Source organism: Dermochelys coriacea, chromosome 21 (genome assembly GCF_009764565.3).
Source record: "Dermochelys coriacea isolate rDerCor1 chromosome 21, rDerCor1.pri.v4, whole genome shotgun sequence".
Lineage (NCBI taxonomy): Eukaryota > Metazoa > Chordata > Testudines > Dermochelyidae > Dermochelys > Dermochelys coriacea.
The window spans coordinates 11,380,766-11,441,029 of NC_050088.1; the positions used below are offsets into that span (position 1 = coordinate 11,380,766).

Consider the following 60,264-nt stretch of genomic DNA (forward strand, 5'->3'; position numbering starts at 1 on the left):
TGGATATATGCACGGTGATTGTGTGCACTGTATTTATCTGAACAATGTTTCACCCACTCTGCAGCCATGAAGCCTAAGTAGAAAAGATCTCTCAGTCCAGGGCGATAGTATCTTTTCAGGGGAGCCCTCTACCCCAGGATTCCAGGACCAGCAACGTGGTAGCCTGTCTCCAGGAGACACTCAGTACAGATGGGGATGCTCTTAGCCCTACTTAGGGCTCTTAATTTTCAAAGGGGAGGGGATAGGGGACAACAAACAGACTCTCAGATTTCTTTTCCTTGCATAATGACAGGTTTCAGAGTAGCAGCCGTGTTAGTCTGTATTCGCAAAAAGAAAAGGAGTACTTGTGGCACCTTAGAGACTAACAAATTTATTAGAGCATACTTCATCCGATGAAGTGAGCTGTAGCTCACGAAAGCTTATGCTCTAATAAATTTGTTAATCTCTACGGTGCCACAAGTACTCTTTCTTTTTCTCAGATTTCTGACATTCATGGCCAAAAACGGAAAAACTGCCTCTGAGATTCAGAATGTGAGTACCAATACATATACTGCTGTCTTGGTTTGGGGTTTCTTGAAACAAATGATGACCTAAGATTTAGTAAGAAAAATACTTCTCTGATAAATAGGTCTTGATATTCATCTAAACGTTGATATTTGCTTTTTCTCCTCCGTCTTACATTTGGGGAAATCAACACAAGGAATATGTAAGTGCCTTGCCTGTTGAAGATGATGGATGGATTGTAGTGGATAAACAACAAAAATGCACCCTTAACAAACAAAACCCCATCACCTGCAATCTAAGAGGTTATAGAAAATCTGAAGAAGGGTGATAATGTAGATAAAGACTGGATCCACAGCTGGGTTCAATCCTGGCTCAGACACAGACTCTCTGTGTGACTTTGAGAAAGGAACTGCATCTCTCAACCCCCCACGTTTGTAACATGAGAATGATGCTAGTCCCTTTGTCTTGTCTGTTTGGCCTGTAGGCTCTCTCCTCCTTTGTATATGTACAGCACCTAGCGCAATGGGGTTTGATCTCTGTTAGGGTCTCTAGTCAGTGCAATGATACAAAACAATAGACAATAAAAATACCAGCTCGGGAACTGTGTTGAGCCAACCCATGAACAAATAATTTTAATGGTTTTCAGCAGACCCATCGTTTTGTAGGCGCTCCACTGTCTCACCTTGTTGAAGTTGGACAGATCCAGTAAACACAACAAATATATGATACAACCCATCACAGCTGGATTAAAAAAAATACACAAAAAATATAATACATAAAAAATGGTTTTACATTGTGGACTGACACAGCTCTACAAATGGTGACCATAACCCTGGTAAGCTTTACAAAGTCTTTAAAAAAATAAAACAGTACTTCATGTGAAATTCATAAATACAATGGGGGAGGAGGAGAGGAAGGGGCTTGGTTATTGATTAAGAGTCTCTGGGTACCTGTTTAAGTCCCATTACAGGAGAGCCACGCATTTGGCATCTCTGCCGCTGTCCCTTAGGAATGAGCGGCAGCCGGGCTAACGGGCAGCACGTGGGTGTGTATTTGTGTCCGCAAACCAGAGGTCAGAGGGCGTGTGAGAACAGCCAGGGAACTAGGCAGCGGATCTACTGCATGATGCTCTGAGATTACAAGGGAGGGAGGTGGGTGGGTTGCAGAGGAAGGGCTAAGAAACATAAAACAGTCCAGTTTAAGAAGAGATTTTTTCAAACAGGGCTCTGGCCCAGTGGGGGAGCGGGGCAAACACAAAGGCGGGGCAGGTTGTGTTGGGTTTTTATAAAGCCCAACTCGTCTAGCAGAGCAAACTCCCCCCACCCTCCCCTCGGCGAGGGGACTGGAGCCTGCCGCAGGAGTGTATACAGTGCCCTCTGTCCGGAAGGCAGGTTTAGTGAGGGGAAGAGGGGGGCATTGTTGTGTCTCTCTGCATGCTGACGGGAATGCTTGGAAAAGGGAGGGTTGAACCTCAATTCCCAGAGTTTTAGATCTGCAAGTGAAACAAACAAACATGCTACATATAAGAAACCCAGCCAGGTCTCCCCACCACTGGAACATGGGCACAGAAAGGGACTATGGAGATTCAGGATTCTCCCCCTCCCGAACTGCACAGACAGCAGCTCCCCACCTCCTCCTCCAGCTACTCCCTACCCCACAGCTAGAGATGGGCCGAAGCGTCCAGACGTCAGCGTGCTCGGCCTTCGAGAATCAGCCACCGACAACTGAGTCTTCCTAGGAACGAAGCTTGTGCCGCTCTGGGGGACAGCTACTCGCCCACACCAAGGGGGACAGGGAGCCTGGGACATTTGCTCCACCCACCCAGGAAGACTGGGGACCAAGGTTCAGAATAACTCAGGGGTGGAAGTCCTGGGAGTCTTCACATGCCTTCGCTCTGAATTCCACGTACCATCAGTTCTTGGAACTTCAGCGCCTGCTGTTTGCTCCCCAGCACGGCCGTGTATGCTCTGCATTAAGGTTTATTTCCTGAGCTAGTGCACTGGGCTTTGCTGTATTACTGCTCTGGTTCCAACAGACCGCCCCGTCAACAGTCCCATCAGCTCCCTCCGGCTCACACGGGCATGGGCGTGTCCGTCAAGACTCCCCAGGGAGGGGTTTCCAGGATGCCCACAGGTGGCACCAATCGCAATGTTATTAGAATAGTTAAATATGTTGTACTAGAAAAACTTTCACCAACAGATGGTTTCCTTCAAGGGTTGGAATCTTCACAATTCCCTCAATGCTCCTGACAGCTTCCCCCGGTCACAGAAACCCAGGGCCCTCATATGGGATTCAAAGACCCATAACTTGCCTGCCTGCCTACCTAGCTATACAATAACTGTACACCTGGTCACCAAGCAATGTCTGGGCATCTAGCCTTCAGAACAACATGCTAATCAATCCCTAGCTCCAGCAGAGGGGGCATAAAAAGGAAGAAGAAAAGGGTCAATACTGAAGATTCAGCCCCTTGAAAGCGAGGCTAAGTCCACTGGGAAGGACAGGGTATGAAGCAACGAAACGTCTGTCTCCGTAACATCCCCTTCCCCTCCCTTCTGCCTCCTCAACCCAGCACTGCTCTCACTTTCCTCCCAGGAGAGTGGGAGGAAGGCAGCACTGGAACGACAAGCCATTAACCCACAAGTTTAGGAAGTAGCACAATGCAGTAGGGCTCACATATCTGTGAGATCCCCTCCTTGTCCCCCTTCATCCGGAGCAGGCCCCCTCCTGAAGACAGCAAAAGGAAGAGAAGTCTGCAGAGTAATGGGGAGGAAGGGAGAGGACCCTAAGGGCAGTGTCCCCCCTGCTCTCCTTCCACTACATCTATGCCACCTACATGCACCAAACCTTTGAGATCTGCCCAATCACCATCTGCCTGATATGGCCAGTCTCTTCCTTCAGGCACCATCTCAAAGACCCCCGCTCTCTTTGGGCCCCTTTCCAGAGATCTGCAGTCTCCTAGGAGACTGACATTTTTCCAGCACTGGGACCTCCCCTTGCAGCAGCCTTGCTGGGATCAGCCTACAAGCTAATCTAGCTGGGCGACAAGGACCCTTGGATTCCAGCCATCAGCAGGCCAATCCATTCACCCTCTTCATGCTAGCGATCTCTCTCTTGCTCCAGCTTCCGCCAGACTCACTCGTCTTAGTGGCAAAAGAAGCACGTTCCAACTCCTAACTCCCTAATGCAATATGGCCTCCTCCCCGAAATGCAGCCACAGATAGCTTCCCCCAGTTAGTCACAAAGCCCTCAAAGGAAATCCCCATGTCAAGTGATAGGCTCTGAGCTCCTCAGTGGAAAAGCCACGTCCCTCAGTGGGGATTGGACAGGGCATAGGAGAGGCAGTGGGAAGGGCAGGTGGGGCAAGGGAAAAGCATAAACTGAAAAAAGTCAGACCGAAAATGCCAAAGAGGATGAGATGGAAAATTTACATATGTAAATTAGGGTGGGAAAACACAATCCTGTTGCCATTTCCCTATTACTTACTATTAAGCCACAAATGAATAATTAGAGGAACACTACTGAGTAAAAACCCCTGGGCCTAAGCCCGGATGGTGCGCGGAGCCCAAACTCCTACTGACTTCAGCGGGAGAGGAGGACATTCATCACCTTTTATTTTGCTAGTTGGTGTGTTCCTGCATCTGAACTGACACTATACGAGTCAGTTTCACGTTGGTTCTAGTCACTTTCACAAGGCTGGGCTGCAAACGCTGCAGGGGCAGGAGAGTTCCACCCCAATTAAAAATACGCTCTCTCTTTAAAAAAATACGTATTTTAAAACTTAATTTTAAAAAATTATGAAAAAAATGTTTCCATTCAAGTTTGAACAACTCTCCTGACTGCCCCTTTAAATGACAAACCCTACATTTTGGACCTTCACTACCCAACAGTGTCCCTTTAAGCTGTACCCCAGACATATCACCACCTTCCATTTTGTCACAGCTACATGGCCAGATTTCAGCCAATGCGACACCCCTGAAGTCCAGGGAGTTGTGTGGTTCACACCATTGGTGGATTTGGCTAATGGGGAGAATGTGAGGTGGGTTATAAGGTACCACTGTGGTGGATGGGTAGACTCCACTCCATTGCCTGCAGATGGGAACGATCAGGAAAGCAATGGGAGGTGATAGGGAAAGTTAATACCCTGCTAAACTGATCTTCTGGCTTTGGTCTAAGCTTTTCCTGCATCTCTGCCATGAAGTCAGATGCCAAAGCATCGGCAAGAGCTGCTTAAAGCTTCCAGTCGCTTGGGATGTTTGAGAATTTCCTGGGTGATCCCATCCTTTCCCAGCCCAGGGACCTCCCCCCCGGCCTCTCAGACTCTGCCTGGGTACAGCCATTATACTGCTGGTCTCCATAGCCTCTGAGATCTCTTTTCTCCAGCTGAGTCCCTTCCTGTCATTCTGCCACCTTCCTGTCCTCCCACCACCTGCTCTGACCTCCCACAGCCATGCACTTAGGACCCTCTTCTCTCAACTGGTTCAACACATGCTCCAAGGTGATGCACCCACACTCCCAATGTCTGGGACACTGCCGTGGGACCAACGCCCTCCCACACGAACCATAATGCCAAGCATATTGCTGTGGGTACCTCCATAACCGTAGCTCCAGGGACAGTGTTGCAGGATCTCTGCACTCCTGAAACAAACACAGTGCTCAGTGCCATTGCTGTGATAACACTTTTTACAGTCACCATTCCCTCTTGCAACTAACTGACGGGGACGTTACACACAAAGACCTGACCTGCGTCTCTGTGGGCCATGCTGGCTTTGCACATCGCCCACTGCAGAGAGTGGGGCAGAAAAATTCTCCCTTTCCCTTGCCTGTTTCCAGACCAGACCATGTCTTTTTGGATAAACCAGGCAGCATCCACTTTCTCATCCCACTCTGAAAGGCAATTTCAGCACCACCCACTCATCAGAATGAAGCCAGGCAGAGCTGGGCCGGGGCGCACGATCATTTATATCTGAGCAAGGAGGCGCATCTGGGTATTAAGAAGGGGCTGTCGGTCGATGTGGCAACATGCCGCTCTAGGACGGCATGCTGGGAAAGGCACACAGGCGGTAGGCCTCAGCAACGACGAAGGCCAAGTCTTTCCCCTTCCAGCTCTGGATGAGCCCCTCCTTTCGCTCTATGGTTTCTTCTTCTTATTCTTTTAAAAAAAATTGTTCCTAAGTAGAAAACATCTTTGATTGTGAGTCAGTCTTTTTGGCTTTTCTTTTTCTCGTTTTCAAAAGACTTCCACAGAGGCATCCTGCACGGGCAGCTTCTCTGCAAAGGCCTCCCTCCCCCCCATGCCCCACCCATCCCACAGGGCCTCTAGTCTTTGACCAACTTGTACACGTGGTGCTGGGCGCCGTGCTCGCTGGTGGATACCTCAAAAACAAAGGCTATACAGAGCAAGGTTTCCTGGGTATCCCTATTCGTAACAACCTGGGTGGATAGGAGAGAGAGAGGAGTCAGGAGAGTCCAGAGATGGCTTCTGTGTTATCTTGTAAGGCACAGTTTTACCATGTGGATAATTTATTTTATAGATCTGTATCCACATGTACATATACACACACACACACACACACACACACACACACACACCCACCCTGAGTCTCCGCTGGCTTGCGCCTTGTGAAGCCACTTACCCTAGTACAACGTAGGTGAAATCTAGAGCTGGTGCAAACGCCAAACTTTTGTTTCTTGGGACATTTTTGACACTTTACAATTTGTTTTCATTCTGAACCGGAACAAAAACAAATATTTTCAAAACTTCCCATGAAACAGAACTTCTGGCCCCAAAAAGTAGTGTTGGAAAAATATTGAAATTTTATTTCAAAGTGAAATCTTTCTTTAGAAATGTATATGATTTTTAAAATGTTTTTATATTACGTTTTTTTTACATTAGTTCTGATAAGACATGTAAGAATCTATAATGACATGTGATGTCAGATTATGCTATGACTTGACGTATGGTAGCATATTTTACACTACTACTACAGGTCATGAAATAATGTACATATGATAAAATCTACAAACAAATACATTTCAAAACAAACGTTTCCAAAAGAAATTTCATTTGGAAAATAAATTTTCTGTGGGAAATGGCATTGAAATCGACACAATTTCTCAGAAAATTTCAGTTTTATCTAAACAGTATTTGTTTTGAGGACTATTTTGTGACCAGCTCCAGTGAATTACGTGTATCGGGTACACAGCTGCATATATATTTATTAATATGGGTATCTCTATAGTGTCTATTCACTTTACATTTGAATGTATTTTATACACACACTCACTTTTGAAGGATAAAATTCGTGTGAACAAAATAGGATTAACCCCCCCCCCCCCAAGAAAAAAGCTCTCTCAAAATCCCTGTGTGATTTTGCCTCAAACTTTCCCCTAAAGGCCACCTCGGCACAAGATGTGGCCTGTAAAAATTCTAGGTTCTAGGAAAGCTGGTTCGATCAGGAAATGGCTTTGAAGAAATTAGAGCCTGTGTTTTCAAAATGATTTTAAGTGTCCAACTTGAATCACCTTAAACAAGCCTGATTTCTAGAGGGCAGGTGCTCAGCACTGTCTGACTATCAGGGTTTATTCATAGATACTAAGGTCAGAAGGGACCGTTCTGATCATCTAGTCTGACCTCCTGCACAGCGCAGGCAACAGAATCTCACCCACCCACTCCTACGAAAAACCTCACCTATGTCTGAGCTATTGAAGTCCTCAAATCGTGGTTTAAAGACTTCAAGGAGCAGAGAAGCCTCCCTCAAGTGACCCGTGCCCCATGCTACAGAGAAAGGCGAAAACCTCCAGGGCCTCTTCCAATCTGCCCTGGAGGAAAATTCCTTCCCGACCCCAAATATGGCGATCAGCTGAACCCTGAGCATATGGGCAAGATTCACCAGCCAGATACTACAGAAAATTCTTTCCTGGGTAACTCAGATTCCACCCATCTAATATCCCATCACAGGTCATTAGGCCTATTTACCATGAATATTTAAAGATCAATTACTTACCAAAATCACATTATCTTATCATACCATCTCCTCCATAAACTTATAGAGTTTAATCTTAAAGCCAGATAGATCTTTTGCCCCCACTGCTTCCCTTGGAAGGCTATTCCAAAACTTCACTCCTCTGATGGTTAGAAACCTTCGTCTAATTTCAAGTCTAAACTTCCCCATGGCCAGTTTATATCCATTTGTTCTTGTGTCCACACTGGAACTGATCTTAAATAATTCCTCTCCCTCTCCGGTATTTATCCCTCTGATATATTTATAGAGAGCAATCATATCTCCCCTCAACCTTCTTTTGGTTAGGCTAAACAAGCCAAGCTCCTTGAGTCTCCTTTCATAAGACAAGTTTTCCATTCCTCGAATCATCCTAGTAGCCCTTCTCTGTACCTGTTCCAGTTTGAATTCATCTAAGGCATTCATTTAACGCAACCCAAGGAGTGCATCCAGAATAACTATTCACTTCTGAAAGTTTAGGCCCTGGTCTATAGTGGGGGGACATCTTCAGTCTTAACCATGGGAGGGAGGGGATTTGCACCGACATGCAACAAAGGGTGGTCATATGATTGTGGTCATCAGTAAGTCGTGCGTCACTTATGCATGGTGAGCCTGGAAGTGGAGAATGGGGATGGAAGAAGAAGAAAGGAGGCAACATCAGGTACCTGCAGGATGGTGAAATTCTCCAGGACGCTGTTCATCATGTACTTCTCCGGGAGATGCTTGAGTTTGTGGATGAAGTTGATCATGTATTCGCACATGGGGGACCGATGGATTCGATAGACGAACCGGCCATTCTCCAGCCGTGCGTACTCTGTCTGCAGAAGAACAGATCCAGGTGCTCAGTGTTACTACACAGTTAGCATGTGGCTGCCTTCAGAGTGTGCAAGGGAGCGGGCGGGAGTAGGAGCATGCAGGACAGAGGATGTAGGTAGCAAAGACACTGGGATCTGCAGCATGAGCCTAAGCGAACTGGGATAATATCACTGCAGAAGGCTGAAATTTACTACGTCAGGTAACTAGATGCGCCCAGATCTGTTTAAGGAGCAGCTTTCATCCAGCTATTTCCACTCAATCATGCCTTTAGGCTGTTAGCTCTTTGGGGCTGGATTCTGTTAGCATCTGGCACATTTTACCTGTGACACAGCACTGCACGTTCCTACGATAAGTAATAACGGCACAGATCTCTCTTAATTCAGCTCTGAATCCCCAGGAAGGGGATTTTATAGATGGAGAAGCGGAGGCACAGAGAGGCAGTGACTTCACCAAAGGACACAGGGAGCCAGTTGCAGAACTGGGAATGGAGGCCTGACTCGCCATCTCATGCTCTAGCCACTAGCCCGCACTCCCTCACGGGCGTGGGACTCACCTCTACCTTCTCGACGACTTGCTTCCCAAAGGAGCACACCTTGGTGGAGACAGTGACAGTCATGTTCTCTGCGCTGCTGTACTGGCTGCTCACGCCATAGAAGGTCCCAGGACCGTCCTGGATCGTGCTGTTCAGATCCGCCTAAAGCAGAGGAAAAGGGAGGGCGTTACCAGGAATTGAGCTAAGCTTTGGCTGGAGGCGGGAAGGTCCAGAATGTGGAGCTTTCAGGGACAGGGACCTGGAGGTAAAAAAAAGTCACTGATTTACAGAAATACCATCTTTCTCTACGGACTGAATGCACAGAGAGCACTTCTGCCCCTCCTGAAATGCAACCACGTCTGGGGAGAAAGACAGTAGCTGTTGAACAGTGTGCAGCAAGAGTGCACACTAGGTTAGGACAGGAAGCAGAGAATACCATATAAGCCACTGCAACCCAGCAGGCTGGGGAGAGAATTGAGGGAGGCAGGAGGTAGTTACCACAGTTGGCATTTGGAGCTAAATACCTCTGCTCTTGCAAACACTGCTGCCGGATCTTAAAACCAAGGTCCTTACCCTTCGGGCCGTTCCTGTCTCAGGAGGACACAGTACGGACAACCCTAAGAGGTCAGAAATCAGGATTAGACCCACCCACCCCGCCCCAAACCAGGAGACTTTTAAAAGATAGTGTGTGTTTTGGTCGGTCTTGATTTTTGAACTCCCTCATGCCGCACAGGCGTGTGTGGGGTGGGGGCTGGGGGCAATTAGTGCAGCCAGCTCCCCGAAAATGTATAGAGGAAGGAGATTTTGGCCCCCCGTGGGAGACATGCTGCTCCCTGATGGCGCAGAGCTTCCAGCTTCTCTCCAACCCCCACATTCTGTCTCATTAATTTCATGTCTCCCTGCTCCCTACAACCTGCCCCTCCTCCAGCTGAGCAATTAATTATGTGGCCCTCCCCTCCCAGCCCCCACATCGGTTGCCCTCCCTGCAGCTCCAGAGACTCTTCTCCTCCCACTCCTGGGGGGTGGGGGAGAAGGAGGGCAACTGGAATGGGCACCTCTTCTTGCTGTTCCCAGGCTGGAAGGGGGATACAATTCCAGGGGCTCTTCATGCCCCCTCTTCCCAGGTCTGGGGTTGCAGGCAGAGAGGGACAGAGAGCAGACTGACCCACTGCTTACAGGATGAGGGACGGTCTCCCTCCTGTGCCAATACTGTCGGCTGCGCCTGCTATTCCCCAACCCCGCCACACTCGTTGGACAGAGCTGACATTCCAGTGAAGGCTGGGGCCTTGGGGATCATGGGGAGACTGGCTGCAGTGGGAGGCAGAAGCATGTGGCTGGGGCTGAAATGGCAGCGTTGAAGATGGCACGTCACTGGGTTCAGCAGTGCCTTAGAGGGAAGAGCCCCCTACCAACACAGCTCCCAGCACTGCACTGACTTGGGAGGGAAGCATGCCCCTCTTCTGACTCACCCACACCTGTTCTTGCCGTTTCTAGTGACCCTGGAAGATCCCCCACCCAAGCCTGGACCCAACCCAAGCTGGTGTGGCTTGTAAGGACAGGCAGGATCACCCCCGAGGTGATATAGCTGATAAAAGCCCCTGCATGTCTGTCCACAGCTGCCAGCTGCCACCCTGGCTTCTGCTGGGGAACAAACTTCTTCTGTCTCGACTTGGATCATTGTACAAACAGGTCTGCCGGCTCCTGCCTACCACAGTGTGTGGGAGCATCTGGAAGGGGCTCTAGACACACAGCTGGGCATTGTGGGGAGGGTGGGAGCATGGTTCTTACCCAGAACTTGACAAGGAAGAAGGAGTTCTGGGGTCCTCTCTCGTAGAGCTCCTTCAGGCCCCCCTTCTTCTCGGGGAACTTGTCATAGATCTGACGGATGTCCACGGCCTCCAGCAGGGGGTCGCTGTACGAGGGGTTCGTCTGCCCGATGTGCACGAAGAGGTGTTTGCTATACTGTAGAGGAAGCAGGAAGGGTCAGCAATGTGGGAGCTGTCATCGGTCGCCCTAGACGCACGCACACCACGGAACCACAGCCACTACGGTGATGTTGTGTCAGATGCCGGAACCCAGAGCCCTCCAGCCTCCCATCACCACCTGGGCTAAGAGATCACAGGGACCCAAGCAATGCCTAGAATTGTTCTCCACTCCCCTCTGCTGCACAGAGGCATAGGAGGGGCAGCTCTGGGGGACACCAGACCTGTCCCTGGGCTTGGTGCTAAGAAACATAGGGACAGCAGAAATGCCCTCTCTGATCTCTGGGATCCCCATCCCTGTCAGTCTATTTGGAAGGGCAGGGTGAGGATTCAAAATTCCCGGCGCCCCCCATAGGGTTACCGTTTCAGCATCCCGCGGCACCTCCATGAACGCTGAATACTCCAGGAGCCGCAGCTTAGCGGAGGCGATGGTGCGGTCCTGCCAGACGGGCACGGCCGAGGCAGCCGGTGGGAGAGGAGCCAGGGGCTCGTAACCTAGAACAGAGACAGGGAGACCATCCAGCAAGCCATGGGATAACCTACCATCCCCTAGAGCATACTGGGGAAGCTCAGGGAAACTTGTGCCCGCAACTTCGACGCAGAAAGAGATCTGGCAGGCCTCCGCAAGTCCAGCTGCTCTTCCTCCTAGCCGACGCTGGGCTGGTTTCCTACACTAAGGGCAGGTCTAGATGGCAGGTTTGCTGTGCATTGACTTGACGCGCAGTACATAAGCTGCGGTGACAGCATGAACATGGACAGTGGTTTCCATCTGCATCGTAGCACACACATGATAACTTGGAGCGCCGTAAGTGCGGGGCATTCGGCGGGGACCTCCAGTCTGGCTCTAGAAGTGTCATGCAATGGGGCTGCCACCCCCCTTCCTTGGGGGCCTATTCCAGTAGCAGACACACACACACCTCTTTATGTGATCTACCACTAGAGAGGGACACAGAGCTACAGCGCGTTAGCATTGCCAGGAAGCTCCCCCAGCATACACCCCAGTCTGACTCTCAGCCTGCACACGCTGACCCCCCGTGGTGCTGACTCCCTTCGGATATGTGAGACCCACATCAGCTCCAGACCGAGTTCTGCGTGTTTAAGCCTTTCGCTTTTTCTGTGAACCCTGAGGGAAAACAGAGGCCTGTCCCGCCAGGGACATCCCCCACTCTCCCATCTCTGCTAAGATGGTCAACTTTTGGGGATGGGGGCTGACGGTTATTTAAATTACACACATGCACAGCACCTAACACCACAGGGCTTTGATTCTTGATCAAGGTGTGTCGGCACCACAGCACTGTCAATAACAATTGCCCTCCTTTCCCCTAGAGCAGTGGTTCCCAACCAGGGGTATGCGTGCCCCGGCATACGCAGAGGTCTTCCGGGGGTACGTCACATAATCTAGCTATTTGCCTAGTTTTACAACAGGCTACAGAAAAAGCTCTAGCAATGTCAGTACAAACTAAAAATTTCATACAGACAAGAACCTGCTCTATATACCATACTCTGAAATGAAGTACCATATTTATATTCCAATGGATTGATTTTATAATTTCATGGTAAACATGAGCAAGTCAGCCATTTTTCAGTACTAGTGGCTGTGACACTTTTGTATGTTTATGTCTGCTTTTGTAGGCAAGTTGTTTTTAAGTGAGGTGAAACTTGGGGATACGCAAGACAAATCAACCTCTTGAAAGGGGTACAGCAGTCTGGAAAGATGGAGAACCACTGCCTTAGAGGAAAGCTGGTCTTTGCTACCAGCCCTCCTGAGATCTGTTGTGGCTAACTGGTCTTCCTGGCTAATCAGATTACACTTTGTGATAACGGGGGATTTCCACCTGTGTTTCTTGCTCAATATGTAACAATGCCGCTGGCTGGGTTACCCACAAGGATTGAACCTAGGACTTCTGGAGCCAAGATCATGAGCCTCTACAGCGTGGGCTAAAGAACAGACTCCCTTACCTTGGAAGCAGTAGTGGACATACTAACTTCTATATGTGGTCTAGCCACAAGGGAGGGATAAAGAGCCACGCTATGTTAGCTGGGTTACGTTTGGAAAGGCTGAAGGGTCAGTGGGTGTGCTGGGAGGTTGCTTTATTTCTGGGCCCACCGGGTGGCAGGTTGTTGCTGATAACAGAATTAAACAGGGCAGGTTCTCATTCCAGCGGACTGAGGAGACTCAGGATCAGGGGCAGTCTTGGGAGCTTTGCACCCTGGTGAATTACAGACTATGATGTGGAGGTGACATCATAGTATCTTGGGCTTGGGGCAGGTGTGGGACCAGTTCTCAAGGACTGGTAGCTGGGGTGGCATCTCTGATGCAAAAGAGACAATTCTGCTCTCAAGTGTGAATCCCTGGTGCAGGAGATGATGGAAAGAGGAGGAAACAGCCCGTCAGAAGTTAGAGCTTGGGTGGCCATAGCAAAAGGACACAGAGATGCATATGTGAACATGCACATGAGCAGTGGGCAGAAGCTGGGGTGGAGTAGTTTTCCTCTGGGGGAGGAGCCAAGGGTAGGGCAATTAAGGCAAGCAAACGAATATCTCTGCGCCTCCAAGAGGCAATGCACTGGTGGAAACCTGGCCACCAGTGAAAGCGACCCACTTACTGGCTAGTGATGGAGGCATTGGTGGCTGGATGGGGTAGGCTGGTTGTGCAAATGGTTTAATGCTGAAAAACAAAGTGTATCGTTAGGCAGGTTAATGCAAATCTCATGTATAAAGCGTCCTCCCACCCTCCTGCCCCACCTCCTCTCCATAGGGAGTTTCCTGGACTACTGACACAAGAACATCTATATCCAAATCCACACTGTGTGCTTCTGCGCATGCACACAGAGAGCAACTGCTAATTCTCATCTCCCTACATCTGCCTGCCCCGCTCTCTCCTCCCCAAACGAAGAGGCCTTCTGCACCCCTCCCACCATTCTCCCCCAGCAACTGGGATATGTCCAACCCTCCCTCCCAACACACCCCCCTTAGTCTAGTATAAATGCAGCTCATCCGGAGGCCCATGTTCTCAGTGCACACAGCCATCAGCCAGACACCAGTGCTGGCCAGACCCCAGAGATCATCAGGAGCAAGTCATTAGCAGCCAGGTGTTGGTGGATCATTGCCTCAGGCCAGAGATGCAGCAGTCCTTCATCCATCAACACATTCAGCCTGGGTAGTGGCCAGACAATTGTTCCCCACCCCTAACCCCAGAGGTAGTGGGGAGTTCTGCACACAGGTTTCTGACCCTCTCCTAACTAAATGGGAGCCAGCTGCATGCATCAGGTTGTTCTCCACACACTGCTCACATGCAGATTTAAAAACATGCATACCAGTGATTTGCCTAAGCTGGCAGAGTTGGGCACAGGACCTAGGAAACCTGGCCCCCCAGTCCCTGCTCTCCCCATAACAGCACACTGCTTTCCTGATCTCTGACTGACACAAGAACTTGGGGGGAGAAAACCAAGTCATATTAAAGCATCAGCAGCCATAAATATGGTCTGACTGAGACTTGAGGTGCCTCTTTACTTACTCCTGAGAGGGTCCAGGCTGTCCTGGGATAGACCCGCTCCAAAACTGGGGAAACAAAAGCACACACAAAGGAATAGTCAGGGACTTAACAGCAGCACATCCCAACACCCTGCGACGCATCTTACTGCCCCTTTGAGCAGGTCACTATACAGCTCGAGGGTCTTTAAGGTTACACAGCAAATCTACAGCCAACGGGGACACTGTGTCTTCGGCAGAAAATCTGCTACGGAAATGCAGTAGCTGAGAGCTCCCCAAGGGTCAAATCTCCTGCCCTTTTCCTCAACAAAGCTGCCTATCGGGAGAGCCTAGGACTGGAGTAGCTGTGAGTTTCCTTGCAGCCACCCCTCCCCTGCTGTTCCCTGTATCAAGTCTCAGTGTGGCAGGTGAGCCTGCGACCTCCTTCCTAGATAGTGTTCCAAGCCCATTTCATGTGGCAGATCCTGCTGGGCTGGGAACACAGGGAGAGCCTTCTTTCACCTGGGGGAGAGTGGAGTCCCTTACCCTGGGGGGAGCAGAGAAGACGGCCTGAGGAAGAGGAGGAGGAGGGCTGAGTTTGTTCTGCAGGACGCTAGCGGATACGATCTGTGCGGATGACATGGAGGCCATACTCTGCAGGGCCTTGTCCTTCGAGACCTGGTCCTTTGAGAGAGGAGAGGAGGAACAGAAAGTGTGGTTACCAACCCAAACTGGACAGGGATGCAGACAGACCGACCTTGATTCAGCGCAAAGGAGCCCAACATGCTTTACAAACTGGATCTATACATGCAAAGGGAGCCCTTCAACTGCCCCTGAGATGCAGCCATCTCTGGGGTGGAGCATGGCAGCTGTTTATCATTGTCATGCATTGATGCACAACAGTTTAGGACAGGAAGTCATGGAGAATAATACAGTCAATGAAACAGCAGGGGGAACTCGGGAAGGAGAACAGAAACCACCCTCCCCACCCCCAGCCCCAGACTGGAATTTGCTCACGTTAACATCCCAAGGGATTGTCGAGCACAAGTGGCCAGGGCCTCAGTTTTAAGTCTCATGTGTGAGAGGGTACCTTTAGCAGCACTGGTTGGGTCCTGACTCAGAGAGAAAACACCCCCCCACCGAATCACTGATACCAGGGATTTTTCCTTGGGGCGAGGGGTCTCTGTCCATGGGAGAGGGCCAGGGAATATTAAAGGGATAAAGAGAAGTTTAAAGAAAGTAACTGCAAACTCAAGCACTACTTACCAAGTTCATGGCCTGTACGTAAAAGAAAGGAATAGCAACGGTTAGTATGTTTGCAACAATCCCAGAGCAGAGGCGCATCTGCACCCTTATAGGAGTCATTAACATACTGACCCTTCAAAGAACCAAGGGAAGATGGGTTTGACTTTGGAAACAAACCAGATCTAAACCTGGGTGGTTTCTAATGGACCTGGTCTCCCTGTGAATGGGCACAACAGATCCGTGCGAGCTGGTAACCTCTTCTCAGTTAGGTGCCACTGAGTAGTGCACGGGCCGCCAGTGAAATACCAGAATAGGCTGCACTTGTACGTGAAGCTATGGATAGGGAGCCCCGGGCTGACTGGGCATGAAGGAACCTTACCCAGCTCACACATGTACGTGTGTGACAGAAGCACCAGAATGGTTCTATACGTGCACACAGCAGAAAGGCAGGGAATGAGATGTGCATGGCTGTATGCAAACAGGGGTGCTAGAACCATTTTTATAGTGGGGGTGATGAAGGTGGAAACCATGTGTTTGGTTGGGAACCGAGTGGATGTGCACATGTAGATCTGAGTGGGGATAGGAGCGGGAAGAATGCTGGGTAGAGGGGATTTAAAGGGATGCTTATGAGGAAATGATTCTCAGCTGTTTTATGACGGATTGATTTGTGAATTTCCAGGCCTGCACATAGATCCTCATTTGGGCTATTGGATCTTCTGTGTTTTGACTATAATCAAGTCTTTCCCATTCACCATCTCTTAAAAGTTTTAAAGCTGGCAAAGTGAAATGAGAAAACAGGCATCAAAAATAACCTCTGCTTACCATGCTCAGCTCCAGGGTCATTGGAAAGGAGCCATAGGAGGGAGAGGGTTAAAACCAGGAAATTGAAGTGGCCGCATTTTCAGACGGGCCCAATGCAGTGGGTGCAGAACACTAGAAAATCTGTCCCTAGATGTCTGTATGTTTATATGAGGCAACTGGCAAAAGGAGCAAGGTTTCCTTTTTGCAATAACTATTTTGCTCACTCAGCAGGAACAGAGGGTTCTGCAATCTTTCCCAGCACATCTGTGGTCAACCTAGTGCAGGGGTTCTCAAATTGGGGGTTGAGACCCCTCAGGGGGTCACGAGCTGTCAGCCTCCATCCCAAACCCTGCTTTGCCTCCAGCATTTATAATGGTGTTAAATATATTTAAAAGTGTTTTTAATTTATAAGGGGGGGGTTGCAATCAGAGGTTTGATGTATGAAAGGGGTCACCAGTAAAAAAGTTAGAGAACCACTGTCCTAGTGTGCTTATTACGTATGTATGCCCTGATCATCAGATCATATATTGCTTTTCCGCCTCAGAGCTTAACTTGAGGCTTGATCGGCCGATTCATTTTGAACCAATTTTAAGAGCCCCCAGAGACTCAGGAGATGGATGTATTTTAAAAATCAATATTACACAGTCCTGTACGTGGGGCACATAAGAGCAATGTGCATGGACACTCGTTTGAGGCATAGTGAGAACTGAAAGGCAGTTGGACGTGGCTGTATTCAAAGAGGATTACAAAATGGAGATACAGCTGTTCCACACACAGGCCCTGTTGGCCCTTTCAAAATTGCCCTCAAGTGCCCCTTCTAATGGAGTAAGCAGGGCTTGTTAAGTACAGCCTCCTTCCACATCAGTTACTGAGAGTCCCCAGGGGCGAGAGGAGTTACTGTCCTTATGGAAAAGTCAGATGGAATTTAATAGGGACTAAATTGATAGGGAGCTATAGAAATGACTCCCAAACCCTATACTAGAATTTAACAGCAAGCCACAGCCTCTCTCTAGGTTCTTTTGAACAATCCAACAGACTCTACAGTAGGGACAGAATTCCCTATTAAATTCTACAGGGATTTTCTGCCTGGACTTGTTAAATGAGACATGAAGACAGAGAGTACTGGAACAAACAAATGCATATGGACCAGCAGAGAGATTTCTCCGTCACCTGGGAGTGGCCCCCACGCCGTGCAGGCTAATCATAGTTATTGCACTATTATGGTGCGTTCTTCCCCTCTGTTTGCGGCATCCACCTGTTGTCTCTCGTCTCCTACTCGAGCTCTTCAGGGCAGGGTCTTTTAGTTAAGCGTGTGCACATGTGCCGTGCCTGGCACAATGGGGCCCCGATGGTGGGGATTCCACAAAACAAAATGAACCACCACAACAAAAGGAGGAACATCCTGATGAGAACTTTCGTTTCAGTTTCAATTGCAAAACCCCTCCCCACACCCTGCCCTGTGACCACCCCACCCACATGTGCCTCTGGCACCCAGCAAACAACAATACAGAGAACACACAGTGGAAACGGTTACTGAAAGGTTAGTCAAACTCCATTTAGAAAGAGGGAAGGAGAGAAAGAAAAGCCAACCAAAGAAGAGACAACATTCCAGTTTTATCCTTGCTCTGCTCCCTTGGCTCCTGGATCCCTAGCATGACCTCTAGGCAGCCAGAATGAACTGGAGCAGGGTCTCCATGGGAAGCCCTCAAAGCTCCTGGCTGAGCATCCCTGCACTAGCGAGTACGTCCCACCGTATGAGCCCTGTGGCTCAAACATCCCCCACCCGGCATCTCCCTGTGCTGGTCCCACAGCCCAACTGTCCCCCTACAGACTAGAAGCACAGGCCCCAACACCCACGTGTCTCCTTATGGGGAGGGGTGGGGAGCAGCGTCACAGCATGTGGGCCCCATAGCCTGAGCACCCCGACACCTTCTGGGGCAGAGTGGCACAGCTGGGACAGCATCACTCTGCACGGACATGGGACCAACCCATGAGCATCAGCATCTGCTGGGGGAGCATCACCCTGCAAAGCCCCTTGCTCCGGGCCCCCAGCCTCAGGCACAGGTGTGAGCTCTGCATCTCATTCCCGCCCCTTGGACATTATGGCTTCAGCTGGGGAGGTGCCCAGCATGCTGTCTTGACCCCCTAGTCCAGTGCTACCAAACTTGTCTGGAGCAGCGCCTGGCTAGGTTAGGCTCCAGCCTGCTTTGCTCCCTCACGGTCCTGCAGCGGCCAACTTCTGATGCATCTCTGCAGCCTGGGGGAGGCCCTGACTCTCCCAGCTACAGGGAAACATGCAGAGCCTTGCCCAGCACAAGAGCTTATGGGAAGGAGGAAGAGCACTAAGGGGAAAGCCTAAGAGCCTTGCTTGCTATGTTACTGCCTTTGGGATGCTCAGGCTCTGGCCAGCCCTTGCAACCTATCAACCCTGCACTCCCTGCTCCATGCAAAGCAGGTCCCAACATGGGCACAGCGCTCACCATCCTGCAAAGGGCACATTGGAGTAGGTTCTCCAGGGAGGCCTCTATCTGTCCTCAGGAGCTTCCTAGCTAGACCTCTCCAGCTGGAGAGATCCTGTTGCAGTCTCTTCCTGCCACCCCTTCCCCAAGGAGTGTCTGGTTCCAGGAACGAAGGGAGTCGGGGAAAGACATAAAAAGGAAAGAGAAAGCGGCACACCACAGAGCTGAGTGTGTTAGTTGTCAGCACGGCCACTGCTTGGGGGCAAGCGGGAGGTGGGGGGAAGCCGGGGAGCGCGTACCTTCAGCTTGGACTGAATCTCGCGAGATTTCCGTCTGGCTAGAACCTGCAAGTGGCTAGAGACCTGCAGAGAGAAAGCAGAAGGAGAGGGGAAAACAGCAGAGCCGTCAACCAGAGCAGAGGAGAGGAAGGAGAGGGGCTGCCCCATGCTCACACACCACGGACGCATGGGCAGGGTCTCCAACGTACCTTAATGCCAACCTGGTACTCCCGCACCTTCTTCCGAGCTAGAACCTGTATGTGGCTGGACACCTAGTGTCCGCCAAGCCATTCAAAAAGGAAAACACAAAGAGAATGAAGACATGATCCCGCACTCTGCTGCGCTCGAGATACACGGGGCCAGCCTGGGGGTCAGCGGAGGCTCCTGGCCTGGCCGAGGTTCCACAGAACTAGCACTCCTCTTATGGAACGCGAGCACCGGTGGCCAAAAATATCGGGCCAGATCCTCAGCTGGTGTAAACGTTACACCAGTTTAGGCCAGCCGAGGATCTGGCCTATAGAGCGGGCACGTGCCCCGCGAGCACACCCCTCTTGTTTCATTTTGCAGTGTGGTTCTAACTTTGCAACCAATGGTGGTGTGGACGCCAAGGCTCTTGGCAGCTTCTAAGCAAAGGGGGCAAACATCTGACCAACATAGAGATGATTTCTCTAACTGCCAGCCTGTCACGCTCAGCCCCGGGCTCTTTCCTTCTCGTGCGTCATTGTCAGGGAGGGAGTTTCTGAAAGGCAAATTTTGCCCTTCCACTTGGCCATGCCAATCCATGTCTGGCGGAATATGGCCCTGCAATTGCAGCATAGCTAATAATTCCATGGAAGATGCAGGAGCTGAAACAAACTCCGGCGGGCTCCCCAACCTCTCTGTGAATTGTGCTGTGCAAAGAGGAGGAAAAATACAGGCAAAAATTTTCAGGGCCAGGTTCACTCAAAAAAGTGAAGTCGACCCAGCTATGTCACTCAGGGCTGGGAAAAAACCATCCCCCGAGCGATGTCGTTATGCCCACCTGAACCCTGGTGTAGACAGCGCTAGGCAGACAGAAGAATTCTTCCATCGACCTAGCTACTGCCTCTTGGGGAGGTGGGCAGGGATGGTGTCTCTAGCCTCTGTTTGCCAGAAGCTGGGAATGGGCAACAGAGGATGGATCACTTGATGATTCCCTGTTCTGTTCATTCCCTTTGGGGCACCTGGCACTGGCCACTGTCGGAAGACAGGATGCTGGGCTGGATGAACTTTTGGTCTGACCCAGTCTGGCCGTTCTTATGGATTAACTATGCTGACAGGAGAACCCCTGGCATCACTGAGTGTCTACACGGAAGTGCTGTCAAGCGTAGACAAGCCCCAAGTCTGGGCATCTAAATAAAAGGTGGCTGCTTTTCTGAGAATCCACAACCCTCACCGAGGTCACTGAGAGCTGTCAACCCTGGAAAATCAGGTGTGTGCAGTGTCATTATAGCTGTGTTGGTCCCAGGGGGGTGAGGTGATATCTTTTATTGGACCAACTTCTGTTGGTGAGAGAGACAAACTTTCGAGCCACACAGAGCTCTGCTTCAGGTTTGGGAAAGGTACTCCGAACATCACACTTAAATACAAGGTGAAACAGATATGCACTTAATACAGGTTAAAGAGACCATTCAAGGGGAAGTGGGCTCCAAGTGGGGAGTTAGGAACCTCTCTTGGGTCACCCAGAGCTGGAAATTTTGGCCTCATCTGTGTCATGCTACGGAGCAGGTGACACTGAATCCAGCCTGGGAGCAGGTCTGTGCAGCAAAGTGGTGTCATTTCCCACACGCTCCCTTCTGACCATCAGCTGCCCCTCCATCCTGCTCTCTTGCATCTAGTCCCAGCCCCTAGGCTGCTTCTTCAGCGCAGAGACTGTCTGCTGTGCATTGAGATGCCTCTGACACATGGAGGAACATTTCTGATGGAGATCATCAGGTTCAGTTTGCTCTTGGTTCAAACCTCTGTCTCCAGAGGGACCCAGCGAGGGCTGCACGCTCCCTAACAAAATTCCCCTCTATTCATCTGTTCGAGCGGCACCTTCCCCTGCCCCCCCAGCACCTACTGCCAAGCCCAGATAAGTTTTCAAGGGATCATTTCAAAGCTTTAACGCACAGGAAAAGTTCTACCGCATGGAGCCAACGTGGCCTTCAGTCTATCCATGTATCTAGACAGCCCTCCCCCCAGTAGGATCCAAGCACCTTATAATCAATCAATATGTCTTCTACAGTGGTTATACTGCCCCCATCAATGCAGTAGCAATCACTCATGGATTTTATCCTTCCTGGGAGGTAGGGCAGTGCTGTTATCCCCATTTTACAGATGGGGAGCTGAGACACAAGGGTAGATTAATGATTTGCACAAGATGTTTGCGTCTGAGCTGGGGATCGAATCCTTGTCTCCTAAATCCCAGTTCATTAGACTGTCCTGCCCCCCATCACAGCTCCTCTTGCCAGCCAGTCTGGAGCTACCTGTTGTCACAAGCCAGCGGGGAGCAAAGGAGAGAGCAGTAGTCAGATTTCCAAGATCCTTTCCCCCTCGCGTTGGCAGGAACCCCGCTACAAACCGTAGCCAGTCACAGCACCAGTGACCCGCTCTTCTAATCCCATCACAGAGCATGCACTGGACACAGCCAGAGGGAGTTTCATGCATGGGGAGCAGCAGGACGGCTGTTGGCAACCGGACCTGTTGCAAATGGAAAGAGCCTCTCCAAGGCTTATGGACAATCAGCTCCGTCCCTGGATTGGTCCAGAAGCACTCACAGACACAGTTGTGGAAATGGATACAGGACTCCTACTCCCTTGGTCTCACGAGGCAGGTAACATCCCAGAGCTCCCACAGCAGGTGTGATTCGCTGCTAGCTGATTTTCAATGCTGCCCTGGCGCTAGTCCCCAGTTCTGCACACCTCACCCAGTACGATGAATGGGGGCAAGGAGCATGGGGCTGGCTGGAGGGAGGGGATGCAGGTAGCCAGTGGGAACAAGGAGCTCTATGATTCCCCCATCACTGAGCCTTACAACAGTCTGAACTTCCGGTGGGGATGGGAGAGAGCTCTTTGCCCATGCCCACGGCTGACAGGACAGATTTCTAGTGCATCAGCACCGGGGTATCTGAGGCACCTGGGTTACACAAGCACCCCCTGTCCTGGTAAAGAGTACTGGCAGAGAGGGGCTCTAGAACAGGATCTAGAAGAGAGGGGTGAAAGACGCAGGATTTCACTAGAGATCTCACACACGAGTGACTGTTCAGAGCTGGAGGCTGGCCTGGCCTAGTAGGAAGAAAGGGGCCATGTGCATAATCCAGATCCAGGTTTGAATCTAGAGGCGTTTGGGTTCAGGCCCAGATTCCTCCAGAAGTGATAGGGCCAGGTATGTATAAAACAGGAAGACCCCATGAGTCCTCGGCCCAATCACAAGCTAAACCCCAAATCAAATGACTTTTGAAGGTTCGATTAACATTCCCTATGCCCCACTCGCCACCACAGCTCCCCTCAGGAGGGGAGGCAGTCATGACGCTGCCCCATGCAGAGGGCTGCTCTTGGGACGTGGCTGGGCCCACCGGGACTCTCAGGAAGGTCAGGGATGGGCGACGCTGGGCTATGCAGGCACACACCGAGTGCTGATCCCAACGGAATCCCAAACTCCAGGTGTTCTGACACCTCACGGTGGGACGTCAGCAGTGGGAACCGCGGGATCTTAGCACCTGAGCCTCTACTGCATCATAAAAGAGGCTGTTAGCCATCGCTGCAGGAGACTCATCAATCTCTAGTTGGCCTGGCCACACCCAGAGGAGCATAGAGTGCCACGCCAGGCAGGCACAGCATACAGGAGGCTCACCCAGCCCCGCTTGCCCAGCGAGCTGAAGCCCACGGGAGGAGATAAGATGACTGTGCAGGAACAGATCAGTTCCTGGACCTCAAGCATCTAATAAGCAGTGGGGTTGTGGGGAGGGGGGTCTCAACGATCGCTATCCCCCCTTTTGCTGGGCTATAGCAGCTCCCAGAGAGCTTGACTAGCCATGTTCAAACCCCATAACCTTCCCCATGACACAGCTCAGCGTAATCCTCATTGCACGGATGGGGAAAAGGGGGCACAGCAAGGGGAAACGTAAGACGCACAGCAAGCCAGCGGCAGAGCTGGAAGTGGAACCCAGGCATCCGGACTCTGCCACACAGTCCCTCCTCGTCCTCCCAGGGCGCGACGACAAGCCGAGCGAAGCAAGCCAGACTCCCAGCACTGTCCTTGAGGTCGAGTCTATCAGCCAAAGTCTCGCGCTCAGACACTTTCTTCAAATAAAGTAAAGCAGGGTTTTTTTTTACCTGTTTTCTCGTCCGTGTTTTCCCCGTCCGGAGCTTGATGTATCTCGCTATCAATTCATTGCGACCTAGAGCAAGCCAAAGAAAGAACAAGAGTAAGAACAGAGTAAGAACAAGATCAAAGCAGGAGCATCTTGCCAGGTCCTTTGCCCTGCCCCCAACACCCAAATACTTCTCTTCCCTAGTCCAAGCGGAGCCTTCCCCTCACACCCCAGCCCTGGCCTAACCAAGGTTTCTCTCCAAGCCACATGTCAAGTGACAAGGCTTTGCCAGAAGGTGGTGCTGTCCTGGCAGCTGTCAAGGCAAGACTGAGCCAGCTGGTGGGGCAGGCTGGAAGGGTCTGTGAGGGCCCGGGTGACAGAGTTAATGGGAAGAAAAGGGCCGGGACAGAAGGAAATGACCACAATGGAGGGGACCGTTCCGATTGATGGCACGCACCGAATGGCGGGCGGTTTGTGCTGATCAGAGAGCCAGGCGCAGACATGGGACACCCAGAAACTCCTCCCATCGCGTCTGCGGGACGGGATTCCTTCCCTCCCGCGCCGCTCTTGGAGGGCACTGCGAAGAGGGGCAGGAGAGCTTTCTGTGCTCGTTCCACCAGGAACCTGGCACTTTGGGATCACTGCTCTCAGAGACACCCCTCCCCTCCTCCTGGGAGGGAAACGGGCACCTCTACATGCTGCGGAAATGGGATCTGGGTTCAGATGTGAGCCACACTGGCAACCCCCCCATTTTCCCCCATTGCCTAATCCGCATTTCCAGCAGTGCTGGCCTTTTAAACAGCCTTGCCCAGCATCCTCAGCCTAATCCGAAGCAGAAGTGCTTTTGCTCCACATTTTACAGGCCAGCTGTGGCCAATCTAAATTCAAACCTCAGAGCAGCTGGGAGCTTTCTTCTCTCTCCTCCCCCTCTCCCCCCACCCCCAACCTATGTGGGGGTGGGGAAGCATGCCAGATTTATTTTAATGGACCAGATGGTGGTGGTTGGAGCTAGCTGAAATGCCCTTGGAGCTAGTTTAGGATTTAAAAAAAAAAAAAAAGTCAAAAAGCCAAACAACTTTTGTAGGAGCGCCCGACGCCCCGCGCCTTCTGGGGGCAGGGAGAGGGGCTCTCCGAAGAGGCCTCACACTGTAAGGGAAGAAGCACGAGTGCCCCTCGCCCCCTCCTCACACCCCTACAAATCCCGCCAGCAGCAGGGCGACAGACAGCGCCAGGTGCTGCACTGCCTCCCATGCCTCCCAGGCAGGGCAAGAGAAGGAAGGCTCCACACATGGGAGTAGCAATGCTCCCTCCAGAAAGAGCAGCTGGAGCAGGGACCCTGACCCTTGAGGGGGGTGCAACCCTTTACGGGGGTAGGGCAGACCCCCCCTTTTGCCCCCGGAGCACTCATATGCCCTCTTACTGGTGACCTGAGCAGGCCCTCATACCAATGGGGGCTAGCATGCCCCTACATGGTGGGATGAAGCATGCCACCCTGGTGCCTTCACTGTAGTTTTGTGAGGGGCATTAGCCAATCCTCCCTTCCCCTGTGAGGCCACTTTACAGATGGGGGAAACTGAGGCACAACGAACACTGGGGCAGTGACTTGCCCAAAGTCACCCAGTAGGACAGGAACAGAGCTCCTGTCTCCTGAGTTCCAGCCCAGTGGCCCATCCACTCGGCTATTCTTCCCTCACACACACAGAAAAGCTTGCCTGGGAGTAATGGGGCTCCCCACAGGGAACAGCTGGAGTGATTCCCCACGCCCTGGGTTAACACTGACCCCCACAGGGGATGGCTGGACTACTTCCCCTTAGGAGGCAGCTGTAGCTAATCCTGCATTCCCATAAACGCCCACAACCAGGGGCTCTGGTATCCTAGTCTCTAGCCACTCAGAATCAGGTGGGCCAAGGCCCAGCCTGACCTGCCTGTACCTACTGGGCTACCCCAGAGACATGAGGGAGAGGAGGAGATTCCAGCCCTTAGCCTCTCCTCACACTATCTGAGGGGCCCGGTGAGGCTGCTCCCTTGGGGGGCGGGTGCGTTGGCATTTCCCCTTGCAGCCTCTCCATTGCAAACTGCACATTAGAAAGAAACGCAGCACAAGGAGAGTCATCAGGGAACAACTGCTAAGTACGTGGCTTGCCACCGCCATTCGCTTCTTGTTCACCCCGGGGTCTGAGATCTGCTCTTCCACCGTCAAACCCCGAGCACCCCAGATGCCACTTCTCTCTGCCTCTGCTCCACTCCCCTCACAAGGCGCAGCAGCTGCCCAGTTGTTATTGGCGCCCAACGCTAGCTGTGTCCTGGAGAGGTGCTATTGGAAGGACATGGCAGGCGCCCACCTGCTCACCCTGGCAGCGTGGATCTCACTCTTGACGCCCTGGCGGGCTGTCAGACCACAAGAGCCTCGGGGTTACAGCTAGGCCGGGACCTGGGAGACAAGCAACCTGAAGGATCCAGAGTCATGGTGGGCCCTGGCCTATCAGGGTGGCCTAGTGACCTGAAGAGGCTGCACTCCAGGCAGACCTGGCCCCACAGCATGGTGGGAGGCATGGGGGGAAGCAGGAAAGGGGCGGCAGGGTGTGAGAGAGCAATGGAGCTAACCCTGAAGATCCCTGGATCTGGACAGAGCGTGGCAAGGGAGGAGATGCTGAGAGGAGAGGGCAGCGCTGAGCGTAGAGGCACGGGGGCAAAGATGAGAGGAAGAGGAGAGTGGAGAAAGGAGGACAAGGGGTGGGGTGGGGAGAAAAGAAGAAAAAGTGACCCTAGTGGAGGAGAGGGACTTCGGGGTCAGTAGACGTCCTAGAGTCCTACAATGTACCGCAGGAGCCTGCTGGGAGGGGAGGACTGTGGTCTGGAGCGGGTCAATGTGAGGAGATTGTATTTCCCGCCCTCCCATTGTGGGGACACACCAGATCTCCTATATCCCCACCATCCTCCCAGTCTTGAGCACGGCTCAAGGACCTACAAACACAGTGCAACCATATGGGGCAGCCCACGCCCTGCAGTGGGGCACAGCACAGAGAGTGCACTATGGGCATGGGACACTGGAATATTTTCAGTGGGTATTAACTGTCCACCTCCGGCTCCGCCATTGCAGGGTTCTCTGCACAGTGCGAGTCTCTTCCAGGTGCTCTGGAAGTTTGTAGAGGCCTCAAGGGGTCATCATTCCCCAAGCGCTGTGAGCGGGTCTCCCCCCTCTGGGACTGAGCTTTGCAACTGTATGTCTCTCCCTTTCGCCTGCCGTGTCCTCTCCCCTCACCTCTATTTTAACAGCATGTGTCACTTCTCCCTTGGCGCCCCCCAGCACCCTGTGGTTAACTGTGCTGCGGGTAACTCTCCTCCCTCTGCATAGCCGTGTGCGTGTGTGCGCACATGCACCCTCTGTTGTACCATGGAGCTGCGTGTGTCTCTTTCTCTGTTACTAGTGCACACCAACCCTATTTTCTGCTCCCTGTATGTGGTACCAGCAGGACAGCTCTGTGTCGGCCCCACTGTCTCTATGGTACCTGCATAGCTAAGTCTGTGCGTGTCTGTCTCTTGGAACAGCGGGAAGGCCCCCGTGCATGCCCCCCTCGCCGTCTCTATGGTACCAGGTAGCTAAGGGTCCTGCTCTCTCACTCTCTGGTACTGGCAGGCTTTGCAGGGCTGTCCCGGCCCCGTGATTCACCAGAGGTTGTGCCATTCCCTCTAGGAGGGCACGTCCCTCCTCCAAATTACCACATTCCCCAAATTCCTCTCTCCTGACACCACCACGTGAACCAGTTGGACGGCTCTGTTAAAAATAACCTAGTGGGACAACCTTCCAGCCAATCCGCGCGCTGCAGCATACCAGCCCTGGCCGAGTCCAACTCAAGTTACACCTGCTGTCTGGGGGCAAGGCGCAGGCTCCCTGAGTTCCTGGCAACAACCCTGAGAGACGGAGAGACACCCCTTGCCCAACAAGCCCCGGCCCTCCACTGTCTCCCCATGCTCACAGCCTGGCTACCATTCAAATGCTAGAGGTTACCATAGGTCAAGGTTGCCCCCCTTCCACTGCTTCCCTATGCTGGGAGCTCAGTCCCTCTGCAATCAGAGCACCCCTACCCCGCAAGTACCGCACCAGAGCTATAATGCTCTGGGATCCCTCTGGAAAAATCCCATCTCTAATACCTGCCTGGATAGGTAGCCATGCTGGTGGGCTGGAGAAACCCTCACCCAGGGAAGCTACAGAATGCCCTGCCGTGTCCTGTCTAGGCCCATCGCTGGCAAGAGCTCTCATCCTGTCAGAGCACAGTGGCATCCCAAGGAAACAACGCTACAGCAAGGGATTGCAAGTGTTTCAGGGTAGGGACTGCTTCATACTGCATGTCTATACAGGACCCAGCACAAAGCAGTCCCAGTCTCAGCTGGGACCTCTAGGCCCTACTGTAATACAGCTAACAAAGGCCAGCAATACCGTAGGGAGACTCATGTAAGCTGTTGGGAGCAGATGTTACTGCAGAAATCCTCAGAGAAGAAAATACTACTGAATGCTGTAGTAAGGGTCCACGACGTTACTGGTTCCAATGGAGAGTCTGGGGCTAGTGGTAGAGAATACTAGAATATTCTCTTAGTGGGATACTGGAGTACTGGGAGGTAAGCAGGTTGGGCAGGAACAAAAGCCAATGGGGTAAGAGTAGATGAACAGCACCCACTTTGCCCAGATAAACAGTGGGGTTCCCTGGCTCTGCTGGGGTTAGTCTCCCTCTGGTCACGGCTGACCCAGCCCTGGTTCAGAGAGCCCTCTGGGGCTGTGTGACCTGGAGAACCTGCGCTAGGTGTGAACTAAGCCCTTCCCCTGTGGAGAGGACCCCCCCTTCCACCCCTGGATTATGCTCGACCAATGACTCATTTGCCATTGCTTCCACTATTCCAGCATGGAGAGCCTTGGCTTCTCCATGGGGTTTCTCGTCAGGGGGGCCAAGCAGGCTGGAAATAACGCCCGCGAAAGGGGTCACCAGCCCCACCAGGCAAATGGGGAGGCACAAACCCAGGGATTCATTCAAGGCCACACAGATCACAGACCTGAAGGCCAGAACGGGACCATCATGAACATCTATTCTGACCTTCTGCACATTACAGGCCACAGAATCTCTTCCACCCCTTTCCTGTAACAGACCCCTCAAGTCTAGCTGAGTAACTGACATCCTCACATCACAATTTAAAGATCAGAGGCAAGGGTCATGGCGGTTCCAATCCCTCCTCTCCCAGAAGAACTAGGATTGGCATAGGGAAGCACACAACCTCCCCAAGCCACACTCCTGCAGGTGGATTGGGGTGCACAGGGACTATGAGCTATTCTGAGCCCCCTCCCAGATTAGAGGCAGATCCTGGGCCCACTGTATGTTCGGTTCAACAGACCCCTTCCTTGCTCTCTCCTCCAGGAGGGAGACCAGGAAGGTTCCCCGCAGCCCTGCCCCCAGTTCTAAACACTGCCTACGAAAGAGAGCGGAAGTGGGGAGGGGGTGAGGCAGAGAGAAAGTGTGCGTGTGTGGGGGAACGCAGCGAGAGAAGGTGAAAATCAGTTTCTGAACCAAGTGCGGCAGCGTGGATGAAGAAAGCAGAATTGGGCTGCTGTCTCTTTAAGCAACTGCCAGATGTCTCCCAGGGGCTGGAAAAACCAGTTTGCACACTTGGGTTTGCTGAGTGGAGGCCAAGCTCCCCAGCGGCACTCCAACTATTCCCAGAGAAATCCAAAAAATGCACCCGCTTTGGAATCCCCGTGCTCCCCAGCCTCCGTCCCTGATGCCCTGAGCTAGAAGGGCCCCCGCTGGGCGGCATGAGTGAGGAGCAGGGATGCAAGGGCTGAAAGGCGGTGTAGCGAAGCAGGTCCCTTTGGGTGGCCCAGAATCTTGGGAGCAGGGGTGGGGAGAAGTTTTGCTTTGCTGCAGGAAGATCTGAGAAGAGGGGGAGAGGCGTGGAGAGCCAGTGAGACCAATGCAGGAGAGGGGAGCAGTTAATGGAATGGCCAATGCTTAGGGAAGAACTTAAAAAGGCAGTGTGCGGGCAGTGACTGTCCCCCTCCCCAGAGGTGGCTGCATTTCATGGGTGCTCTGTGCCCAATTGGTAAGGTGCTTTAGAGTCTTTTGCAACTAGAGAGAGAGGTCAGGCATTACCAGCAGTCTGCAATTCCCTTCAGCTCAGTGCTGATTCCCAAGAGATTGGTACAAAGACATGACTGGCCAGTTCTGATCAGGTGTAAGAGTTGTGCCCAGTTTCTCAGAATATGATCAATATATAACTATCCTAATCCTTAGCCCTTCTCTAGCATCCTCCCAAGATTCCAAAGTGCTCTACAGAGACGAACACATTACGTGTAAAGTAGGTATTCTAGCTATTATAAGGATGGGGGAAACTGAGGTAGAGTGGGTGACAGTGCTGGGAACAGAACCCAGATCTCCTGAAGCTTAGTCTTGCACTTTAACCACTATTAGACAAAAAGAAAAGGAGTACTTGTGGCACCTTAGAGACTAACAAATTTATTAGAGCATAAGCTTTCGTGAGCTACAGCTCACTTCATCGGATGCATTCCGATGAAGTGAGCTGTAGCTCACGAAAGCTTATGCTCTAATAAATTTGTTAGTCTCTAAGGTGCCGCAAGTACTCCTTTTCTTTTTGCGAATACAGACTAACACGGCTGCTACTCTGAACACTATTAGACAGACAGTGTTCCTCCCCACCTCCATAAGTCATCCTCTGAGGTCATAACAAAGTGTTCATAATATGACAGTCCATTCCCATGGAGACAGGTCTAAGGTCACAAACACTGAGTTGTGACATCACGGGAAGACTCAGCCCGGAGCAGAGAAGGAGGAGACAATGTGTGTTTACACACAGCTCTAGTCGCCAGCAGCGAGGGAGGCAGAAAGCCCAGAACAGTTTGAGGGGGTTTAAACCTCTATTTTCCATTTCATTAGAAAGGCCCCGCTCCAGCAGCATAGCCTCCCTCTCGCATTGCACAGGGGCTTGGAGTGGCCCATACGGAAAAACTGGTGCCATTCCCACCAGCTCCCTGGGTTACCTTGGAGGTTTTTCATCCAAGCACTGAGCAAGACCAACCTTGTGCTGAGCTGTTGGGACTTGAGAGATCTCAGCAGAGGATGATGAAAACGGGGTTGGACTTCCTTTTAGTGCTAGAGAAGAGTCCTGGACTGACAGCCCTAAAGACTGCAGGAGCATCCCGAGTCTGCATTAGAAGGACTGCCTCGAGGGGAGGGGAGTTTCAATGGCCTCACCGCTGACAACACCCGCGAAGGTGCCAATTGCGAAGGTGTTGATGTGGACAACTGACCTGCCAGGAACTGGGCTGAGAGTCACCCAACTCACCGCACAAAGACACCCGCCACCGACCTGGGCTGAACTCCAACTGCCAGCCTGTCCTCGGCGCAGACTCACTCTCAACTCAGGCAAACACTTGTCTAGCTTGTCACGCCAACAAAGCAATGGAAACTGGAGCATGGGCACTGCATCCTAACCCACTGAACCGTCAATGGGTGGAGGCAGGTTCCTGTATCAACGAGGCTTTCTGCTTTCAGCTGAAGATGCTTAATGCACTGACTTGGGCACACTTGCCTATCTTGTCACACCAATAACGTATTTAAAGTTGAACCCAAGAGGCGACGGGCCCCACTCCCCCAGAGCCATCAGTGGGTACAGACTTCCCTTGGCCAGACCCTATATTAACAAGGCGACCCTGTTCTAGTGGGAGACACCAGGCCATATTCATGACTCTGTTGGATGAATGTGGCCCATTGGGTTGGAAATGGAGGAGCTTTGAATGGAGATGTGGGGGAAGGAGAGGGCTCTGGGAATGTAGTTAGCTCCCCCACAGGTTGTGGCCCTGAAAATTCAGAGTTGGGGAAAGCATCGACACGGGGGAACTTCTAGGCCAAGCCGCGGTTTGAAAAGACAAATCCAAAGGCGGTGCTGAAGGAGCCTCTGAAGCAGAAGGAAGTGTTTTGTTTGTGACCTGCATGAGAGGCCAGACACACCAGCTTTCACGCCCAGCCCCAGGTGTGTGGACTCCCTGCGCAGAGCCTCTCTCTGGCTGCAACTTCACCAAACCAGTCAGGCAGGCAAAGCAGAGAGAGGGAGAGAGCGAGACAAGGGAGAGATGTCACAGACTGTGGATCCTCAGCATGGGGAACAGAGTTCAACACCACTTGACAGGTCTCAGCCATTCCAAGATGGCCACCACCCCTGCCCCAGTTTGGCTTCCCTTTCTGTGTCCCCACAGGCCGGTAGAGACACGGCCCAAAATACTGTGGTTGAGACATTAGGTTAGTGTCCCTGGTGCAGACAGCAAGGGCCAAGCCTTGGAAAGTGACTGGGCAGAGGGGAAGGCACCGTTCATACTAAGAGCTCCTAATGCCTCCATGTCAGAGACATCCAGGCTTGGGGCATCTGGGGGCTGAGCCTGGAGGAGCAATTCCCCTTCAGAAACTCACTTTTACCTTCTCTCTCTCTGCCACCCTCCACTCCTGTCACCAGCCAGCAGCCATCCAGATGAGGTCAGAATGCGGGGGCTGACACAGGGTGATTTCAATCATCCACTGGATGCGAGAGACTGAACATCAGAGCCTCAGGTGCTGCAGAACCCGTCCCACACAGCTCTCCCAAGGCAGCTCAGTCCTGACCCACCCACCGTATCCCCAGCAATAAGCTCCCAACACAGCTCTGCTGATCAACCTCAATCCTGACCCAACTTGCTCAGCTAGTCAAGGTCTGGGCTCCCCCCGTGCTTGCATCTCAATCCTGAGCCCCCAGCTACTGCCATCTCGGGCACCCGTAATCCCCACTTGGACACACACACACACACACACACTTCTGGCAGGCTACACCTGTTCTGTGAGCGAAGACAGGACTTTCATCTCCAGAGCTAACCACCGAGCACTGGCAGCAAACCCAAGGAAATTCCCTGCTCTACCCCTGAACTGGAGTCAGAGACAAAACAGAATAACCAAAGGGATGTATCCTCAAATTAATTGGACTTTGGAGTGGGAATGCAGGGGCAGCATTTGGTTCTAAGGGAGGTGGTGAGCTGCTCAGTCATCTTAACTGGATGTTCACTCTGAAACATAATGGTGGATATTTGAATAAGCACACATACATCTCTGCAGTGTCCGTTGGGTCAAGCCTGGATCCCTTCTAAATCCAAGTACGGCCTGGTCTTACTCACCGTACATCTTGCCTTCGTCCGAGAGGATGATTTTCCGCCGGCCGCAGGGGGGGTAGATCGCCAGTGCCTCCTGGAAGCTCTGCTCGATGTCTGGACTCCACACCCCCTCGGCATCATTGTCCAGACTCTTGTCCATTCCCTCCTGTCCATCTTCCTGCCCCTCCCCGGGGCTGCCGCTGGCGTTCCAGCTGTTGGACGCTATTGTGATGGCTGCTCTGGGCTCCGACCCTGAGCCCCAAATGGCAACTCGACAATCTGAGGGAACAAAGCAAAGGTCAGCGATGGATGTCTCTTGACACCCTGCCCCCAGCCGTACGCACTAGAGCACACTGCCTCCGACCAGCCAAAGAAGAGCAGGGGGGACTGGGAAGGGAAGTTCCTCCTCTGCTAGGGATACCAGCAGTGAATGTATGAGACAAAGGGCCGGGGGGCTGAATGCCGCGGAGCCAGACTGAGCCCTGGGGAGCACAGCTCTCCTCCCCCGCTCCAATAGCGCACCAGTTCGGGTGGGCTCCAGAGACAGGATGGAGAAGGTGGAGGCAACGTGCATTGCCGGAGTGATTCACTCAGAGCATGAGGCCCTAGTGCTGGCAGCAATGCCCCTATAGAAACTATTGAAGCCAGAGAAGAGATGGGCCTGAGGTACATTACAGTGCAGCCCACAGGAACTTCCAGCCCGGAGACGCGACCACGTCCCCTGCCCCACATCACAGCCCAGCCCTCCAGGAACCTCCAGCCCGGAGACGCGACCACGTCCTGTGCCCCACATCACAGCCCAGCCCTCCAGGAACCTCCATCCCCAACTCTGCATCCCTCTTCTACATGTATCAAGAGAGGAGAGCAGGGCTTTACTGGGCAATTATCGGCCCATCACGCAAGAGCCAGCTGCCAAGCGACTGGCTCTCAAGGGGTAACTGCACATGGCAGGGAGCGGCTCTCTGCCACCTTGAATGCAAAGACAGAAAATAATGGAGATGGAATACGGTAGTGGTTCTCAAGCTTTTGTACTGGTGACCCCTTTCACAGAGCAAGCCTCCGAGTTCGACCCCCCCTTATGAATTAAAAACATGTTTTTATATATTTAACACCATTATAAATGCTGGAGGCAAAGTGGGGTTTGGGATGCAGGCTGACAGCTCACGACCCCCCATATAATAACTTCGCGACCCCCTGAGGGGTCCCAACCCCCCCAGTTTGAGAACCCCTGGAATACGGGCTGGTAGAGGGGTTCCCAAACTTTTTTTTTTTTTTGCTGGGATTCCCCCTTGAAAATATTTCAGGCTGTGATGACCCATATCAGACCACCCTTACTTCTGCACTGCTGCTGGCGGCAGCGCTGCCTTCAGAGCAAGGCAACTGGCCAGCAGCCACCGCTCTTGCAACCCCCCATTTGGGTTGGGCCCCCCAGCATGAGAAATGCTGGGCTGCTACATATTGGGCATTAGAGCAGTTGGTATCCCTCCACTGCGGCCCCCTGCTAGTTACACCATCACCCCACTACTCACAGGCCGTGCTGCTGCCTTGGAGCCCCCCGGCCTGCTGCATTTCAACATAGCTGGGCCTCAGTGCAGGGATGCAGGGGGGACTCAGCATGGTGTGTCTGCCCCCTGCAGAACAACAGAGAGCCTGTGCCGGCACTAGGCTCCCTTGCCGAGCATGACACCCCTGCTGGGGGCCCTCTCAGGGGGCCCAAAGCCCAGCCTCGCCAGCAAAACCCTCAGGGGCCATACCCTGCCCCCACCAAAGGCTCAACCTCCCAGTGGCTGCAATGGGAAGAGTTGGAAGCGAAGTCTGTAGACAGGAGCAGGGTTTGAAATCCTCAGCAGGGATTTTGGGCGGCACCCAGGAGATTTGGATGCCCAATTTCTCTTGAGCTGAATGGGGGCCAGGTGCCTGGATCCCTTTGGCAGCTCTGAAAGCCTCAGCCCCCATCTCGCTTTGGGATTCTGGTTCAACGTGTCTATTTGGACAAGCCTGACCCTCCCCCTGAAAGGTCGCTGGGTGTTGCGGGTTGGGCACAACGTGCCCGTGGGGGGCCCCGGGGGGAGCGCCGCTGCCCAGACAGGTTCTGCCAGATAGGCCTCAAACCAGTGCCTGCGACTTCACCTCCCCTCTCGCTCCCCCCTTTCCTGCCCAGCTCCCAGAGCAGGCTCAGTGCACGTTGGCGGCAGCTGCTGCTGGTGGGGAGCCGAGCGCAGAGGTGTCTCCTTCGGCTAGAGGCTTCCCGGAGGGGCTGGGAGAGCGCACGAGAGGTCTCTAGTACAGACATCTCCTTTTAAAGGAACTGCAGCAAGCCGCTGGTTCAAGTGCGCAGGGATTTATTATTATTTTTTTTAAAGTAACTTTTTTCCTGTCTCTTCCCGAGCCCCGTGATGTCACCCAGTCTCTCCCGCTGCTCCCCCTCCCCATCCTCCACCCCCCCCTTCTTTGGGAGCAGTGTGGCCAAATAAGGAGAACAGAATTGGAGCAGTTAGCCAAAGGGAAGGGGGGGGAATGGAGAGGGAGGCTGCTGCGGCTGTTGTGTCGCTTCCCAGCTCTCCAAACACACACACACACACACACACACACACGCACACGCTCGGTTGTGGGTGCTGCACTGGGAAGGGGTGGGGGGGGACAGGGGATTTTTGGGGAGGGAGCATGGGCGTGTGAGAGCTTGCAAGCCCAAGGGAGGGGAGCGTAAGTGCAGGCAAGAGCTCGTTAGCTCAGGAGGCAAAGGGGAACAGGGTCAGGGAGCTGCTGCTGAAGAAGGCGAACGGGCTACAGAGCAGCAGGGTCACGCCTGCCAGAGACAGAGAGTGACCCCCCCCCTCCCCACCACGTTTCTGCACAGGGTCAGGATGTAGCAGAATTTCTTCTTCTTGCAGTGCATGGAGAAAATATTGAGGCCTTCCCCTTCACAACACCCGTCCCCTGGAGACACCAGGCTTCCTCCCACCCGGGGGGGGGGGGACAGGACCCCCCCCCCCCGTGGCTGAGCACATGACCCTGCAGCACTGGGGGGTGGGGGGGATAGAGATATGCTGAAGTTTTCTGGACAACTACTGCAAAATATCGCAGGAGGGTCCTAGAAGGGAGGTTTGGAAGGGAGGTGAACCCTCTTGCTTCACTACTGGGGGGTCAGGAGGAAGCTGTCTCTGTAGGACCTTCCTCTGAGCCGACTGAGACTGGCCCCTCTTGGAGACAGGAGGCTGGGCTGAATAGATCCTGGGCTGATCCAGTCTGGCAAGCCCTGTGTTCCCAGGAGATCCCACCCAGGATGCTCTAGCCAAGGGTTTGGAACCAAGTCTCCAGCCAGCCATTACTGTTAATATGATAGCAGCTGCTGAAAGCCCCAAGCAGGGTGGGGACGGGGTGATGCTAGGTGCTGTACAAACACACATGCAGACCTCAGGCCTGCGTTAGTGCCCAAGTCTCCCATTGCTGCTTATGGCTGAATTAGTATCCACACACATCTTCTCCTGCTGATCCGACTAGTGGGGAAACCTCAGAGATCACCCTGAGCTTTCCTTCCAGTCAAGTGACAACACAGTCAAAGCTCTGAGGATTTGGGGCTGGGGGGGAACAGAACAAGACAGAGCAGGAGTGCGCCCTCTCCTCACTTCCCTGCCCCACCCAGTTGGAGACACGAGGAGGAAGATCCAAGAGTGGCCCAGCCACGGTGTGAGTGGTAGCCACCGGGAAAACAGGTTTCAGAGTAGCAGCTGTGTTAGTCTGTATTCACAAAAAGAAAAGGAGTACTTGTGCCACCTTAGAGACTAACAAATTTATTAGAGCATAAGCTTTCGTGAGCTACAGCTCACTTCATCGGATGCATCCGATGAAGTGAGCTGTAGCTCACGAAAGCTTATGCTCTAATAAATTTGTTAGTCTCTAAGGTGCCACAAGTACTCCTTTTCTTTTTACTGGGAAAACAGTGTCTTGCCAAGCCAAGAAATTCCATTTCCAGGAGGGAGGGTGCAGGCGAGCGGCGAGTCATGGCTTTGACGTACAGTGCAAGAGATGATGAATCCAAGGCTCCACCCAGCCCTTACAAAACAGCGACCACAACAACAACTGGGAAACAAGCCATGCCGGGCTCTCTTTGGAGGTGTGGGGCTGCCTAACCTGACCGGGGTGGGGGAGGGAGACTGGAGCAAAACATGTCATTTTCCTTCTTTTACATCAGCTTGTCCTTGGGGAAGGCACAGGGATTCCTTCCCTCATAATCGGGGCCATGGCCCGTTCCTCTCCCAAATCCAGGAAGCCAGTGAGTTCTCCAGTAATGTCAGGGGCCTCACAGGATCAAACTCTGCTCCTGCAGCTTAGTTTGCCATCTTTATCAGCCCCCTCCAATGTGGTCAGGAGATTGGCTGACCTTTGCAAGCAAGCTCTCCAGAGGGCACGAGGAGCTGAAAGCTGTCGCAAAGAGCTGGGGTGAGATTTTCCCTTGATGTGCAGAAAGGTCTCAGATTTGACCAAGATGCAAGACCAAGACCTCGAGCGTGAACGTCCCCATTTCTCAGGCAGGTCCCTCCAATGGCGACCCTCTTTCCTGGAGCTCATCCAAGCCTCCCACTGCCTCTTTGAGTGCGTACGAGATGGGGTGACCTCACCACTCAGAACGGAGAAGATACCTTCTCCGGAACCAGCATCCTAGGGGAGTTCTCATTCTCCCAGGAGCTTCAGTAAGTTTTAGCACAGCCCAGGAGAACTACCTGCTTCCATCACCACGCCCCAGAGGGATACAGTCATCCACTTTCCGCCTTCCTACCATCTCTCTCTTCCGCCGCTTCTCTTGCTTTCCCCTCCCTCCCTCCTCTCTTCCTTAATCTTCAGGTGCCCTCTTAAGTAACCCACCAAACATCCCGCTCAAAACACAGACACAGAGCTAAGAGCTCAAGTAAGGGGGAGGCGGGGAACGCTGGGGAGCATAGCTCCCCCATCTCCGCTCTAAGCAGAGAGGAGCTCCTGTTTCAATCTACTTACGGCGTTGGGCTGGATTCTCACCAATGTGGTGAGACCACTTTGTGCTGTATCACTAGTAGACTCTGTCACTAGCATGACATGACCAGCCCATTGCAGAGGGGTCCCCTGGCAGCACAGGGCCAGTGAAGAACTCCTCTCCCCTGCTGGTATCGGTGTAGCAAAGATAGGGGGCATGACCAAAGGAAAGGGTGTGTGACCTAGATATGCCAATCACCAGCTGTGGGGGGCAAATTTGTGCCCTGGGCAGCCAGTGAGAGTTTGAGCAGCCTTCAGGAACCAGCCCTAAGAAAAGGCCACATCAGGATTTGGGGGTGGGGGATGCAAAGGGGGGCTTTAAGAACATTGTAGCGCAGGTACACACGTGCACAAATACACACCTCCTGACCTGCACACTCTGCAGAACAGCTGTCCCGCCACGGGACCTGTGCAGGAAGAGTGCCCAGGACTGGAAAAGCAGGGATGGTACAGGTCAGAGCTGGTACATACAACAATACCAGCATGATACCTGGGCTCAAAGGGGTTTCTATAACCCACTGTATCTAGTTCATCAATGCCAGATGTTTATTCGTTAGGCCCATCACAGTCTCTCTCCCCCACTATTTTATTTTATATTTTATTTTGAGAGCAAATTTTCTTGCCTGCCTTCATCTCACTTTGGTTCCACACCTGTTCTTGTAGCTGCTTCTTAAAAATCCAGGTAAAAATAAGGAAACAATACGTGGCATCGCAAATTCCATCCAAAACACCAACACCCCTGTCAGTGCACACGAAGCAATACATGTGGCGCTGGTGGGTTCCAATCTCACAGATGCAGCAGCGGAGGGAGGGAATGCTTGAGTTTGGGGGAGAATAAGCATGGGGGAAATAGAGGCATGCAGAGAGCGTGATCTTACAAACACCAGGGTGACTGTAATGAAGATCGTTCTGCTTTATCAGAGGAAAACTGGGCCCCCAGAGATGGAAGGGACCTATTTAGCCCAAGTCCACACTCCTGTACAAGGGCAGGATACGACAACACAAGAGATGCTGCATCAAATATTAAAGCAATAATGCCTTTGATCTCGGGCTGCTTAGGAGTCATAGGTTGGGAGGGAAACACGGATGCAGATAGGAGCTATAGTGTGCTCAGTGGATGGAAACTAATGTAGCTCCGGTGATTTCAACAGAGCGACATGGATTTACAGCAGCTCAAAGTCTGGCCTCAGGAGACAGGTGTAGTGGAAGCTATTCCTGATGGTGGGGTCAGCTTCTGCTAGCTTTACAGAGAGAGGGGAGATGGGGACAGGAACAAAGGCCAGTGTTTGAGGAGCATTAGCAACATGCTGCAGGACTGGGAGGCAGGAGGATAGAGGGTGAAAAATCCAAGGCTGAGGTTGGAAGCTAGGAGTGGAGCTTTGTCCTGGAGACTGGACATGCCCCTATTTACAGGCAAGGGCAAGGTTACAACACGATACTGAATGAGATGATCTCAGAGGCTCCCAAATACATCTCATTTTTAACCTGGGGAAACTCATTGTCAGGGGATGTTGTGATGGCCAAAACTATAACAGGGTCCAAAAAAGAACTAGATAAGTTCCTGGAGAATAGGTCCATCAATGGCTATTAACCAAGATGGGCAGGAATGCAACCCCATGCTCTGAATGTCCTAACTTCTTGTTTGCCAGAAGCTGGGAGTGGACCACAGGGGATAGATCACTATAATTGCCCTGTTCTGTTCATTCCTTCTGAAGCATCTGGCATTGGCCAGTCGGAAGACAGGACAGTGGGCTAGATGGACCTTTGGTCTGACCCAGTATGGCCATTCTTATGTTAAGCTGTGTCTTCTGACACATGCTCAAGTTTGTTTCAAATTGCACTGGAGATCCTCCCCTACACACCCTGCTTGCACCAGAAGCCCCAGATGCTAGAGCCAGAGATAGACCATCACAGTTCCTGCCTAGCAGCCAGTGCACGGTGGCGTCTGGTTCTCCAGCGTTTTGTCCATGCTGCTTTTTAACCAACCCAAGCAGTGGTGTATTCACCCCTTCCCCAGAGAGCCTATTCCACCTCCTGATAAAGATCGTAGCCAGGCAGGCTGTCCTGACATTCAGCCTACATTCTCCTTTCCTTATTTCCATCTTCTTACTCCCTTCTAAACAACCCATGACCCTCCTTGGGAATTACATCCTGCAGACACTTTAGAAAAAGTATTTTAAGCCCTTTCCTCACTGCTAACTCAAGCTATGCATTTAAACTCTCCTTCTGCAAGGATCTTGCCTGCTGGTGCTGCCCTCCTCTGCAGTGACATTGGGGCAGAGACCAGCCTGAACGGGTGGTGTATGGCTCAGCCAGACCCTGAATGTCTCTGGACACTGTTGTCAGGGAGAGATCTCCCAAGAAGCCTCTGCCCCTAGCATCTTACTGCAGCAGAACTGGAAGGAGGATTCTCACCTGGAGCTAAGGTGAGAGGAGAGGGTTCCTGCATTCCATAATTAACTAGGAGAGGCAGAAGCATTGGGAACAACATCCTTTAGCTCCCATCCTGGTCTGCGGGTCTCCCCAGCTCTGTGCCACAGAATTGGAGCACAATCATGTTTGCAATCAGGAGAGTGCCTCCTGCTGCTGGGGAGCGAAGAGGGGAAGCTAGCTAGGACATATTGAAGCAGGGGCGGAAGCAGGATCTGCTCCGGAAGAGTTGGGAAGGCAGGAGGATCTGTTGACATAGGGGGTAGGAAGGGACAGCTGGAAGTAAAGGGAAGCAGCCCTGTGAACTGGTTCAGCTCCTGCCTTATGGGTTAGTCCTTGCTGGGCCCACAGGGGAGCCCTTATTCCCCCCCGCATTTAAAGAGGATAAAAGTTCACAGACAAGCCCAGACAGGAGGCTGCTGGCTGGGAGCTAGTGCAGCGAGCTGCACCTCTCACCTGAAAGACAAAAAGTTTCAGCTTACAGCCTGGGCGTGACCTCTCCTGGTGCAGAATCCGCTCCTGCTGACAAGAAAGCCAGGGGGGAAATCCAAGGCTGCAAGTTCCACTCCCATTTCCCCCTGTGGGGAGTTTCAGGCGAGAGCTCACACCCACCTGCTGCTCTCTGCCTAGGCAAGGGGGGAGGGTGGGGGAGATCCCTCCAGAACAGCAGCCCTGCAGTTAGAAAGGGGGCCCCTAATGTGGGGTGCGGAGGGGAGAAGGAGCAGAGGGGAGAAACTGGCTTCCCTGCTCTGTGCCAAACCTGTTCATGTGGCTCCAAACACCCAAACACAGGGCTTTGCTGTCTAAGTACCACGCTCACCACTCTTAGGTCTACAGAGTTCCATGCAGCTGACGCGAGGTCCTGCCAGAGTGGATTGCCCCAACACTCACCATTGTGCAGGGCCAGTCACTTTCCTCCCCAGAGGTGGCTGCATTTTGGGGCTGCATGTACATCGTTGTATGGACCCTGTGGGATCCCTGAGGACAAAAGGCACCACACAAATGCAAACTACCATCAAGTGAAATGGAGATAGCTGGGATCAGCCCTTGCAGTAGCCCACAGGGTGGAAGAGGAACAGGAGAGAGAGAGATGGAAGGGAAGCCACGGGGAGGGTGTATTATACTGCCACAACCTCCTATGGGGAGAATTCTACCATGCCCCCTAAGGGAGACGTTCACCAGACTCCACCACAGGTGAAGCAGCCAAACAGCAGGGCTGGCCTGGCCTGGCCACGGTCACACCCGAGCAAGGAGCTGTACAAAAGGCCTAAGAAAGAGGTGGTCACCATGACCTTCGGGAAGGCAGACAGACTCACTCCCCATTCCCAGCCCCAGAGACAAGCCAAGGCCAGGGCGTTCAGCTACCAGAGCATCCAGGAGGTTTCCCAGCTCGGTGGGACGAACTCCCACCGACTCCGCCTGCTCCCTCGCTCTGCAGCCCCATCCTGGGGGAGACGGCATTGGGTATATTTATAGCACAGGGGGAGGGATGGAATTCGATTGCCAGGTTCAAGTCTCCAGTGCAGCAGCAGCCTGCTGGCCTGGCACAGCTCTCTGTCAGAGGGGCCGACAAGCGGAGAGAGGCCTGGAGCAGAAATCCAGAGGGGCACAGGGCAGAACCATCATCCAAGTGTCCCCCGCACCCCCTGGGACATCAGGATTTTAATGGATCACATTTAGAGCTGCTCGTGTGAGCTTCCCAGCCAGAAGCACAAATCCAAGGGGAGGTTTTCAGGAAACGCACCAAGCAACCCATCCTGTTTGTGGTGCGAAAGTTGTTTGGGAGGGGGCTTGAGAAAGCCTGTATAGATCCCCCATTGTCAAGGGAGCAGGCTGGGAGGGGGCCTCCAGCCCCCCATGGTCATGGGAGCTCAGAGGTGATGGGGCTGGCAATACTTACAGAACTCCCCTGGGCTCCCCCTCAGGCAACACGGACATCGACCCAGCATTGCCAGGGAGCAGACACACACTATAGATCCTGTGTGGTCACGGCAGATTCATCACCATAGGTGTGGGGCCCTCAGTAGGGCCCGGCCATTTGCGTAAGTCCAGGATGATGCCCCCCGCAGCAACGCCAGCGCAGGCCGGCAGCCCGGCTTTCTCCCCGAGCAGAGCCGCAGATAGCTATGTGGGAACAGGAGGAAGCAGCCTGATGGTCACTGGACCCCTGAAACTCGCATGCCCCCGCACTATCGCAACAGAGCTCCCATCCTACCAGATGCTGCCCCTGAGCCCTAGACTACTCCACAGGAGAGCAGGGCACTGACAAAGATACAAAGATGCCCTGGCTGGGGAAAGCACTGGGGCAGAGCTGGGGAGAGACGGGGTCTCTCAGCAGGACTGACAGGAGTCTTTGTGCCTTGGATTATCCAGCCCAGCTTGTCCCTGTGCCAGGGTCAAGCAGGCACTTCAAGGAGCTAGGTGATACAGAGAGTGGGTAGCAGCCACTGGGGACTTTGCAATCAACTAAAATCTAAGGGATGGGACAGGAGGGTCCCCTCATTGGAGACTCTGCCTCATTGGAGCTCGAATGCAAGGAGCACTTATTCAGAGACCCAGCAAAGCTGAGGTCCTGCTCACTCCATGAAGGACCCCCCCCCCAATGACATGAGCTGGGGCATTAACCCCAGCAACCTGACTGCGGTTATCTGAACGACCCCATCCCATTGTCTAGAACTCCCCATCTCATTCGTCCCTTCCTCTCCTCAGGGCTGTAGTGCAGCATTGCTGTGTGCTGCCAGACAGCTGTTACACTCCACCCCAGAGGTGGCTGCAGCTCAGTGATGCCAAGGTATACACAGCCCGAGGAGGACTTTGGGATCTTTTGAGACAGGCAGCACTACTGGAATTCAGAGCCATCGGGGGTGCAAACATTTCCCTTCAAGTACAGTGTGCCCATGTAATGGCCCCAAGCCATTTCACACAGCAGCTCTCCGGCCCCTCCTCATGCGTTAGAGTGCTAGCCAAGAGAATGCACAGCCCCAAAAGCAGGCTCTGAACTCCAACAGGAGGAAACAATTTGCAAGCACGCAGAGGACTTCTTTAATATGCTTCTAATTTCTGGAAGGAGAACTCTTGCCGGGGGCACTCTCCATGATGCTGCCTCTCAGCCCCCCCCCCCCCGCCCCAGCCCCACCCCCCCCCCCCCCCCGCCAGCTCTTCCATGTTTGTTTTGTCTGCATGTTAATACATTTTATCCGACTGTGTTCACGGGAAGGAAATGGGGGAGGGAGGCAAGGATGGGGTGGGAAAGCCAGGCTGCCACCTGCAAAGCCTGAGGGGGAAGGCGGGGGCAGTGCAGCTCAGAAGGTGAGAAGGTGGAGTGGTTTCAGGGGAGCCTGTAGGGAGAAGTTTCAGAGTAGCAGCCGTGTTAGTCTGTATTTGCAAAAAGAAAAGGAGGACTTGTGGCACCTTAGAGACTAACAAATTTATTTGAGCATAAGCTTTCGTGAGCTACAGCTCACTTCATGGGATGCATTGAACAGTAGGGAGAAGGAATCCCCAGATTAACAGTGCTCCATCCTATAGAGGTGGCAGGGAACAACAAGGAGGTGTCCGTGGAGGGAGGGTGCTTCTAAAATCCTCGATAGCGAAGGATGTTGGCGTAAAAAATTAAAACTGCCATGGGAATGACCTGCTCTGATTCTTTCACTGTCTCTACGGCCCGTGGGCTGCAGTAGGCCATGTCCGATGCTCTTTACAGGGAGTACAATGGTCGATTCTGTCCACAGCGGGGTGAGAAGCTTGGGGGTAGGGGAGTTGACCTACTTGACACCCAGCGTCCAACCTGGCAGCTCTCATGAAGGGCCCCACACATCCTGGTTCCCAGCGCCACTCCTGAGCCCCTCTGCACTGTCCCAAGCATCGGTGGAGGTGGGGGGGGGACTGCCAGAACTCGCCTCTCCCCAAAGACAGAGTGCGTGTTATTGCTGCCAGCCCAGGGATCTCAGATCCTCACGCATGGTGACTGCAGCACCTGGCCAGCCCTCACCAGGAGATCTCCACCCAGCAATCACAGCCTCAGCCTGCAGCCCTATCACCTGGGCCTGTAACCTCACACGCTGGGGCTGGGGGATCCCCAGGTGGGATCCCCAGGTGGAAGATTTCCAAGGATGCTGCAGGCAGTGCTAGTGACTCAACAGATGGTGCCCCAGTGGAGCACTAGGAGGTACATTGCCTTTCAGAAATCCTGGCCGTGAAAGACCTCATGGCAGTTGTTCCAAGAGTCAGGGTGTTAATCCTGGTGTCCTGGTCAAATCGCAGGTTGAGTGACCACATTCTGCAGACCCTAACCACCCCCCATCCCTGCAGTTTCCATGGGAGTAGTTTCTGTTCACTACTTCCCCTCCTGGAAAACACTTTCACACGCTCCTCCCCAGAAGTGGTTGCCTTTCAGCAAAGAATAGAGCAATCCCTGCCTTTAGCTTGAACAGTAGTATGGGATCCTGGGGGTGGTGGTGTGGAAACCATTATATTCATCAGCAGAACACACCACCAAGGTATTTCTACCCAACAGCTCTGCCACAGGGACAAAACCTCAGAGACCGATCAATACTAATGGTTGGGGGTTTGTGATCTTTTTCTAAACTGTTACCGAGCTGCCAGGCCTTTTGATATTTAGGGATTCCCATTGCTTGGAAGCAGATTTCACTTCTATCACTTGCTACCATCAGGGTATATCCCCTTGCAAGGATCCTGCCTGCAGAAGGGACTTAGAAATCCAAGCCACTGATGTGGCACTATAGGCTCCGTAAAAGCAAAGTTTCAGAGGGAAGTGTAGCTCAGTAACAAGCCAGTTAGCAAGTGCCTGTCTCTCTTGCCCGCCTCTCACTGGATCCATCCTCCTTTTCTGCATTCCCACCCCACCCCACCACTCAGACAGACAGGGGAATGAATACCGAAGGGTCCCTGGATGGTCCAGACTTGGAAGTCCTGGGACTCTCCCAGACACCCCTCCCCATGATTCCTGCTCCCTTGCGAGACAGACTGAGTAATTTCCTTTCCTCTATCACTTCCTGTCTTTTCCGGCCTGGCGTGGAGCTCAGGAAGCAATCGGAGCGAGGAAACCACAAGAGGCCACGTGGCTGCGAGGCCACGAGGGATGCAGCGCCGATGGACGGTGGCTCCCGAAGCGACAGCAGACCGGAGAGAGGGTCTGGGTCTCCCAGGCAACCACCAAGTCCATCCTGTCCCCTTTAGGCTACTTGTGTCCCCAGATGTGCTGGTCACCTCCTACCCACCAGTTACAAACAAGGGCCCAGCCCCCAGCCCGTGCACAGCGAGGCAGATGGCTACCGACCCCATCCTAACAAAGTTGCTCTTCACAGAGGAACTTTCCTGCCTGACACTGGCCCTCACCCACCAGCGGGCGGCCTAGCAACACCCCACAGCCTGAGTGGGCAGGCATGGCACCCTCAGAGACCAACCATTGCTGTACCCCATTTGCCAACCGGGGCCACCCCCTAGGGCTCTCAAAGTGCTTTATACCGGGGGTAGAAGTACTATTCTCCCCATTACATGTATGGGGGAAACTGAGGCACAGAGCAAAGAAAGGGCAGCCAGAAACAGAACCCCAGTACCTTGCTTAGTGGCCCATCCCTCCCCTGCTACGCACCAAGCTCTCTCTTGCTGAGGAGACAGTACTAAGGGGTCTGCAAAGCTCTGCAAACAAGACCTGGCATGCCCCTCCTTTTTTCTCCATTTCCATGCCACCCCACATCATCACAGGGCAGTCGAAGGATGAGGTGGACCCAGCATGGACTCTCTCTACATATCCCCTCTGTCCTGAAAGCCGCTTCTCCCCAAGGAGGACACTACCTGCGCAGTGCTGCCAGTGTTTCTCATGCCCTCCCACGATTAGCTTACTGGCTGCCACATCATCCCAGCCTCACTTCTCCTGTCCATCCGCTTTTGTGCCAGCCCGACACCAGCGAGGCGTGGAGACAGGACACCAGGGAACCGAGGCTCAGAAGGAATGGGGCTTAGGCTTTTTCACTTGGCCCAGCACCTCTCACCAGCTCAGGAAATGTATCTTGAATGGGTCAAACCCTGCAGGGCCCCTAGTCCCCCTCAAGTCAACGGAGATCTGCCTGGGGAAGAACCGAGCTGGGATTGTAGCCTGTAGTCCACATTTTTTAAAGCAAAGCAGCTGTTTCTCGGAGCCACGCTACTAGGTAGTGGGGCAGCCCTCTTGGTTCGAACTTGACCACATAACCTGGCAGCAGGGGTGGCCCATTTGCTTTCTATCCTGCTTAACCAGAAGAGGAGCTTCACTGATTTACATTTTAATAAAAGCTTTTAAAGCATTAATTATTTTATAGATTATGAAACTAGTTGGAAACTGACTAAGTCTTGGACTGGCCTCCTCCAGCGTCACCAAGATGGCCGCCACCACCAGGAAGGGGAGCATCTTATTTATATAGCACCCTTGGGCCCAAAAGGCTTTACAAACTGTAGGCCTGTTCCCAAGAGGCCCGACTTTCCCACTGCATCCTCCGCCATGAATTAATGGTGCTCAGCACACCTCGGGATCAAGCTCCTACATACCGAAGTCACTTCACCCATCACTGAAACGCAGCCACCTCTGAAACACGGCAGCCGTTGAACAGTGCGCGGTTAGGACAGGAAGTTTCCAGTTGAAATTGCCAGGGGAATGAGTTAGACCGGAAGTAATTTGGCCAGTATCATGCTGAGAAACATCATTACAAGTTAAACCTTTATTTCCAATTATAATTTGCTGTTTGCTGATGGTGAGAAGCAACTCTGACCTACTGAGCTTGAGAACCTGCCGATCCAAGCAGAGAAAGTGGCTTCAAGCATTTGAATTCCCAGCACGGCTTAGAAGCAAAGCCAATTTCCCAGAGATCCCATAGGCTTAAACTGCACAAGACTCAAGGAAGAGATCCAGGAGGTTGAAGCAGAGAAGCAGCCTCTGCTGAAAGTGTTCAGGCAATCAGCTCAGCAAGCCCATGATCTGGCCAAGGTGATTAACTACGCATTCTAGCCTGAATAAATGGCGCCAGAGCTGGCTTTAGGAATGGGCTGTCCTAGGTAAGAAGGACAACGTCTACTCCACAGACACACACCCAACAGCCACCAAATACTTTGCTAGGACCTGGTCACAAGAAGGGGTTGGAATTCAGAGGAAAAGGCAAATCCATAAATCATTCTCCTAGGATATCTTAAGCTAGAAACAATCATTTCTATTGGATCAGGAAAAAACAATAAGCCCAGGAAACCAGGAACATCATGGGAGAGGCGGGGGTATATAGGTGGGGGTATCCCAGATGTTCTCAGTACAACAGATGTGGACCAGCTCAGGGTTCTCTCGCTAGCTCTTAGTCATTTCAGATGCTCTGGGAGGCAAAGGACTCCAGGTGTCCACATAAAGGATTGTCCTGGTGTCACTGAACTCAAATAGGGCTCGTGCCCTAAGGCTTACCTTCCCAAGGAAGGGATTGGACTGGCACATTCCTCCAGCCCACTCTGATCTTTGCATCTTCTCTCCTACTGTCCCCTCTCCCACCCCTCCATGTCCAGAACTGTCTCCCCTCTCCTTGTCCAAGCTCCTCCTCCTTCCAAACCCGCATTTGGGAATTCTCTATCCCAACAACTGCCCACACCCTCCCATTCCTCAGCAACTGTTCCCAGTCTCCCAGCTAGCTCTCCCTTAGGCCCAGCCTACAATCAGCATTGTATTGGTTTAACTAAGGGTGTCTTTTTAAACCGGGGTCGCTAAATCAGTGCCAACTCCTGTGTGGACTCTCAAATCAGTCTGAAAATGGGCTAGGTCCATTTCATTTCCTATTGACTTAGACAAGGCCTTAGATCTGTGGGGCGGGAAAAGTGTCTTACTGACTCTGTGCAAACGTACAGACTATGTGATTTTAAAGTAGCCAGTCTAAAGAGGGGCCATAAGGTGTCTATAACCCCTGTGCAAACAGGAAGGCTCCAGTTCTTTCACACCCGCTCCCTCCTCCCAGGCTGCCTCTCCCTTCCCTCCACCCCCGTGTAACCCAATCCTCACCATGGAAGCAGCTGCAATCACTGCCCTCACCCTGTGCCAAGGAGACACAGCTGCCCCTGAGGCACCAGCCCTGATTCATAGCTGGGTGCTGCGGGCAATCTGAAAGCAGCACCTTACCAAACCAGAGCAGCCCTGAGCATAAGCCATTAGCCTACACATGCCAACCCAGCTCTGGGATGGGGCATGGCCTTCGCACCTTTCCAAAGCCGAGGAAAAAGCCATTCTGTCTGGCGGAAGTCAAGCACTCCTCGCCGTTCCAAGTCACTTTCCCCTGGCATGCTGTCCTGGTACCATAGGAAGAATCCCTCCACACAGAAGGCATCATGGGATAAACGTCTCCACAGGAGCTCCTTCCAGAGGGTTTCATCATCTCACACATTTGCAGAAACCGTAACGGGAGTATGTATTTCATATGCCATACACTGTACATACAGGAAACAGCAACGGGCCCTGCGTGGACAATCAATGCACTGTGCAATTCCATACATTAGGGCTAAACAGATGACTCATGAATGAACACCGCACAGAACGACCAAAAGGGAACATGCTCTGCAGAGGGGCTGGTGAGGAAACGAACAAGAACCAGTATCCCCACCAGGAGGCAGCTAATGCGGAAAAAGGGAATCCTACGGGGTCACGTATATTTCTGCAGCCCAGAGCCTGGAATATGTTTACCTGGAATGACAGCCAGAGGGCTGGCTCGGTGGTCTGCGTATTTCTAGGCTCCCACCATTGTGGCCTTTAGGTTTCTGGTCTGGAGTATCCAGACCCTTTTCCCAGTGAGCTTCCACCTCCCCTGTAAGTTAAGAACCATGTGGCTTCCAGCACGTGAGTCTTTCTGATTAGGCCCCAAACAGCAAGATCCAATCCACTGAGCAGGGACACTAAAACAACTTAGTCCCTGGCAAAATTTACCCAGCCATGTCCTGGAAGGTTGCTACCCTTTGCGCTTTGTGGGGGTGCTGTGCGCACACAATTTATTAAGCTCTTCAGGTTATCCTCCAGGATGAGCCTCGTATAAATTATTCTTGGGTTTCGAGAACTGGACAGTAACGGCTCTTATTATTATTTATACTGCAGGAGAGACTGCGCCCCAACTGAGATCAAGGGCCCAGCGTGTTCGGTGCTGGCCAAACATGGCGAGAGACCAGCCTGAAGAGTTTAAAGAGACAAGCCAAAGGAAGCCTTATCATCCTCAGTCTGCAGCTGGGGAACTATGACACAGTGAGATGGAGTGACTTGCCCATGATCACACAGAGTTGCGAAGTGAACTCTGATCTCCCGAGTCCCAAGCCACTGCCTTCCCCACATCCTCTCCCACTCATCTTGCTCTCCCAAGCAATTTCCACTCAACATGGGAGAACTTAGCTCCGTCACTTCTAGTCACAGTGCCGTGTGCAGTGAGAATTTCTGCAGCTTTCCAATACAGGAGGAAGCCTGCTAAATACACCCCGATTATCAGGACCCCTGCTGAAATAAAGGCAGCATTAGGTACTTGGACCTGAAAGCGCCTAGCTAAAACCCATCCTTTGGGCAAGCCACACAAAACCAAGAGCCTGATCTCTTGCAGACGTTTAAGATCCCATCGCATTGATCACAAGAGCGGGATACCTCTGGTGTCTTGGTCCACTTCCGGGGTTGATTCATTACGTCCTGGCCATCTGAACTCCCCCTTCACACTTCCAAGGGGAAGCAAGCACCTCCTTCACTTCCTGCCCTAAGATTCAGCCTTGCAGCTCTGTGCTGTTAAAACAGCTGCTACGCACCCACTGCTGAGGTGGCAGCATTTCAGTGGTGGGTGAAGCGCCTCCTGCATATAGAGAATGTAAGTTGCTAAAAATACTGATGGCGATATTATTCGTAGAGAAGGAGTTCCAGCCGAGAGCACAGCCCAGTAGTTAAGCTGATCCTGATCCAATGCACCAGCCCCCTCACCCGCCACAATTATCTAACCAACCCAGTAATCACAGACTCTCTCCCCCACCAGACTCTCCTCCCTCTCTCTCTCTCCTCTCCCCCCACCATTCCCTCCCTCTTTGCTCTACCACGCCAGCTTCCCAGTCTGCAGCGAGTGGGCAACCTCGAGACAGGGAGGCCTTTATGGCAGTATTGCAGCTGGTGGAGTGGTAGCTTACGGCTCAGGTGAGCTGGGGGAAGGACTGACCCACAAATGCCCTGCTGGCCCCTGAGCATGCTGATCCAGGTGGGTTCTGGAGGGAGTCCTGTGGGGAGGGGCATTTTGTTATGGTGAGGACCCCAGCACAAACACAGGGGAAGCCAAAAAGTCTACATAGACTGAGGCTGCCCAGTTCTCGGGGGTTCGTCTGAGGGTAAACCTGCGGGGGGGTTTGGGGGGGACGGACTCAGAGCAAGGACCACACTCAAGTCCCCCTCCCCACAGGGTGGGCAGTGGGTTATGAAGTGCCCATACCTTCCCACTCTAACATTAACTCTGAGTTTAACTAAATAAAGGACAGTGCCTAAATGTCAGCATATGAGCTCCCTGCCTCTGGGGATGGGGAGAATGCTGGCGAGCTGGCATGAGAACTACAGCCCATCCTCCACTAACATAGAGTTGCTCAAAGTTTCAGGCTCAGAACATCTTGGGGAAATTAGTGACTATTGTGAACAGCTGGATCTAATTTTTACGAGGAGCTAGGAAGAGACGTCATGAAGAAAACGCTTAGCACTCCAATCCGAGGATCTCAAGCACTTTAAAAACTGTTACGCTTCACTACAATCCAAGAGGTCGGATTATTTGGCCTATTTTACAAAAGGGAAACTGAGGCATGGAGCCGTGAAGCAACTTGTTCGAGGCCAGATGGAAACTCTATACCAGTGGTTTTCAACCCATGGTCCATGAACCTCGGGGGTCTGCAGACTGTCTAAGATTTCCAAAGGGTCCACACCTCCATTCAAAAATTTTAGGGTCCCCAAATGAAAAAAAGGTTGAAAACCACTGGTCTCTACCAAAGCTGAGAAAAGAACCCCGGAGTCCCAACCCCTAGGCCGCTAAGCACATGGTATATCAGGGCATGTCTACATGAGACTATCCAGGAATATCAATCCGAATTAATTAAAGGTGTGAATTTGAAGTGGATTAGTTAAACTGCATTAAATCCCTGTGTGAACACTCTTATTCAGAATTGAAATGGCCTTAATTTGCTTTAGCTTAATTCACTTAGTCTTGGTCGACACTTAAAATTTAGGCCGACATAGCTACGGCACCCAGGATTATGAAAAACTCACACCCCCGAGTGCCGTAGCTATGACAGCCTAACCCCTAGCATAGATACAGCTAGGCTGACAGAAGAATGCCTCTGATGACCTAGCTACCCTTGCTCAGGGAGGTGCAGTTCCTATAGTGATGGAAAAACACCTTCCATCACCTTAGCTTTGGGTTCCACACAGCTTGTGTGTTTAAAGGTGGCGTTTTTTATAGCTCACATTTTCTCTCTCGGTCAGCACAAAACACAGTAAACAATTTTCCACTCCTCTTTATACGGTAGATACCCGCCCCCATCTCGCTACAGACATGCACTAAGATCACCTCAACCAGCTCGACCATTAGACTAATTGGGATGATTGCCGGGGCCAGAACTAATTGCTCTACTTCATGACTTTAACCTTGTGGATACCCGCCATGCCCGTTGCCCAGTAGTCCAGCCACAGTCCTTTACACACAGGAGGGGTGATTTGCGGGCCTAGCTTTCCCAAAGTGTGGCCTTCTGCTGCGCTATCAAGGCTGCGAGTCGGGTCGGGCTCTCGTGTTCGTTATGGTTCTTCAAGCCTTTTAATGCTGCCAAGGATCGTGTTTATTTCATATGTTGCTTTTGGTCCTGTGGTTAAGACACTGGACTGAGGCTTGGGCAACCTGGGTTCAGTCACAGCCATGCCACAGACTCCATGCATGACCTTGGAAAAGTCACTTGTTCTCCGACTCTCAGCTCCCCATCTGTAAAATGGGGATAATACGCCTTCTCGCCTCCCCCACCCTTTGTCTGTCTTGCCTATTTAGACTAAGTTTTAGGAGCTGGCACTCTCTCTCACTATGTGTGTACAGCCCCTAGCAAAATGTGTCCCAGGTCTTGGGGCAGCTAGGTGCTATTGTAAACTTTTATACATAGTATCATGCAGCACAAGGGGTATCCTGGAGCAGGGGCTCTCAGCCTTTCCAGACAACTGTACTCTTTTCAGGAGGCTGATGTGTCCTGTGTAACTCCAAATTTCACCTCACTTAAAAACTACTTGCTTACAAATCAGACCTAAAAATACAAAAAGTGTCACAGCCACTATTACTGACTTCCTCATTTTTACCATACAATTATAAATAAATCCATTGGAATATAATATTGTACTTACATTTCAGTGTTATATACAGCAGCATAAACAAGTCATTGTCTGTCTGAAAGTTTAGTTTGTACTGACTTCACTACTGCTTTTTATGTAGCCTGTTGTAAACTAGCAAATATCTAGATGAGTTGATGTACCCTCAGAAGACCACAGGCTGAGAACCACTGTCCTAGAGCCTGGAGTTTCAAGACAGCTGTTAAACTGGCTGCTTTGGTTTCTGCCCAGAGATGGCCAGTTTAAGGGGATCACTCTTTATAACCACTGGTGGTAAATCTTTACAAATTACTGCAATCGAGTTCACTTTCATCCAAGGGATCCCAGAGTGTTTTACCACTGTACCAATGCAGCACCACTGAAACGCACCCACCTCGGGACAGGGTGGGGGACAAGTAGCGGATACTGCATAAACAAGGAAAATAGGGAACATGTGATCAAGGACACTCGGCAGTGAGAACTTCAATTCACAACCAGTAGACAGGACCTCAGGCCTATGTGCCTAAATACCTTTGAGGCTCTAATTCCTATACATTTCAATGGGAGTTAGGCACCTAAAGACCTTTGAAGATATGAGCCTCAGTGTTTAAGGTCTCACTCAGACCTACCCATAGAAATGGCATGGCCCCTAATTAAGTAACATCACTTGGAAGAGTGAAGGGCTCAGTTGATCCAAATGGGATTCGAATTCATGTTTCCGGGAAGTCTGCACAGTCCTAAAGCTAAGCCCACCAGGTCACACAAGGAACAGTAAAGACATTGCCCATGTGGCTATTGTCTTAGAACAGTGGCAGCTGCCAGGAAAGACACAGGACTGCTCCAAGGTCCGCATGGACCTGGGATGGCCCAGACGCCATTTTGGATGCACTCTTCTGAGGAGCGGTGCTCATGTCCCCTCTCAAAAGCTTGGGAGCTTTGTTCGACTCTCAGCCCAATGTATGCACAGACGAGGCTCAAACATGGATTTACAGAGGGGAGGAACTTGGCATTTTCCTGTTCAAAACCAGGCACTACTCACCAGGTCTCACCCATCAGGAGGGAGAATCCAACATGGTGGCCATGAAAGGTCAGGGTAGGATTTTGCAGCACCGATGATGCAGAGCGCGAAGCTTTGCTGGGTCTGTAGAGGCTTCCAGAACAGCTGCCCCGAATGCACAGCCCAATGGGCTGAAAAGCTCAAAGTAGGAGGCAGAGAATGCCCCCACTCAATAATTCATAAACCCTCCTCACTGGCTCAGCGTGCATTACCGTGCTTTCAGAATCACACTTCCATAACAATTTGCTCTGCTCCGCTGTGTTCCAGCAGGGGATTGCCAAGCGTCACAAGTATCAGTGAGCAGGACAGTATCACTTCCATTTTACATAGGGGGAAACTGTGGCATAAAAGGGGTTTAAATGACTTGCCCAAATCCAAACAGAACCCAACTCTTTTGTGCTTTAGCAATGAGGCCATCTTTCCACGTGCAGGTTACAGGCTCAGTGACAACACAGCTTAGGATCCTCACCCATCATTAACTTCCCTCCCTTGATCCAAAAAGTTTCATAAGTCAACACCAACACGTGACAGAAACACTGGGTGCTCACACACTTCAGGCACCTTCCAACACTCTAGACATCCAGGCTAACCGACTCTCAGGAGAGGTGCGACTCCCATTACAAAGGGAAGTTTCACATTTATTGTCTAATGAGCCTAGATGAAGGCACCCACACTGAATAATGCCTCTTATAAAATCAAGGCTCAAATCCAGGACTGGGAGAGCAGCACATACTCACACTAGAGCATAGTGATCCCTCAGCACAGCTAGCCCTGTCTGGAGAGTCAGTTCCCTGATTCTGCATGATGGATGTCAATAATTTACCACAATACATGGGGTGAGCACCAGGGGCGTCCTTGGGGTGGTTTGAGTCTGCTGCTTAGCGAAGGGCATTCAGAGGGGTACAGACTACATAGTGAGTCAATCAGATGTCCTTCAGCCACTTTTCACATGCCTCTCCCAGCAAGCACTGACTGACTGACCAATGCTTAGCTCCCATTAAAGCCAGTAAGAATTTTATCACTGGGTTCAGGCTCAAGACACCTTTTTTTATTAAACACTTAAAGGAACTTCCAGGAGATTGTCAGCTCTTTACAAACAGGGCCATCTTTTTGTTCGGCCTGTACAGCGCCTAGCACAATTGGGTCCTGGGCCATAACTGGGCTCCTAGGTGCTACCATCATACAAATAATAAACAACAATCATCATAGCAGTGCCCATGTTTGGAAGGGCAGATCTTAGGGGCTCAAATCCTGTGTGGTATTCCTCCGGTGCCCCAAATGCCACAGGCAACCTCCGCCCCACGTCACTCACCCCTAGCCTCCGTGGGACTAAGAACACGCAGTAAGGAGGAGGCAGAGATCCATGTCTCCCCTCTGCCCAGAAGGATCAGGCATAGCCAAACTCTGCTCTTCACAACATCTATAAGTTATTCCAGCACAAGGGATCCCCTGCAGCTGGCCTCGTGTTCTGTGTGTGTGTGTTCAACAGGAATTGCATGATTACTTAATTTTTAAAGCATTAATTATAGTTGATTGCCCACTTCCACCCTCGCCTCCCAGGAAGTGCAGCTTTAACCTGTTCTCACATTGGCTGGGAATCATTTTTCCTCCACTGTATTGCTAGCCGCCGCTTGCACCATCTCCCACTGTCACCAGGGTATCACAGCCTCAATTAGGCTTTCAGATGCGCCTCTTTTACTGGGTCTCCACAGGCCTGGTACAACTGGCGGAAGCAGCACCAGTTTCCGGCTGTCACCAGAAGGAGGTGCTGCTTCCTATTCATCGCTGCTTATGGGCTGTGCTATTGAAGCAAAAAGATAAGCTTCGTACCTCTGATGGCTGGGAGCAAAGGGGTGGCTAGTACAATCCAGCTGTAGGCTGACTGGGGTTTTAGGGTACCCAGTATAAAGGGGATGAGGAAGGTAGTAAGTGATGTACCTGCTGATAGATTCTTCTCAGCACAGCAGGGAGGGGATCCTCTGTCTGCACCTTTCCAAACAAAGCCACTGGCACTTCCTCACCTGCCAGCACCTCGGCCAAACCCCTCCTCCTTCCCCCTGCACACTCAGCTAGTCACAGAGACTCAGTATTTCCACAAAGAAATGCCAGGTATTTACAGAGACAGAGGAGCAGCCCTGCACGTGGCCTGGCACCAGAGTCAGACAGGCAGGGCCTAGTGACGAGTGCACCAGAAATACCCAGGACATACAGGGCGATTTCCCCCGCCCAATTTGTTAGAGTTATTTTTATTAAAGCGTATTCGGTGCCAGCCCGACAGCCCTGGCAGAACGGAGTGGTCTCTCCTCAGTCAGTACAGCATGGGCAGTGGCAGAAGAAGCTACACACACACGCCTAAGCCCCAAAGATCCTAGTAGCCGGGAGAAGATATTCCAGTCTCCATGGCACAGCAAGTCCTTGGGCTCACTGCTGCAACTGCAAGCAGCGAGCGCCATTCGTTGCCTGCTAGGAACGGAGACTCATCCAACTCATTTCACTAAGGCCACCAAACTGCCATCAGATGGAGTCAAGTTGTCGCTCCATGCCAGCTTGGCTGGATACAGTTTGATGACACAGAGGCCAAAGGACCCGAATCCCTATATTCCAAGGCCCTGAACTGTCAAATTCTCCTTTGTATCCATTCCCTCCCCACCCCATCTAAGCACATCAACAAAAAAAACCAGCCAAACCTTGCTCTCTTTTATGATCTGATCATCTTTGTCTATACGCTTAAGTTCAGATCCAGAGTTTCTTTAGGGTGAAGAGCGACGCTATGAGACGGTGGTTTCCTTGACAGCATTTTGGTATGAAAATTGCCAGGCTGAATGATACCTACCCTTAGCTGTTAGAGATTATAATAAATACAAATATCAATACATACAAACACACCCCTTCTTATCTTTACCTAGTATTTAAATTACATTGTGTGACTACTTACATAGAATTTATCTACTTTATACTACTGATTCTTCTAGAGGAGAGTTATACTCCGGCCGCTGAGTGGGCTTACGAAGCATGGCACGTGCTGGAGATCCTTCCTAAAACTATCCTTATGATGGTTTAACCATTTTAAGAGCTAAGAAAGGACAGACTGGTATGTGGATAAAACACATGGTTCGGGAGTCTAACCTGGATTCTAGACAGCAGCCCATGACCTGCTCTGTGACCTTGGGTAAGTCACTTCCCCCTTTCTATGCCTCTCTTGCCCCATCTGCAAAATGGGGGTCACGATACCAGCGTACTTCACAGGAGGCAGAAAACTGCCTGGTGAGAAGCGTGAATGTTTTGTCACAACAGGGTTTGCACTGGAGGGAGAAACAACATGAAAGCCTTTAAATGGCTCCTGAAGACAAGAGCAGGGCACTTGGATATCACTCCGCAGCATAAAGTGTGACCCAGCTATTGCTTTCTAGAGAGGCATTCCCTGCATGGTACAAGTGCCTGCGTGTCTGGGCCTGCTCAACCGGCAATACGTCCCTACAGAGCCGTGACCAGTTATCTATAGAGGCGGCAACCTGGCTACGAGGTCTCCCCCTAAGGCAGCACCTCTATTGCAAAGTACCTCAGCAACCACTACAACCTACCTCCTTAGAGCCACCTCACAAACACTCCCTCTCCACACACAAGCTGGGGGTAGCAGAGACGGGAAGACGTTCGCTGTTGCAGCATTAAAAACCCTGACTCACGACACACGGCTCCGCACACAGATGGGGGCAAGATGGGGGACTGGGCCACAGCCACTTGCCTCAAAACTATCCAATTTAGACTGACTCTCTTTTCTGGGGGAGGAACAGATAGCCACAGCCCTGTCCCCTGTCCCCAGCCCCGCCACCTATGTACCATTGCTCTTATTTACGATAGACAAAAGGAAGCCCCACTGGGACCTCACACTTTTCTTCCCTGCCCTCTTTGCTTGCCATTTCCCTGTTTGTTAATTCATTAGCACTCTGGGTCAGTTGCCCAGAACTAATCAATCCGAACTGTATTTTCTGTGGAGATTTTTTTTGTTTTTTTTTGACAAGCAATGTTGTCCAACAAGGCCTCCAAAGCCATGTTTCTGGGCACCATTCCCTTCCCCCGGTATACCACCCCCAGTGTCCCAAAATATTGATGTTCACGACTGAATCCAAAATGACACCCACTATGCCCTTTCTGTGTATGCAACCTAGTTTACACATAGAGTTAACCAAAACCTACATGGTTACCTACGTAAACACATACATAAATGAGCATGTTATTTTGAAGATTCATATAACTAAGTTTGTTTTGTTTGGCGTCCCCCTCCCCGAAAAAGCAAGAGTATGAAAAAATATTGCAAACCTGATGCATGGCTGAAAATTACGCATCTAATTAATGACTTGTTAGTACTGTGACTGTGTGACTAGGCACAAAGTGTGTAATAGACAGCCAGCATATTATCTTCCAGTGTATGTTATGGATGTGTTGTACATGCATATACACAATGCAGTTGCTAAAGACACACGATGCCCTCCGGAGTCAGAAGGGGAAGCAGTTATATTTGGGGGAGCTACTGCAGCGTGTTGGAGGGAAAAGGAGGCAGTTTATGTAACGCAACCTATTAGCTCTACGCACGCTACAGATGGATCATATATTGCGCGCAAGGCCTCTTTGGAACTTTGGCTCCAGCAATCACACGGTCAAAGCCCAGAGGCGCAAAGTAGAAGCAAAAATATAAATTCAAATCTATCACAGGCCATTGACTTAAAAACTTAAACCGAAGTGAGAGGCAGGCGCAGGGCAGAAAGCGAGAGCACCCGAGGGAGCGATTGGATGTTTTGAAACTGAAAACTGTTGAATTATTTGGGGTGGGGGTGGGGAGAAGAGAGAGAATCCTGGGATTAAAAAAATAATAATCCACTAACTAGAGGGGAAATGAGCCCCTCCAGGCCGAGGGTAAACACTGAGGGGGGAGGAGGCAACAGAGGGGGCCATGGATACAATGTCCTTCCACAACCAAAGGACTGTAACCAGCCACCCCAGCTAATACAGAGTGAAACCCACTAGCTTCCCTGGGGAGGAAGCTCAAACCCACTGGGGGTGGGGAGAAGGGGCTGGGGGCAGTTCCACCCCCTCATCCTCTCTAGTGTTCCAATGGGGCTAATCCCTTCCCAGGCCAGGCCCCCCCCAAGCAGCTCAAGTTCCCAGGCAGAGAGGGAAGGGCTGCCCCAGGCAGCTGCAGTTTCGGGGTAGGGATTGCGGGGGGGGGGGGCTCTTCCCCCCAAGCTAATTTTAGGACAGCGCCCCCCAGGACAGGCGAGCTCAGCTGGGGGGGGGGGGGGAAAGTGTTGGTGGAACCTCTTCCCCCCCAGAGAGAGATCAGCTGGGAGCGGGAGCGCGGGCCCCATGGGGGAGCCCCTCCCCACCCAGAGCGATCAGCTGGAGGGGGGGGGGGAAGAGTGTGTGGGCCCCCCCGGGGGGGGGGGGGCAATGGCTAGCAGCCGCCTCTCGCTTTTCAGCGAAGAAAGACCCTCCCGGGCTGGGGGGCGCTTACCTGCTCCGTGCTCCGGAGCGCTCGGCCGGCCGCGGGCGAGCTGGGGGTGCCGGAGCCGGTGGGGGGTGACGGGGGCAGCAGGAATGCGGGGAGCGCGGCTGGCTCCGGAATCCGCGCACGGAGCCAGGCGCAGGGAAGGGAAAGTTTGTGCAAGGGAGGAGCAGAAAGTTGGGAGTCAATCAGGAGGCAGCTGGGCTGGGCTGCGCCCTCCCCTCTCTTCACATGGCCTCCAGCCCCCCGGCCCTCCCCGGCCAGGGACCGGGACGCCCCCCCCCCGACCGGCTGGGCTATGGGGGTCCCCCTCTGCTGGAAACGGGCTGGGATACTGGGGTTCCCCTCTGCGGGAAGGAGGGGACGGGGTCCCCCTTGTTGGAAGGGGGGTGGGGGTATTGGGGTTCCCCTCTGCTGGAAATGGGCTGAGATACTGGGGTTCCCTTCCGCTGGAAGGAGGGGACGGGGTCCCCCTTGTTGGAAGGGGGGTGGGGCATGGGGGCCGGGGTATTGGGGCTCCTCTCTGCTGGAAACGGGCTGGGATACTGGGGTTCCCCTCTGCGGGAAGGAGGGGACGGAGTCCCCCTTGTTGGAAGGGGGGTGGGGGTATTGGGGTTCCCCTCTGCTGGAAATGGGCTGAGATACTGGGGTTCCCTTCCGCTGGAAGGAGGGGACGGGGTCCCCCTTGTTGGAAGGGGGGTGGGGCATGGGGGCCGGGGTATTGGGGCTCCCCTCTGCTGGAAACGGGCTGAGATACTGGGGTTCCCTGCCGCTGGAAGGAGGGGACGGGGGGTTCCCCTTGTTGGAAGGGGACTGGGGTTTCCATTTGCTGGAAAGGGCTGGGGGATTGGGGGCCCCCTTGTTGGAAGTCTGCTGGAATACTGGGGTTCCCCTCTGGTGGAAGGGGCTGGTATTGGGGCGCCCCTCTAGGGGCAGGGGAGGGGCTAGGAGGATATAAGGGGTCTCCCCACGGGGGGGGAGGGGACACCTCTCATGCATGGGCGCTGTGTGTGTGGGGGGGTCTCTCCACGCTGGAGAAGGGGGGGGGCCCACAGGCCGGGCCATTGCCCTGGGGCCGCAGCCGACGAGCTCGCGCCGGCCGCCGAATCACAGCCGCCGACTGCGCTGCTGACGTCACACCTGGCGCCGCGCCCGGCTCCAGTCCCCGGCCGGAGAGACGGGCTCGCGCCCCAGCCCGCGCCTGCCCCGGGCTACGCTGCTCAGCCTCCCCCGCAGCGCCCCTAGGGGAGCCAGCGTGGAGGGCCCGGCCGCCCGCCGCTCAGCCCTGGGTTCCCACTCTCCGCCCCGGGCCGCTGCGCTGAGCCCCCAGCCTGCTGGCTTCCCT

General features: G+C 52.4%; 1 protein-coding gene across 3 annotated transcripts; it reads right to left on the minus strand.

Moving 5' to 3' along the window:
* Window positions 1-1,110: 1,110 nt before the first annotated feature.
* On the minus strand, window positions 1,111-59,120 carry TEAD3 (TEA domain transcription factor 3). 3 transcript variants are annotated; one of them, XM_038380217.2, is made up of 14 exons: window positions 58,929-59,120; window positions 32,598-32,852; window positions 23,421-23,485; window positions 19,296-19,358; window positions 19,108-19,170; window positions 15,570-15,581; window positions 14,850-14,987; window positions 14,350-14,393; window positions 13,439-13,500; window positions 11,194-11,327; window positions 10,639-10,812; window positions 8,872-9,012; window positions 8,168-8,320; window positions 1,111-5,934 (listed from the first exon to the last, which is right to left on the minus strand). In XM_038380217.2, exons 2-14 carry the CDS (start codon window positions 32,731-32,733, stop codon window positions 5,821-5,823), a joined length of 1,299 nt encoding a protein of 432 aa, XP_038236145.1. In that variant the 5' UTR covers window positions 32,734-32,852; window positions 58,929-59,120; the 3' UTR covers window positions 1,111-5,820. The 3 variants fall into 3 exon arrangements, with proteins under 3 accessions (XP_038236145.1, XP_043356360.1, XP_038236146.1); XM_043500425.1 differs by lacking the exon at window positions 19,296-19,358 and having other exon boundaries at window positions 2,141-5,934; window positions 58,929-59,119; XM_038380218.2 differs by lacking the exon at window positions 19,108-19,170 and having other exon boundaries at window positions 2,141-5,934; window positions 58,929-59,119.
* Between the last annotated feature and the right edge of the window lie 1,144 nt (window positions 59,121-60,264).

Coding starts and splice junctions, on each gene's coding strand:
- TEAD3 (XM_038380217.2), bottom strand. CDS start 32,733: ATGGACAAGAGTCTGGACAATGATGCCGAGGGGGTGTGGAGTCCAGAC. Junction 13,501..14,349: donor CAGCCTGGACCCTCTCAGGA/GTAAGTAAAGAG, acceptor TTTGTTTTTCAG/CATTAAACCATTTGCACAAC. Junction 8,321..8,871: donor AAGTCGTCGAGAAGGTAGAG/GTGAGTCCCACG, acceptor GTTCTTCTGCAG/ACAGAGTACGCACGGCTGGA.